At 36.7% G+C, this 70875-nt stretch overlaps 6 protein-coding genes across 17 annotated transcripts; 5 read left to right on the forward strand and 1 right to left on the reverse strand.

Moving 5' to 3' along the window:
* The first annotated feature begins 4320 nt into the window (after positions 1–4320).
* LOC116126347 (protein FIP1-like) lies at positions 4321–12085 on the forward strand. Its single transcript, XM_031412033.1, is given in 15 exon segments — positions 4321–4396; positions 4642–4729; positions 4807–4915; positions 6259–6308; positions 6757–6823; positions 7063–7135; positions 7685–7758; positions 8801–8821; positions 8824–8884; positions 9306–9390; positions 9604–9666; positions 10036–10095; positions 10880–10972; positions 11579–11641; positions 11728–12085. Coding segments are annotated over 15 exon segments (1065 nt in total). The 5' UTR covers positions 4321–4340; the 3' UTR covers positions 11830–12085.
* Positions 12086–12309: 224 nt separating this feature from the next.
* On the reverse strand, positions 12310–18856 carry LOC116126346 (tubulin--tyrosine ligase-like protein 12). The gene is made up of 15 exons (XM_031412032.1): positions 18435–18856; positions 17924–18187; positions 17622–17746; positions 17309–17525; positions 16936–17061; positions 16573–16829; positions 15394–15501; positions 14986–15127; positions 14703–14868; positions 14169–14326; positions 13624–13947; positions 13381–13455; positions 13060–13127; positions 12805–12964; positions 12310–12617 (listed from the first exon to the last, which is right to left on the reverse strand). Exons 1-15 carry the CDS (start codon positions 18711–18713, stop codon positions 12471–12473), a joined length of 2616 nt encoding a protein of 871 aa, XP_031267892.1. The 5' UTR covers positions 18714–18856; the 3' UTR covers positions 12310–12470.
* Positions 18857–23395: 4539 nt separating this feature from the next.
* On the forward strand, positions 23396–32776 carry LOC116126353. 8 transcript variants are annotated; one of them, XR_004127466.1, is made up of 8 exons: positions 23396–23997; positions 24717–25333; positions 25773–25949; positions 27061–27167; positions 27377–28058; positions 31101–31262; positions 31337–31926; positions 32019–32776. XR_004127466.1 is itself a non-coding variant. In XM_031412047.1 (5 exons), exons 4-5 carry the CDS (start codon positions 27423–27425, stop codon positions 28302–28304), a joined length of 747 nt encoding a protein of 248 aa, XP_031267907.1. In that variant the 5' UTR covers positions 25198–25333; positions 25773–25949; positions 27061–27167; positions 27377–27422; the 3' UTR covers positions 28305–28557. The 8 variants fall into 8 exon arrangements, 7 of the variants coding, with proteins under 7 accessions (XP_031267906.1, XP_031267907.1, XP_031267902.1 ...); XM_031412047.1 differs by lacking the exons at positions 23396–23997; positions 31101–31262; positions 31337–31926; positions 32019–32776 and having other exon boundaries at positions 25198–25333; positions 27377–27590; positions 27726–28557; XM_031412042.1 differs by lacking the exons at positions 23396–23997; positions 31101–31262; positions 31337–31926; positions 32019–32776 and having other exon boundaries at positions 25198–25333; positions 27374–28555.
* Positions 32777–39959: 7183 nt separating this feature from the next.
* Positions 39960–43081, forward strand: LOC116126376. 4 transcript variants are annotated; one of them, XM_031412079.1, is made up of 6 exons: positions 39960–39974; positions 40137–40284; positions 41514–41666; positions 41856–42031; positions 42358–42472; positions 42684–43081. In XM_031412079.1, exons 2-5 carry the CDS (start codon positions 40153–40155, stop codon positions 42452–42454), a joined length of 558 nt encoding a protein of 185 aa, XP_031267939.1. In that variant the 5' UTR covers positions 39960–39974; positions 40137–40152; the 3' UTR covers positions 42455–42472; positions 42684–43081. The 4 variants fall into 4 exon arrangements, with proteins under 4 accessions (XP_031267939.1, XP_031267940.1, XP_031267942.1 ...); XM_031412080.1 differs by having other exon boundaries at positions 39967–40057; XM_031412082.1 differs by lacking the exon at positions 39960–39974 and adding an exon at positions 39975–39990.
* A 561-nt stretch (positions 43082–43642) lies between these two features.
* On the forward strand, positions 43643–44483 carry LOC116126403. The gene has a single exon (XM_031412107.1). The coding sequence runs from the start codon at positions 43702–43704 to the stop codon at positions 44326–44328; it is 627 nt and encodes a 208-aa protein (XP_031267967.1). The 5' UTR covers positions 43643–43701; the 3' UTR covers positions 44329–44483.
* Positions 44484–45595: 1112 nt separating this feature from the next.
* On the forward strand, positions 45596–48098 carry LOC116126398. 2 transcript variants are annotated; one of them, XM_031412104.1, is made up of 9 exons: positions 45596–45711; positions 45823–46033; positions 46120–46172; positions 46663–46699; positions 46794–46859; positions 47050–47154; positions 47262–47415; positions 47514–47590; positions 47672–48098. In XM_031412104.1, exons 1-9 carry the CDS (start codon positions 45614–45616, stop codon positions 47750–47752), a joined length of 882 nt encoding a protein of 293 aa, XP_031267964.1. In that variant the 5' UTR covers positions 45596–45613; the 3' UTR covers positions 47753–48098. The 2 variants fall into 2 exon arrangements, with proteins under 2 accessions (XP_031267964.1, XP_031267963.1); XM_031412103.1 differs by having other exon boundaries at positions 45823–46037; positions 46124–46172; positions 47262–47590.
* The last annotated feature ends 22777 nt before the right edge of the window (positions 48099–70875 follow it).

Here is a 70875-nt window from a genome sequence, read left to right on the forward strand (position 1 = left end):
TTATAGTGGATAAGGTATTTGTGGAATACAATTTTAAAACCAACCAAAACACCCCGATTTGGGTGTTTTATAAACCCCTAAAAAATACACTACACTGGTTTTGGGGGCTTTTTGAGCCAGTCAAAACCAGTGCATAAAAAATCTGGCAAGTAATGGTTTAAAAACACCTCAAAACTAGTCTAATTAAAAACCCCTCAAAACCAGTAGAAAAAAACTCCCAAACAAACTCTAAGGGTTTTTCCCTTTCCTTGTAGTTTTCTTTTTCTCAATATATTTACCGGGTTTATCCAAAAAAAAAAAAAAAATAGCAAATTAAAATTTTAATATTTTTTATTCCCCATTATTTTCATAAATCATTTAAAAATAACTTTATTTTAATTATTTTTAACCAACAAAAAAATATATATATAGTTTTACCTAAATACCATTATTTTGATGTTGTCTTAATTAAAATTATTTTTAAGGTTGATTATAAATGATCTACCCTTTGTTTATCTCATAATATAAATTTCAAAAGATTTGATTACAATAAAATTCATTAAATAATTATTGCAGACTACCTAGTTAGGGTTACTATCAATACACCTCCTGAAAAAAACTAATGCAGCCCCCACGAACTTCAGAAACTACATAGAGACCCCCTGCTGTTTCTTTTTCCCGTTAAATTGATAGTTTGGTTGTTATTGGCCATCGAATTTTATATATTTGTACATAGATTTACGATCAGTTCACCATTTTACCCCTCTAAAAAATCTATTTAAGTAAATTATATTCTTATTTTGTAAAATTATATAAGGAAATTACAAAACACCTCTAATTACAAAATAAAAATCCAAAAACACCCTCAATTACAAATCAAATTAGAAAACAAAAAATTTAATGTCAAACCGCAAAAGTAGATCGGCGACTTCACCCTTGTTCCCCGACAAGCAACATGTGTTTTTAGTAAGCCAAATTGCTAGCACTTTGTTGACAACTACCAAACAAAGCATGGCCATTCGCGAATGGCTTTAAAGTTATATGTCGACCTATTATGCCATACTACCAGACCACCATGTCAGTCAATACTGCGACACATTACCAGTATGGGTATTCAAAACTGGTTAATCGGTCCGAATGCCCTTTTTTTTAACTAATCGGTTCCGAACCAAGTTCTAGGGGAAAATTGGTTTTGAATCGAACCATTTTTCTGGTTAACCGGTTTCCCTCCAGAATAGTGTAAAAATGTACACCAAAACTTTAAAAAAAAAAAAAAAAATTCACTAAACCGATTAATCGGTTCCTATAAACTGGTTAACTGATTTTGAACCGGTTTTAAACCTTTTGTCCCTTTTGGACATTTTAATTTTTATTGCAAAACCGGTTTTAAAAAGCAATTTCAGTTAACCAATTCTCAGAATCTACTAAACCAATAACCAAACCAGAAATTCGGTTAAAAGAAATTCTTGAACCGAAACCAAACTGGTTTCATCAGAAAACCAATTTTTCGATTTGGTTCGGTTTACGGAGTTTTGTGAACAACCGTAATTACCAAAGGCCACTTGTCTCTAACCGTAAACCATTGAAACATCATTTGATTTTTGATTTTGCATTTGATTTAGGATTGAGTTTTTGGTTTTGTTCATTTGATAATCGGAGAGGAGTTGATAAGTTAGGACTTTTGCAATTTGGGGTTTTTTTATTAGTTTTGCTTTTAAATATGTTTTGTATCCTTTTTAAAACCATGAAAAGTTGTGTAGTTGAGTGGATTCCCATATGTAGGGATTTTGAGAACTAAGGTTCGAACCAGATTTACTCAATATTAGGTTTAATATAAAATGCCCATTTTGGCTTTCCCTTCATCCAATTTAACGGCCAAAAGAGACGGTAAGAGGTCTCCATTGTAGTTTCTGAAATTCATAGGGGCTGGCAGGGTTTTTTGTTTCAGGGGGTGTGGTGGACAATAACACATCTAGTTTTTTTTTTCCTTTTTACATGGCTAGTTTTAATAACGTATAAATTTTTTTATGTTTTAATTAAAATATAATTATTACTATAGTTGATAAATCAATATTTCAACATCTCTTATTTATTTAATTAAGTATAAATTATTTCATTCATATTAATCTCGTTTTTCACAACTTTATCACTTTAAAAGCACAATTATTATACATTTTCTTTTATCTAAAATTCAACTAAATGTGCAACCTTGCTTAGGATTGTATAATTGTAAGTTCAAGGATGATTTTGTGGATTTAGATATTTATTGAATAAAGATTTAAAAAATTTGTTAAGTTGATATGTGATGGGTTGGGGTAAAATAGACTTTTAATTTTAAAATTGGATGAAACCTAATACAGTAAAATCTCTCTATAGTGATACTCTATATAGGTATAAACTTTATATAGTCATAAAAAATTCTAGTCCCAATTTGGGATAATTATAAATAAGAATAAACTCTACATTGTAATAAGTTATAATTTTTCTAATTCTCGCCTTAAGAAAGTTGCCTCTACATTGCAATAATTATCTGTATATTACAAAAAAAAAATATTATGTAAAATTAAAGGTTTAAAATGAAATAAAATATATATTTAAAATTGTTTGGGATAATGATTTATGTTTTAGAGTTATTATCACATCTTTTACCTTACGAGTACGTAATAACTCGTTAGCATAGATACTTTTTTGTTGAAGCCAAAATATTTTTAGCTTCTCAAGCATGTTTAGAGCTTCATGACACAATACTTTTTGTATTTCCGTACTATTATCCTTAGGATTATTTCCTTTCTCTTCTTGTTAATTGCAATAATGATTTCTCCTTTGGTTAAAGAATATATAATTTGTTGCTCATTTGGATAATCGAAGAAGACATTAATATCCATTCGATTAGTGTAGTGAATTTGTCGAATCTAATTACTCAATTCTATAGTAACTCTTTTATTCTCCTCATCCACTTTATTTGTAACTTACAATTCATTGACATTAGTGGTCTTTATTTTGCAGCGCTTAAAACCATTGACAATTGTCTATGACTTCACATCAATTAACCATGCATCAACTATATTTACAATTCCATTAATGACACTTACTTTTGCTGGTTCTAAGAAATGATCTTTTATCCATTTCAAAAGTAGACAATTGAAATGCTGTATTGAAATTCTAATATTATTAAAATATGAATTGAAATCCTAATACTGTACTACTAAAACATGAATTATAAAATCAAAAATCAAAACTATAATTTTTGTAACTACACCTCCATTAAGTTATAACCTCTTTATAATAATAAAATTAGTTAGTCCCAATATTATGATAATAGAGAGGTTTTATTGTATCACTAACAGTAGGAACATTTTTTATACTTTTAAAATGAAATGCATGAATTAGATATTAATCGGTCTCATGAGGGGCCAAAAAATACATTAGATAACGAAATTCTGTTAACTAATGACGCTGAAGAGCATTATCGTTAAATTCTTCAAATGTGAAGGGAGGTCATGTCAAATTTTTCTTTCCTTCCAGGGTTTAAGAATCGTAACTAAAAGTCCCTTTTAAATATATACAATAGAATCTCTCTATAGTCATAATGTTAGAACTATCTAAATTTATTATTATGAGAAGATTATAACTTAATAGAGGTGTAGTTATAAGAATTATTGTTTTGATTTTTGATTTTATAATTCATGTTTCAGTAGTACAAATTAATTGAGTGAACAGATTTGACAACTTTACTACACTAATTAAATAGACATTAATTTCTTCCTCAATCATCCAAATGAGCAACAAGCTGTGTATGTTTTAACCGAAGAATAAATAATTATTAGAATTAGACAAGAAGGGGAAATAAATAATTTTGAGGATGATAGTACGAAAATACCAAAAAATTTATGTTAAGAAACTATAAACATATTTGAGAAGCTAGAAATATTTTCACTTCAACGAAAAGGTGTCCATGTTGGTGACTTATAAAAGTTGTGGTAAAAACTCTAAATTATAAATTACTGTTCTAAACAACTTTAGATAAATATTTTATTTCATCTTAAACATTTAATATAACATAACTTATGTTTTTTTGTGATATACATATAATTATTACTATAAAGAGGTAAATTTCTTAAGACGAGACCTAGAAAAATTAAAACTTATTACATTATAAAATTTATTTTTATTTTAATTGGATTTACGTAAATATAATATATTTTTGTGGGCAAGGTTCTACTGTATATTTTCATGTTAATTAACAGGTTAACGACGGGCTCTGCAATTAAACTGTCTCTCCTGTCTCCATCTCATTCCAAATCTTCAATCCAAAGCAATTCACAAAAAGAAATTGACGAAAAACGAAATAGGCTTAGAAGATGTCAACGGAGAGACACGCTTCCTCGACTCCGACTTCTCCTGAAGATAATGCTATGTAAGTTTCCGATCGTGCAGTTTGCTTCACACATTCTCTTAAAATTCATAATCTTCGCCTGCTTTTCCTCATTAATGCGTTGAATTATGTTTTGGTTGAGTTTCGTTGTTGATCACTGGCTGTTTCTATTTTAATTGTTTAATTATTCTGCTTAAGTAGTTGAATTGTTTCATTTCATGCTTTACTTCTGCACAATCTATACCAAAATGATTTTGGTGTTTGAATTTACTATTATTGTACTCTAGGTTTTTGGATATACTACATGAAGCTCCTTTGTTTGGTCACCGGAAATCTAGGAGTCTTTTTGGGAGTATTGTTTACGTTTTCGTATTGGTAAGTTGAACTTCATACTCATGTTATTTTTATTGTTGAAAAAAAGGGGTTAAGCTCTGATTGTTCTTTGACTTTAGGCAGGTTACGGTGTTTTGGCTGCAGGAGCTCCATGGATATTTCATCCTATAAAGAGTTTGATCCCGCCATTGCTTTGCAGTTGTGATGTTATTCTTTTGGTAGTCACAGGTTTTTCACTATAGCTTTTCTTAATTGAATGTAGACTTTTGTAAAATATGGATCCGCATTTCCAATGAATGCATTGTTCAAATTAGAATTGTTCGGATATAACATCTGCCTCTTATGAATTTATCGCATGATTTTTGAAACACTGTCCTATGTTATACTATGATTCAGAAGATGAAGTGCCTGCACTTGGTGTAGTCAAGTTATCATGAGGCATTAGAATTTCCATGTTTGGAGTCTGGCTATCTTGAATTAAAAGAATAATAATAATAAAAAATTGATTTAGAAGAAAAGGAATTAGAGGTGGAGTTGCAGTAGCTTGATTATGTTTTCTTCATTTGTGAACATTATTGTGAATTGTTTCTTTCTCTAATTCAAAAAAGGGAAGACAAAATCTTTGCGAAGTAATTTTCACATTTTAAATAGAGTGGTTCATCTATTAGATGAACCAAAGAGGATGACATTATGAAATTGAGCCAATATCTAAAATATTGTTGAGTTTGGCGAATTCGTAACGCTTATTATTATTTAATTGTTAGCAAAATTGTTTTGATCTTTCAAATTATATTATGTGATTATCTCTATGAAATCAATATTACAATGTACCATTTTATACACTTATATATGCTGGAGTCTACTTTTCAGGATTTTACATACCACTTTCACCTTGTCTGTGAATTTAAATTACAAAACCTTCATATATTCGTCACCTTAAGTCATTCTTTTGGTCTAAATTAGTTTGTTAGCCTGGGATGGACAATAAAATTTTTGAAGTCCGGACTTCTTGAATTATTCTTGTGGAATGATGGAGAATAGAGAGTTAAAGCGCATGCTGTGCATCTGTAACTCATCATTGTCATCATCTTTGGCCATCAAAAGTAATTTCCTGATTGTGTGTTCTTTTTGGAGGGAGAGAAGGAGAGTATTTGATCACATAATGCTTGGATTGATCCTTCATATCCCAAAAATGTAACCAAAAAGTAAAAGTGTGGAGTTAATTATTCACATGTAGAAAATAAATCATGAACTTTAAAATGTATTAAAATCCTATTATGGGATTTAGACTAATTGTCTGATCAATGTGATAACCTCGGTACATGTGAAGTGTGCTAGAGGCAGCATATCTTCCAATAATCTAGTTTGTACAATTGAACTTTTGAGAACTTAGAATATATATACTTCTATCATGATCATTATTCGTTTGTTGATTAACTGCCAGCTGGTCTGGGCTTAGTTTCACATCATGTGCTCACATCTATGTGCTATTGTATCTTAGATGGATATCATGCCATGCTGCTATTTTAGGAGATTTATTCTGGTTAACTTTTATTGTTTCTCTGTCTCAGGCATATTTCAACAGTATTTCGTTTATCAAGTGCAGAAAATACGCTTACAGGTAAAATTGATCGATTTACTTCTTTAAATTTTTATTTATCTGAGTGTTTCTCTCTCTCTCTCTCTCTCTCTCCCTCCGTTGCTGCACAAACACATTAGAAGAGACTGAATTTTTGTTTCTTCTAGTGCAGGAGATCTTTTAGAATTTCCCTGAGATTGGTTTCTCCTGGATACCTAGGCCTTATCTTATTAGAATAACTACCGTCTGCTGTTATTTAACATGAAATGCTCTTTGTGCTGAGGCTTAAATTCTATTGGTAAAAATAGTGTTCTTTAGACCACAAGAACATTATCTTATGTAAATCTGTGCCCAATCAAAAAATTCCCCTTTCGAGATGGAGTCATGAACTTGTCATAGAAATCTGGCTGGAAAGGTCCAGCGGTATTTCTGTGTTGATAGGTGACATTATGTAATTTGCAGCTCTTTAAATGAAAATCTGTTTTTGCAGGGTTATTATAGTTTCAGTCAGAAGTTGAAACATATTGTTCGCCTACCGTTTGCCATTACTGCATATGGTATGTATTTGTTAGTTTGTTTCTTTTTTTCTTGTTGACCTAAATGTATATTCTGCTTAAAAAGCTTTTGCTACTGTAAATGATATCTGAAAAAGAAAATAACAATATCACCTGTGTTTAGTATATATATAATTTTTTTTACAGCTCAATTGCAGGTCGATGTATTTCGAATGCAGTTCTTTATCTTTGAAATTATAAATGTTATTGCTGTTGTATTAAATATTTTTTATCCATGCTAGGAACTGCTGCAATGCTACTTGTCATGGTTTGGAAACCCCACATCAGTATTCTTTCTATCTCTACAGTACTGAGGTACTCATCTCACCTGACTAGAATCTTAAGCATCTTGAACTTTTTTTTATTTTTGTGTGTGTGTGTGTGTGTGTTTAACATTTCTTTCTGTCTTCTGTTTCTTCTTTATGTTTAGCAAACACTTGTGAATGAAATCTGAGCCATATAGTTGAAATATAGGTTACCATATGCTATTTCATATCATTATATAATTTTGTTTTTGCTCTAAATCGAAATCTTCTGAAAGTTCATCAGAAAGGGAAAGAGTAGGTGCAATTCAGGAAACATCCCTATGATTTTCTTTTTCTTTCTAGGATAGATGTATAATCTTCCATATCCTGGATTCTGTTTTCCATTGCTCAGTAGCGTTATTAAAAACTGGTTGTAACATTGAATACTGCTGATTGTAGTAACATCAGTTTCAGTATGCTGTATATATTCCTTGTGGGCTAAATCAAAATTAAAAGATACTGGGTTCTGCCTTTTCTGGGTGCTCATTGGAATACAGTTGTTTCTTTGTGAAACTAATGTATTGTTGACTATATCTCAGTGTACTCATTTTATCTGCAGGATTATTATGTTGATCGAAGCAATATGTGCTGCTTCTTTTATGAGTGTCTATATTGGTGAGTTTTTGTACGTGTAAATTTGAGTTTAATTGGTGAAATTCATGGTGATGAATGAACCAGAAACATAATTTTAATTAATTGTATGTGGTTATCTTCTTCATAATATTCTTTTAAGGCAAATAAGACAAGCATGGTTTTCCTCCGGCTTTTGCGCAATCACACTTTATCTCCTTTGGTAATCTTTTAATTTGGTCTAACTACTGAAGAAGTTTTAAGTTACTTATCTTAAGACTTCAATGTTTTTCTGCATTCTGATTATTTTTCAGATAGTTTTGGTGTAGGCTTGAAGATTTATTTATTTTTTTTTTTTTTTTGAGTGTTGGAATGGCTGTGGTTGAGTAGGATGTATGTCATCGGTTCTCCTCTTTCTAACCTCCATCTTGGTTGGTGGATTTCCACTTGTGAGACCCATGTTAATATCCAAGGTTGGAGGCCACTGCACATAATAATTTCTCTAGTCTCCATAAATGTGGTTGATTGCTCTGTTTGACTTTCTAACGTCTATTTTAGAAAAAAAAAAAAAAAAATGGGGTCTAATGGTTCTCTAACATTAGAGTTAATAGGTCTCTGTTCATCTCTAGTTTTTCCCAAAGACCCATGACAGGTTTGTGAATTTCCCCTGATTTCTTGATTTCATTTCCTGGGAATTTTGTCAATACTGGACCACTTTTATGGTTGATTATCTTTGAAGATCAAGTGAATTTTATAATTTCTGGAAGTTCTTGTGTTTGTGGACCACAGAGCTTTAAAAATAAAGGATCATGCACTTTGAAAGAGATGATTTCTTGTATGTTTTTGCACAAGGGATCCTTTTGTGCTGCCGAAATATAAACATCTTGCAATGTAACACCAATACAGCTGCTCTTTCTTTTTGTTTTTTAGGATTACCTTGCTCCATTATAGATGTTTAATTGTTGATGCATTGTCCATCTGAGCTTTATCCAGCATCTATATGCATAATTTTAGCTTAAAATTAACATGCTATTGGAGAATAATGTTCCACTATAATTTTTTCTGCAGCACTTAATGTGTATGTCTTGGTGCCTGCGGTTATGTCCATCATATAATTCATTGAATTCTCGCCTGATGTTTTGAATTCATTATATTCTCCTTCAACCATCAGTTCTTTGGAAGGTTTGAGGTACTCATAAAAACTTTTTAAAGCCAACATTCTATATTTCTAGCCGTATGGAGAAAACGATTTCATGTTAAAAATAATTATCATGCATCACCATTTTTTTTTCCCTCTTAATAGTGAGATTTTTTGCTGTATACTATTCTCAAATGCAATGTGTGGTTAACTTGAGGCACCAAAATATATTTAATGCAATGAGCAATGCTAGTTTTACAAAGACACATACAAAGGGCATACAGACAATCCCCACCCTTGATTTTCATGTTTTTCTCTCTCTCCTCTCTCTTTCTCTCTCTTTTTCTGTTTTTTCTTGTTTTTTTTGTTCTGGATGATGTCACTCGTAGCCCTCTCTGTATGGTGTCTTTGTAAGATAACATTTTTCTTATGCAATACATAATGCTACACTGACAATTTTTTGGTTCAACAGGTATCATGATGGTGGTCGACTATCTGATCAGCATATGGCTTTGTTGCAATATCAACGTGAGAACCTTCATTTTTTGAGTGAGGAGGTATATTATTCATATCATTGGTAATGGTTGTATCTCACACCATTTTATAATCCACAATTCCTTATGGTTCTTGACTCAAGCCAGTTGGCTTTGTCACTGTAACATGTGTGCAATAAGATGCACTAATTTGCATAATCAGTTCATTCCTTGATATTACTATGACAAATATCTATATTTATGTAGAAAAATCCAAATAACACATGTTTAATGCAGATCCTTCGGTTGCAAGAGTGCTTAAGCAAATATGAACGGACTGATGATGGAAGCACACCTCAGGTGATAATCATTGTAACTGGACTAATCTTCATTTATTTGTTGAAAAATGTTGAATAGGAAGCGATCCGCATCTACTGAGGTGATAAAAATGAAAATACCTAACTATAGCATGCCTCAAATTACCCTCAACAATTATAATCTTTTACGATTCAGCAGGTTCAACTTTAAGAAATTTTTAATTGTTCAAATTGTTTCAAATCTTTGTGGCAACAATTGCATTATCTGATTCTGAAGTTTGCAGGGAAGCTATCTCTTTTGCATTTCTTCATATTGGATCATGAACTTTAAAACGATAAAGATTTTGTTTGTAATATTAGAATATTTTGATATGAATGAGCACAGAAAGGTTACGAGTGGCTCTTTTTCCAGGTTGATCTTGCACATTTGTTAGCAGCTCGTGATCAGGAATTACGGACACTTTCTGCTGAGGTAATGGTTATTTAGTACTATATTGCAATGGATTGTACTTGTTGCAACATAAGAAAATAATAGAAATGTAATTATATTTATTTTAATTCCACACCAAAATGTAGAAGAGATACTTCTGAACAACATTGCTTTCATATGCTGATAGTTCTTGCGTGTCTTCCTGTCTGCCTTTCTGTTTTTTTTTTTTTTGTTTTTTTTTTTTTTATATGTAGGCTCCTCGTTCATAGCTCTTAGTAGGTTTATTATCTAGGGTTTATTGAGTGCCTACTCTTTATAGTAAAGTGTCACTCCATGGGCTAACGTGAGTATTTCAAGGTTGCTAAGTACAAGAAGAAATCTTGATAAGAACAAATTTACGAGGAAAAACACTCTTGCACAATAATCCCATGCTGTTGCACGAACATGTGAAAGACAGTGGGGCTGGAAGATGAAATAATAGTTTTTCTTTTGGTAAAACATGAATGAGATAAAAATGAACTGCTGAACTTTTTCATGCAATCTCATTATTAGTGAAGTGGAAAGTGGACTTTGACATATGGTCATGAAATAGGTGCGCAGGTGTCAATAATTTTGTAAAATTCTTCTGATGGTGCTCATATATGATATAATCTATCAGTTGAAGGCCCCGGAAGTTATCCCAACTCTTGTCCCTGGAACCTAGACAATTTTCTGCTTTCTGCATGCATTTGAAATTTGGCATTTGATGTCATCTAATTCACACTTCTGAACTCTGAAATTTTGATTATAAAATCTTCGGAAGTTGTTGACATTTTTTACATTGCAGGTGAATCAGCAGCAATCTGAATTAAGGCTTGCTCGATCTCTGATAGCTGAGAGGGAATTAGAGGTGCAGCGAGTTCGGAATACCAACAATCAGGTATTTCCTATGGTGTTTCTGTGACACATCTAATCTAAAATACTACACACTATTTTTCTTACAATCCTAGTTGTAGTAGGTGTTAATGTTGCTAATTGAAAATGGTTTACTACTTAGCCTAGAAAAGATAAGATACAATGAACAACAATGAACAATAGTTGATATAAGAAGCTTTCCCTTCAGACATGGAGACCATTTTTATCCATCAAATACTTAAGATTTCTTAAATTGTTTCCATAATAAACCTTGCACAGATCATTCCATTGAACATCCCATTGCGGCATAGCCAACAAATAAAGTAGTAGGATACCTTCAGCATAGACCTCTCTATTTGGTTTGCTTGAGCTAAGCCAATCTACTTTTACCCTTGGTAATAGATCTTCTTAACCTGATATGGTACGAAATTAGCTCCTCTCGAGCTCGAGCTCAAAATGGAGAAACTCATTTCTTTTTGGCTGAAAATTAGGATGGTAGTTTCTTTAAACTGTTGAAGGCCAAGGAACTAGATGATGTGTTTCATGATTTGAATTTATTTCGTGGAGAATCTTTGAAATGGGATTGTCTCAGTCATGCTTGTATTCACTTATTTTATGAAACCCTGAACAGTATGTGGAAGAGAATGAAAGGCTGAGAGCGATTTTAGGAGAATGGAGCACACGAGCAGCTAAGGTACTATTGTTTATGTTTATAATCTGTTAATGATCGTTCAAGTTCTGGTTTTTCTAAAGCAACAACATATTTGATTTGTGAAAAAGCTTGAGCGTGCATTGGAGGTGGAGCGGATGTCAAATCTCGAATTGCAGAAGAAGATTTCGACATTGAGAAATCAAAGTGTACCAGCAGAATCTAACGAGTAGGTCAGAACCTTATTTACTCCTTTTATAGAGAAATGTTTATGATGATTTCTTCAGAGCGTGACAATTTTCTTAAGAAAATGTAGTTATTAAAGAAAGCTTGCCATCCCGTTCCCACCAATGCAAAACTAGAAATGATGTACATATGGTTCACGAGGTAGCTTTTTCGTCGGTGGTATGGTATTTACTGTAAATTCTGTTCGGCCTGCATACTGATTCCTTCCAAATTTTTCTTGCTATCTATTTCAAACTTGTTCTAGTGAGTTTGTCGTGTCATGCCTGAATTGCTAATAAAATTTACCTCTTGAGTATAATTTTTTAATTAATTTTATGAAAATTGTTATAAATCTAAGCATAGCTAACTGATTTTTAAAAATCGAAATTATTAGTTCAAACTCAAAGTCTCAAACAACACAAAATTCAAAGCCATTCCCACTGGAAAACATGAAAAACAGAAAAAGCACTAGACAGTGATAGATACGATTACTCAACAAGAAAAACCGATGAACTTTTACAACCGCAACCCAACAATACAAAATCTTCCAGAAAAGAAACATTAATGACGAATAAGCCCAAAATATATGACAAATGATTCCCAATTGTACATCTCAATACTTATAAATGAGTGTACCCCTACAGCTAAATTATATTGGACTTACATGAGCAGTTTCATTAAGAAAAAGACAACCAAAGACATAATTGAAGAAGTCACCACCTTTAACCACTTCCCCTGTAACTACAGCTTCTGTATCATATTTGCATGCTCTCATACAGTCTGGACAATAAGTTACCTACATCAAACCACCCAACATACCGTATCAATACCCATAATGTTTATTACATTTACTGATTTTTATTCTTTATTTGCAAAATATTTAGTAAGGATACGAAAAATGCCTAAGTTCAAATTGTATCCTAATTTTTTTAATACTAAAAAAGCAGGCATCAAGCAAGGGAAATATTGCTCAAGTTACAAACCTCCAATAACTTTGGTTGAAAAGAGTTATCGAGCATTACATCCACACCATATATGGCTCTAGACTTTGAACACTGCATCTCTGGATGTGTAACAGCAGCTGCTTCGAACACAGATCTGATCATATTCTTTACTTTCTGATGAATATCTAACCATTTAACCGCAGCAAGCATGGATTATAGCATTAAGAGAACTCAAGAATTTCTACGAAGAATAGGCAAGCAGAATAACCAAACATTAACAAAGTCCTGATACCTTGGTGTTCCCATTCAAACTCCCTCATGAACTCGGGTGTGTTCATGTGACTAAATTTCCTACCGTAATTCTGAAAACCACAAAAAGTAATTTAACAGTGTAGGAATTATGAGCAAAAAATAATGTCCAATAAACATCAGACTCTCTTTTATCTTAATTGAGTTTAATACACCATGGAGAGTGGATTTCTGGTCATTAATATACATTTCTATGTTTCCTACAAAAAAATAAATAAAAATACCCCATGGAGAGTGCCCATTTATGCTTGATCACTCAGAAGATTAAATGCAGTAGTTGTGCTATAAGACGATGTTTAAACATACCATAACTGTAAAGTGCGTCTCATACTCAAAGAAACTGTGTCTGTCTAAAGTATAGGGATTATTTGCCAATCTAACCTGAAAATATAAGAGAAATAATAATAATAAAAAAAAGGGTAAAAAGTTGAATATAGGCATCTAGAAAGCAGAAAACAGTAAAAAATGCCTCTTCTATTATCAGCAAAAAGAAACTGCATTCACACCAAATTATCATTTCGGCAAAATACCAGAAAAAAATCTGCATACCCAGAAAACATCTGCAAGGAATATTTCTAGAGGGTCCATACTGCGAACCAGCACTATGTAACGAAGATCAAACTTCCTTCCTTGGAACAACGCTGGGTGCTCAATATATTTCTGGCAAATTTTTGGACCAGTTTCCATGAGACGAATAATAGCTGATAAATCATCAGTAACAGTCGTATCAATAGTCCGTGCCATGTTCCAAGGTTTTAAGATCCATAGATTGTTATGTCCATCTCTTTTCCGTACATGATAGTCACCAATAAGTTGAGATAGATGTGTTTCCAGATTGTAAGTAGGCTGCAACCATTCAGGAGACCCATGCGCCTGTTGGAATGGATAAGTTGAAGTTAATATCAACTCTTAAAAGTTATTGCAAGTGCTAATTTCCATTTTGGTATACTGGGCATTTTATCCCTAAGTAGGTATACATATGACTACTGGAAAAGAATTGCATAATTTTTTACTTGGCAGGAAACAACATATCTATCCATCCAAGAGATTCATAAGGCAAGCAATAACAATAAAAGAGAGTTTGCTAATTGAACCTGCTGAACAGTCTCTGCCAAATGATGTTTCATCACAAGACAAGACTCGAAAGGAAACTGGTTTATGTATTGCTGATCTGTTATTCCAGTAGCTCTTTTCATGTCCTCATCCACCTGCATACTTGTCCATATAATATCTGCATCCTTTGGCTCTGTCGCTGTTAGGTGGTAAAAGGGATTATCAGAACAGTGATGGCATAGGGTTTATATCAAATACAGAATCAAAAGAATCAAATCAGAAATCTTAAGAATCTTTTCCAGCCAACACCAACACCAACCAAAAGAAAATATTCTAAGTTAGATGCAATAAATCAATCAAGGAGATTTATATCCAAATAATTTTCATGAACCTAGCAAATAAATCTGTCTGGATACTGTAAGATCCTTGATGATATAATATGAATGCTCTCATTTATTAGGCAATAAATGCATAGGGTGCATTATATTCAGTCAAAGACAGTAAAAAGAAAATAAATAGATCACATCAGTCATAAAATATAGGAATTCCTTCCTATAATGGACGACAATACATACTGATTATGAATTCTGGACGTGTCAAATATTCTTCAACTTGAGGTATGTCAGTGTAAACACGTAATGCACATCCATCACCACAGCATAAACGTTCCGTTGTAGAAGACTTGGTAGGCAGATAGGTTAAATTTTTCATATGCAATTTCTTGCAGTGTTTCTCATACTCCTGCAGGATTCAACATGAGTTAATACCAATCAGCAGTGAGTCGCAGTTTAAGTGAAAAATAGCAGTGAGTCGCATTTAAGTGAAAAATAGCAGTGAGTCTAGTATAAGAGATAATACTTGAATAAAATAATTCTGTGGTGTATGGAACCAAGCCGTAAGCCTGGCAGAACGCTGTTTGTCCTCCCCAATACCAAATAGGAAATCACGAGTACACTCATCACCTTTGTAAACATTCTGGATGGGCCATAATATAGTATAGCTGAAAAAGAAAAAAGATTCATTCATTTTATGACTTCACAGGAAGTGTCCTTAAGTTGTCATTAGACCAAGAACATAAGGAATACATTTTATCTAATTAGAATTACAAACAAACAAGAGCACAAAAATTATTTAAAAGAACATAATGAATTCAATCATAATTATACCGCAGACATCAATTACAAAAAAATACAAGGTACAAGAAAAGACAAGAAGAACTGCTCTATGATGAAGCAAAAGTAAAGGAAGAAAGGTAAAACATAAAACCTGATAGCTGACACCAGTTTCCCTTCTGGCATAAAAAGAAAGGGGGCCACCCTGAAATTTGGTTTATCACTATGCCGCAAAGCTGAACCTAATTCATCCATAAAATACCTGCAGACAGCAAAGCACTGTCATATATACAGAAAGAAATGACCATCCACGTAATAGCTATGAGTTAGATTTTTCAAGGCAGTAATTTCATTTCTTGGGGAGGTCAATAACAGAAACTGAGTAAAGTAATATCAAATGACACTATTGAAATGAGAATGAAAACACTGACACACCCACTGCTGGGCATATAAACACTAAGCAGGGAAGAGAGAGAGTGAGAGAAACAAAACTAAAATCATGTTTATTTGCCATGTTTCTAGATCTACCATGTTACACTGACTACATTTCTTTGCACTAAATCAGAAAATTAAACATTGGGACATACCATTGATACCACTATCATAGGAATATAGGATCTGAGATTTAGATGAATCCAAGAACTAGGCATAAATACACCCAACACATATACCACTGAATACCATGACTTGAGTCGGTTCACCAACTGAAAGCAATTAGTTCAAATGAATGAATTTAGTCATTAAACCTTTTCTTATAACTTTTTTTTTTTTTAGTTTTCAATAAGTAAAACCTATGTATATTAATCCTGTTTAAAGAATGGATTCAAAATACTTTTTACATGAGCAGTATTTCGTAACTTACCAAAATTGTTTCACCTTCCTATGACTTCCCACACCTGGTCTACGAGTTAATATGTTTATTGACAAGACATTTAAGGATGGATATATATATTCATTTCAAGTAACAAAGTTCACACAGAACTCTCCACATCCTTGCAGATAGCATTTAGTCAATACAAAACATTCAGATATACTTGCCAGGCAACACTGCTTCTCCAACTTTATAAACAAAGGCAAAAATCAGATTTGCAAACATCCATTAAACAAAAATAATGAGAGCACAAATTAACCAAAGCTAATACATCTTTAGAATTCTTTGTCCAAAACTAAGTCAGTACTTATACACCCATGAGAATAAATTACAAAGGATGACCGTGCAGGACAACAACTTACAAAATCATGAGTAGAGAACTTATATAGCTCAGAGCCAATCAGCAAGTTAACTAGGATAAAAGAAGTAAAGCCAGAATTAAATCAACACAAAAATGCATACCATACAGATGTTTCATCTATCTTTTCCTCATCAGCAAGTCTATATGTCATTAAATATAACCACATTGCACTAAGAACACGATCAGTGAGAGGATGGTCCGTTGTCCATTCGGGAAGACGTGGTTGAAGCATTGAATCAATCACATGTTTTCCATCTTCTAAAATTTTAGAAGCACTGACTCCATTTAATACAGAAAGAGTTGGAAGAGATTTAAGAATTTCTATGGCACTTTCTCCAAGAGGACCACGTATATCAACCTGCAAAATGGTTAAGTCTAAATAACTGAAATATTCCTTGATTCAAGGTTTATAATAATCAGTGTCTATGCTGTAAAATTGAAATTATTAATTCTAAAATGAATACCTCCAAAGACTGCAAGCTGGGAAATCCCTTCAAGAGTTCCAATAATTCACAAACGGAATTCTGCTCCAATGAATTTCCTCGAATATGCAAATGCGAAAGAGATGGTATCTCAGCAGGTGAAAATGCCTGAATGAAGGCAGAACTATTGAGCATCAGAAATGAACTCCCTACAGGATTAATTGATTGTCTGTAACAAAACACATTAATTCTAACAAACTTTTACAACTAAGTGGATAGAATACCAGATTTATTGATCTTTACTAACTAACTAGTTTGGAATATGATAATATCTAGCATGCATTACAAATTACAATTAAGAAGCGAATGAAGAACAGATTAAAAAAGAGGAAGCAAACAGAGAAAATGTTAACACCTTATTGATCAGATTGTGAATACATCTATCTGAAAGGTCAAGTGAGGTCACACTTTGCAAGGGATGGTCACTTTGATGGAGACTGCTTGGATTATCCTTCACATAAACCTCTCCACAAAAGCCCAACGCCCACTCGCCAAACTTACTAGTGAAACGTGAGTTGAAAATTTCTAGTCCAGTGCATCGTTGTATGATCACTTCTTCCATTTGCTGATCACTGAAATTGAAATGGTTGAGTTATTTCTTAATGGATAGCCACCAACGGTAACTTTAAAAGATATTAATTAAATTATCATTGTATAAGCTATCATACCATTTTTCAAGAACAAGATTGTTATTCAGCCACAAAGCCCTTAGGTTTTTGAACTTGATAACTTCTTGCACAACAATTTCCACATTCTCAAGCTTGTTTCCGCAAAGGCTAAGAGCTTGTAAATCCTAATACAGTAAGGAGCATGGCATATAGTCAGCTTCAGGAGATAAGCAAAGCTAAGCCTGAATGTCTAAACTAGCAATAAACTATCGGCATCCTTCCTATATGATTAGTGTAAACACAAAGCCATATTTCATATATAATATAAAAGATATACTTATAAGAATGATTAAATTACAAACCGGAAATTTACTAGACAAATTGAGAGACAGCAACATGTCATCATCAATGTTAAGCTCCTCGAGTTCCAACCACTTTACATTGCCGTCATCTTTTTCTCTTGCACTGCGAATTTCACTCTGCAATACCTCCTCAACATTTGATACGACACCATTCTGATGCGAAACACCATTTACAAGGTCCATGTCTTCAGAATCTGAAGCAACACCAATATCAACACACATCAAAGAAGCCATCCTTTGAGCAAGCCCTGGAACCTCCTGCAGCTGCAACAGCTCGAAGATTACCAATTCTCAGTGCATTTAATCCAATAGAGACAAAACACTAGTTTAGAAAGAAAAATTAACTTTAAGTTACACATTTTAAGCACTTCATTAATTAATAAACATAAACAATAATCAAATTAAAATGATATAAAAAGAAGAAACGTCACATTTCAGGTCAAATTTCATACATTTCACTTAGGACCAAAACACGGCACGCTTATTTTTACAATAAGTTGGTACAAGAGACCTGTTTATAAGCATCAGAGAGACGAAAAGTCCAGGCGTGGTCGACCAGAAAAACGTTGGACTGTTTAGGCATGAAGTCGGAGGTGAGGAGGAGCCGCCGCTGGCGTCCGTCCCCGCAAGGCTCGATTTGAAAGAAAGCCCCGCCGTCGAAAGTCTCAGTGGTGAGTTTCTGGAAGAGCTGAAGGTGTAGTGACTGAGGGAGGCCGGAGGCTGCCAATAGCAGACCATGGACTTTGACGAAGTCCTCATAGTTTTTGATTCTGTTACTGCTACTTGACATTAGTTTGTTCGATTATTTTTTCTTTTGCTTTAGCTGTTTCAGAAAATGAGTGGATGAGTGAGTGATAGAGCGAACTCTTGTAGGTTTCGACGGTGGCGGGCGTGTTTCTGCTTGTGAGAGTTCGAGACTTCGTCGGCTTTATTTGTTATACCTGTAGATTTAAAATGATATTTAAATTTTTAATTTTTAATATTTGAGTCTTTTTCCATCGTATAATTTGTTTTTAAGCTGTTAATAAGGGATATTATGATTAAGATTTGTCGTGAATAAATATGTAACGGATTTTATTTCACAAATACATGAAATAATGTGATTAAAACTTTCCTCTAAAGAATTTTTTTTTTCTCTTTTTAAACTGATCTATGCGACTATGCGCGAAAATGTTTTAAGGATGATTGATATGAAAGAAAATATGTTTGAAATTTTAAGGATGACTGATATATATTTATGATCTATTTTGTTTAATTTATGAAACAAGCTGTATAAACATATTTAAATAATTATTTCAATATACGAAATCACTAAAACTGTTTTTAGTTAATAAATTTTATATAATCTTTGTCTTAAAAATTTAAATTACAACAAGATATCAACAAAGTTTTTAGCTTAATTTTGAAGTAACAGAGAACTTAAATGACTTTTAATCTTGACAAATATAATCTTATAGTAATCAATGTGTTAGATCTTTTTATCATGTCAAAAGTGAACTTAACCCTAATCTTATATCGAATAATATTTTTTATGTATAAACTTTTTATATAAATTCTATCATACAATTTGATATATTTTCATTTGATTAGATAACTTTAAAGTAAAAACAAATTAAATAAATAAAAGGAGATTACATACAAAATAAATATAAAAATTCTCACATAAACCAAATTGATTTGTTTTTTTAATTTTTTTTTATCTAATTTAGCCCATCTCAAAATTAATTTTTGGTTTCACCCCTATCACAAAAGTAGCACAGAACAATTTTTTCATACAACTTTCTTATGGAAAATAAAAGTGTTGAATAATTTAAAATTTTGACATAGATTGAAATATTTATTATTAACTATATGAATTAATTGCAGTCAATCTAACTTAAAGAGAAAGAAATTAAAGATAATTATTTTTTGTGCCACCTCAACAACTTCTAAATCATTCAATTACAATGAATTGATGGTTTAGTATTGTAAACTTTAAGTTAAAGTAGCTTAACTCCTAAATAAAATATAATGTAGAATTATGATCGTACAAATTTATATAAATGATTACAATATAAATTTTATTATTTCTGCAAGTAACGTAACTTTACTCATTTATTTTAGTATCATTTATCTTTATTTATAATTATAATCATTTATCTTTATTTAGGTTATTTGGTATAAGCAAGACATATTTCTATCCAAGGGAAGTATGTTTTAGACTTATGGCTAGAAACTAGAATGCTTAACTGTAAACATGCTGAAGTTGCTCAAAATCATAATCTGGGAGAGTATCCATATCAGGTACCTACTAATAAAGAAATATATCAAAAGTTAGATCGAAAGCTAATTTATTTGTCACATACAAGGCCAAATATTGTTTATGCTCTTAGAGTAGTAACTTAATTTATGCATTGCCCCGGTGAAGATCATATGAATGCAGTAGTTTGAATTCTTCGTTATTTGAAATCTGCTCCTGGAAAAGGGCTTATGTTCTCAAGGAATAGTCATCTGGATATTAATGGTTACATAGATGGAAATCGAGTTGGAAGTATTACTGAAAGGAGATCCATATCAGGATATTTTACCTTTGTAGGAGGAAACTTAGTCACTTGGTGGAGTAAGAAGCAAAAGGTGGTGCTATGTCGAGTAGAAGTTGAATTCAGAGGAATGACCAAAGGGCTTTATGAACTCTTTTGGTTAAAAGGGTTACTTACAAAGATTGGTTACACACTTATGTCAGTAATGAATTTATTTTGGGACAAGAAGGCAAAGATAGACATTCCTTATAATCCAATTTAACATTATCACACAAAACAGGTTGAAGTGGATAGACATCTCATCTAGGAGAACCTGGAAGCGAGGATAATTCAGTTTCTATTTGTTAAGTATGAAGACTAATTGGCAGATAAGGCTATGCCCAGTAAAATATTCTACAACTCACTTGACAAATTGGGCATTGGAGATATCCATGCACCAACTTGAGGGGGAGTGTTGGCGTGAGTTATCAATCAAGAATGAAAGAGAATCGAGTCCATATTATGGAAGGATTATGATCAAAGATATTGATCTCCATACCAACAAGATATTGGCAATATTATATTTTACTATATTTGATTTCCATTTTAATAGCTTGTATATTTTCTTATTTCTTAGCATTTCTTTCTTGAGTTGTATAAATAATATAACCTTTGTATAAAACAACTCATGGGAGAGCGACTTACACATACCCAAGGTTTATCGAAACGATAAGTTGGTACCCAAAAGGTTTTGAAACGACAACTAGGTACCTTCCGTCATGTTCTGTTAGTAATTTTGGTTTGATAATAGTGAAAAGACTAAAATGCCTTTGAAAGTTTAATATTTTAGTTTTCTATAAATTTAAAAATTTCTAAAAAACCCCCTAGGTTTGCTAATTTGACAAAATACCCTAATATATAAAAATTTTATAAAATAACAAAAACACCCCCGTCACCCGCAGTGCCAGATTCCGGCCACCACCGCCAGAATCTGGCCGAAAAATTGTGTTACGACACAGATCCGATGGGTCTGTGTCGTAACACAATTTTCTGGCAAGATTCTGGCCTCGACGACCAGATCTAGCCGTAGATCTGGCCTTTTCCGGCCAGATCAGCCACGGATCTTGACGGAAAATGCCAGATCTACGTGTTACGACACAAATCCGATGGGTCTGTGTCGTAACGCAATTTTTCGACGAGATTCCAGCGGTGGTAGCCGGAATCTGGCACTGCGGGTGGCGGGGGTATTTTTGTTATTTTATACAAATTTTATATATTTGGGTATTTAGTTAAATTAGCAAACCGAGGGGGTTTTTTAGAAATTTTTAAATTTATAAAAAACTAAAATATTAAACTTTCAAGGGCATTTTAGTCTTTTTACTATTATCAAACGAAAATCACTAACAGAACATGACGGAAGGTACCTATTTGTCGTTTCAAAACCTTTTGGGTACCAACTTGTTGTTTCGACAAATCTTGGGTATGCGTAAGTCGTTCGGCCGACAATTCATACAAGAAAATAAGAAATACATTTTAAAATACCTGTGTTTTGACATCATTTACTCTAATAAAAACGAGTACACGACTTTTTCCCACCCAAATAATGGTTTAATGACACTTTTCCACCAACAGACTTTTAAAATACTACTTTATAATCTAAATTTATATTTTGTTTCTGATTTTGACATCATTACAACCCCACACCACCATCATTCTCTTACCTGATCATTACTCACCAAAACCTTTCAAACTCTACTCCTACCAATCCTGCCAATCATGACAATTGAGCGATTAAGATTTGACAGCCGCCCCTCCCAAGTCAAATTCTAATCAATTCTAACCACTAAAATCTAATATTCCACAACCAAAAGACTTATTGGACTCCCCTCTTTAAAAGCTCTAACAACTTGAACCAAGTTTGCTCTTTGTTCGCCACCATAATATAAATTTGGATAGTAAAATAGTATTTTAAAAGTCAACTCAATAAAAACTTGAAAACTTACCGATAATATTTTCATACATTCATAAATGAAAGTATAAATTATAAACACATGTTGCCCCTAAAATAATCGAGAAGCTAAATTTTAGAGGATAATAACATAATCAAATCAAATTGTAATGGCTGGTAAACGTTACTTTTCTAAATCCAAAACCGCAATCAAGGCATTGACCCATGGCCGTGGCACACAAGAATTGGAGAAATTTGCACCTAAAAGACAACAAATATCAAAGACTTTTTACTTAAGGTAAACAAGTCAATAAAATTTCGAACTTATCTAATTTAATAAATTATCCAAGGTAATATTCACAACTTTATCCTGATCTCATAAATCAAACTTTATTAGCATGTAGCCATGTGCTCAAGTAGCTATATAGTCTACAAAGTTAATATTGCCCAGAAATGGTTAAGCACAGAGTAAACGACTTTTTCCCATCAAAGGTTTGTCTTAATGACATTTTCTCACCCAAAAAATTTTAAAATACCATTTTTTCACTCAAAATTAATATTTTGTTACTACCTAAAATTGATTTTAGCCAATTTTCTCCATCATTATCATTTGAATCTCCGATATTCTCTCTACAAAACTTTTCTTACTTTGATACCTAATTTCTTGCTGATTATCGACCATCACAAAGATAGGGTTTCCTGCTATTAACTAATTTTCGGATGATTTTGATGATGAATATTTAATCGGTTATCGTCATTCGATCCACCAATCTCCACTTTATAAAACCCTATTTATTCTAGCTCATTGCAATCATTTGATGGTAGGTCAAAAACCATGGTCATCAGAGCCGTACACGTGGCACACAAGAGTCAACCGTTAACCTGGTACAGTCTCGAGAAACATTGCATTCTATGTCTGACTTGTCCACAACGTAACATCGCCCCTTAATTTAATACGTAGAAAATAAGATAAATATCTAATAGTAGATAATCTTCTTTTACTTTTCCAACAAATTAAAGAAGTATTTTTCTTCGACGAAGATAAGGCTTAAGTTTCTTCATTTATTCTGTGTTTTCTTTATTATTTTAATAATATTTAGTTATTAAACTTATTTTATAATTGTATTTAAGTATTAATTAATCGATTAATGTAAAAATTAAAGGTGTTTTTACCTCTCTCTCAAATCAGCAATGGCGAAAATATCGCCAACCCATGTGCAAAAGCACCAGCTATTATAAGTATTTAGTACAGAAAGCAGTCCTTCACTGCCTTTTTGGTCTACTTGATCAAAAATAACTTTACTGCTCAATCTTTTTTGTTTATGGTTTTGGACGATGCCGATTGCTTTGGGGAGAAATAATACTAATCCAATCCAACGCTCCAAGTTCATGCAGTGTGTGTCAATCTACGAGTCACCGGAGGCCAAAGCTATTGCAGGTGATAGGCGGTTGCCGGTGGAGAGGAAGAGAAAGGAAGACGTGGAGTCTAGCAGTTCGTCTTCATCAGTCGGGAGGAACAGTGATGTCAGTGGGGGTTCATCGGACGGTGAAGATTCAAATGAAGTTCAGAGCTTGTTTAAAGGACCCTTGGATACTCTGGAATCTTTGGAGGAAGTTCTGCCTATCAAGTAAGTTTTTGGTCTAGTTTTATTCCTATAACGTGGGTCTGTGTTGAGTCCTCAATTTCGGTGTTTGTTTTTGTTACTTTCTATTTTAGTTTATTATCCTCTTTTGTTTGCTCGCTGATTTTCATTTTATGATTGGGACTTTACACTTAATTTAAACTTTAAAATTTCCAAGAAAAAGTATTATCATATATTAATAAGCTCAATATCGTAACTAATGACTTCATTTATGGGCTGCTTTGTCTTCATTAGTCGGCTGCACTGCTGGAATTGAAGTGAATGAAATTCTTGTTTCCCAATAAAGGCGAGGACCGGGGATGAAATAATGTGTTAGATAAGTGAATTAGGAATTGAATTAAGAATGTTACCAGGAAAAAATGTAGTGTTCAGATCGTGTTATAATTGAGGGTAAAAGTGGAAGGAAATTATATTCCTGATTTTGATATGGGTGTTTGATTGGTAATTAGAAAGGGCCATTGAGAGTTGTTTAAGCATCACTTATCTATTTGTTATGTAATAACATCTGTCCACTAGGGACAAAGGCTTTGTCCCCCAAGATGATGAATTTCATTGGTAAAAGATTAAGCCTTCAAGCTTGATAAATATTCTAAAGAGCATTATCTGAAAGAGACACAATGTTAATGTTTTTTCTGTTGTGCCTTCTTTGTTGTTTATCCAGGTTATTAAACGTCTTACATTTTTAATGTTCCAATTTAATCCAGGAAAGGCATATCCAAGTTTTATACAGGCAAATCAAAGTCTTTCACAAGCCTATCAGATGCCTCCTCTGCTTCGTCTATTAAAGACCTTGCAAAGCCAGAGAATCCTTACACCAGGAAACGCAAGAATTTATTAGCTCATAATAATTTCTTAAATAAGAATCGCAATCTCCATTTCAGAAGTAATGGAAGTGGGATGTCAAAGAAATCAGCTAACTTTGGTCGAAGCACGTTGGTTCTTGAGGTGTCAATTAACAGCTCTGAAAGCATTACCGATGAAAACTCCAACTCAATTTCATCATCACATTCTCATCATCTGCCTCCTCTGCATCCTCAAGTTAAAAGATTACCAGGCAATGGATCATCATCCTCACCTCCTCGGCGAAACTCTCCCTGGCGTTCTTTCTCTCTGTCTGATCTTCAAAGTGTTGCTGATTCAAGTCCTAACGTAACTGGTTTGGAAGTTTATGGTGGAGACATGGACGGCTAATAATACTGACATTTAGTTTCAGTTTGGTGTTCATGCTTTTCAACCTCATAGTTGGAAGAAAGTTTGTGGTGTTGAAGGCAGTTTCCTGCTTTGATATCATGATGTTGCCCATTGTACTTGTAGCTTTTAGGTATTCCATGAATGGGCATTTGGCGAACTTAATGTAGTTGTACTCTTTTGTTTTGTGTTGGCTTTGGCTTTTAGATTCACTCTATTATACTAGAATTTTAAATATATATTTTCTTCTTCCTAGCTTTGGCTGGCTTTTGTGTCATAGCCTCTAAACTATGAGCTTTTACTATAAATAATAGAAGTAACCAGTTGCATTGTATCATTGTCTTTCTTTTGTCTCATTCTATCCTCTACTCACTGAAATCATTAGTATTACCGGCATTTTCATTTATGGCAATTTAACCATAGCTGCTCAAATTTGCAGAGGCTCTTTCCTATGCAACCTCTTCCTTCCACCTTTCCTGTTGTGCTTGCTGTGTTGAGATTGATGGTTAATTCTATTGAACATGGCTATTGTGTCCCATTCTCTCAGTATTTCTGTACATGTTTGATAACAGATGCTGAAGCAGTATGGTTTGTAGCTGCAGAACTCTCCAGTTTAAGCCACTTTCATAGCATTCACCAATTGTATGATTGACTGCTCTCAACATGGAGGATTTGTGGCTTTGGCCACAGTTAATGAACTTCCTGAGAATCTAGCAATATGGAAGATGGGTTTGGGCGCTGGTCTGCAAGTAAGTTCCTCATAATTTGTAGTCATAATTGATCTTGAGAAACATTTTGAATGGTTAGTAGACAAAATTTTAAATTATCTGGAAACTAACAGGTGATGGATGTCACTGTATGATAGACAACATATTAATTAAATAATCAACTAAAAAGTTTCCCTGCTGTGATTGATCTCAAGTATAAATAAAGTGCCAAAATTTATATCTTTTCCTTTGTCAACAACAGATGTGCTAGGACAAGTGATGACATCTTTGTTTGATTGGAAGTAGTTGATTAATGAGAAGTCATGCAAATCTATTTTCACAGTTGATGTAATTCAATACTGGTTGTAGTTACGGGGACAGGTTTGAATTATGCCATTTAATTTTATATTAAAATAGAAAACTTGTCGTAGTCGATCATCATCGATTAGTTTTAACTTTTGATATAGTAATAAATCAGTGAGTTAACTAGTAACAGATAAGTAAGTCTGAGATTTGCAATTAATTTAATTTGCTCCTTAAGATCAAACCAATAAAATGGATAAATAAACTGTTCAATACTTGACTTCCTTCAAATTTTTCACAACTCCTGGATAGAAGAACACGAACTTAAGGTTTACTCACTGCAATATGATCTTTATCTCTCTGTGTGATTATTTCTGCGCATCAACTAGTAATATTCATTGAGTACTTCTGGTTCAATATCATGTCTAGACAAGCAGGAGTACCGACAGAAAGATGGAAAACACATACTTCCAGAATTGTCATAATTAGTTTAAAATTTGAATTATCAGCTGATTGGCCAATATTTGATAGGTATTTAAACTATTGGTTGAGTAACTATTAATATGCTCTGCCATGTTAGACATTTGTAAATTTAACTTATTGCCAAATGAGATACCTTGAAAAAGGGAAAATTTTGAATGACCCCAATTATGTTTTCTTTGAAGAACATTAATTATATATGGCAAAAGAACATTAATTATACATTGCCATATACAAATTTTTTCTTAAAATGGTATCGAAGCCAATAAAGTTCTGATAGTAAGAATTTAAGCATTGATAAAGACAATATTATGACTCTGGCTCATTCCTGGTTTGCACATTGTCTCACACTGCTTATAAACTGGCACAGATTCTGATTAGCATTACCATGGCAGCAGTTTGATTTTGCTGATGCTCGTTGGCCACAGAGAGGATTTCGTAGCAAAAGCAGCCCTACCAGAGAACAATCACCTGCAGGTTTCTTTTTGCTCCCTAATGTATTGCAGTGTATTTTACAACTTATATTATGTTGACAGATGTATCCGATAAGTTGAACTAGCTTTTTTGTCGAAATTTCATTGCCTGTTGTCATGATTGGCCAGGCCACACAACTGTTATCCTTCTCTTTTCTTTTGTCTAATCTGAAATTTTGTATGATGATTTTGACTACTATGATATCTTAGCAGGTCCCAATCGTTCTGGTGGTCTTCATACACAAACACTGTACAGCATATGATGCCATCTCTACTCCCTTTTGTATCACAAGAAGAATTCAAGATATTTCATGAAATTGACAGGGAATTATACACAATCCTTGCCATCAATTTATGGCGGGATCCTGTGGATTCTATGCAGATTATGGCCTTATGGCTCTGGTTGGAGAGAACAGGGTTTAACAATGTTGTAAAGAAGATATTATCCTTGCCTTACACATTGATAAATGAACTAGCAGATGAGGCAGTCATCTGCCTGAACTGCATTAACAATGATAATTCTCCTTGCTCATCTGAGAATAATGATATTCCTTTGATGCAGTGCTTGATGGAGAAAGAAATTTCTCTCAGATTTTTTTACGACAATCGGCTAAATGCAATTCAAGGGGTTGCGAAAATTGCAAGCGATGTTTGCATCAGAGCAGTAACCGACATCATGCAACAAGCTGTTGAAAGAAATGCCAGTCAAAGCTTAGCAGATAGCCAGAAGATGATGGCGCAATCTTTCCAGAAATCTTTGGTTCAACCTGGCTTTCAAGTGAGATTTTGTCCGAATGAAATGGTTCAGTCGTGGACCCAACAAAATGAGGTTCCAGCAGACGATAGGACTATGTTCGTTACATTCTCTAAAGGGTATCCAGTGCTTGAAAGGGAGGTAAGAGAATTCTTCATAAGAGCTTATGGGGATTGTATAGAGTCATTGCACATGCAGGAAGTTCAGTCAACTGAGCAATCCCTGTTTGCTCGCATTGTTTTTCACTCAGCATCAAGCATTAATGTGATTCTGAATGGTCTGGGTAAGGCAAAGTTCACCATCAATGGGAAGCATGTCTGGGCCCGGAAATTTATTCCAAAACGCCCGAAATCGTTGCTGACACCACCAAAGCCTCCAAGTTTGTAATGGTCATTGCAAGTTTTGGAAGATATTATTGTTACTAATGACTCAGTTTTCATGAATAGTCAGATTGATTAATTTGTGTTGGTTATTAGAATCGCGTTCTGCCTTGGTAATCATAGTAGTTTTGTTTGTTTATTAGGTCATGATAATTTCATTTGAAGTTTGGTAAAATCTCAATGGCATATGAGTGAATTTTGGTATGTGCTTGGGGCTCAGTAGTTTTTGTTCAATTTGTAATTCAATGGATTCATTTCAATAGGATGAATGAAGTTCATATACTTAGGTTCTTCGAAATGAACATAAATGAGACAGAACGGATGTGGAAATATACAGGAAAGGCTTCATATCAAAACCCAAATTAGGAGATTATGGGAACACAAATTGTCAAATTTTAATGCTTAAAGAGCATCAAGTTAAAGATGCCATGCGGAAAAATAAATTTAAATGAAACAAAAGTTTGCTATTGGGTTCCTAGTTAAATACCATTTTGACATCAATTATTCGTACGTGGAAAATGTTAAGTGGACTTAGAAGTCACACGTGGGAAATGTTGAGTGGATTCAGAAGTCACACGTGGTTATGGGGGTGTTTGATTGAGTAAGGGATGAAGAACAATGTTTAAAGTGGTTCGGATGCTTAAACAAACAAATCCTACATCCACTGATATTGTATTAATGAATGAAGTCAGGTCGTGTTCAGTGAGCTGATTTATAGCTTAAGAAATACAATAGGGAGAGAGAGAGAGAGAGAGAGTATTCTATTTCAGAGAAAAATTAGCCAATCCCACAAACGGGAAAGGAGCCATTTATTTATAGTGGGATGAATTAAAGTAATGATTACTAAATCTGTGAATGGGGCAAATGCCATGTAAATCTTTCTCTGCGTCCCATTACTCACCTGCCCAAGTGATTTCCTCGACTTGTGCAGGGATTGGATACATGGACCTTTTCTAGCCTTTCGCCAACCTGGCGCATACCCACTACACTGGCAGGAGCATACTGCTCACGTCATCACGCGACGTGGCCGCATCTGAGTGGATGTAGAACCTTCTTAAGCTCTAACCACCCATGCTGACAAGGCTCGACGTCAACCCTACTTTCTCAGGCATAACAGAAGTCCCATAGTTTTTAAGGTTTGAGGATCGAACCTTGAAAACTACACAATCATGCCTTGATTTGATGTGCTGAGTAACCGTTGGTTGATCTGACCTGGTTGTGAGGAGGTCGCGAAATATTTCCATATAGGCGAACTGAAATGGTCTTTTTCTGTAAGGCCTGCGACCTTTACTAGACCTTATTCAATGCCATAGCGATGATTCCAGTCTTGACCGAGGTTCACAACCTGATTATACTTAGCGTATTTTTTGTTGAAGGCAAAGAGTCACGTCGCTTCGCAACTGACACGTGATGAAGAGTGTTTTATCTAACGACCTCTTCAGATGTTATTCGTTGCACTTTGGCAACAGATACATTAATGAAACACCATTTGCTCTGACAGACGTGTCCTATGCGTAATAAGTGCCAGCCATGCACATTAAATGCAAGTCATGTTGAAACGACATTCCCTATCAGAACATCAAATGCGAATGTGAACGCATTTAATGTGGAGGAGAGAAGCGAGTCGTCGCTTGAGTATTTCAATAGAGAGAAACGACGATTTGATTTCTCGAAGCGTGATGGTTACTCTTTCCCGTTGATTGACGACACATGGTCACAATCAACGGTGAGAGATGATTTCCGTTCAAACGTCGTTTGACTTTGGGAAAATCAAGCGCCACTTCCTTCACTATAAAACCCCTGGCTCACCTCAAGCAATGTCACAATACTCACCCTTTCAAAGAGAACAAGAAGCTTTCGTAAGCCTCGATTTTCTGTCTTTCAGACTAGTGCACACTTGACGTTCAGAGCAGGAGGATCAATCTTCATACTCAAGAGGTAAGGATGATTCTCTTATCACTTTCCTTTTTCTATTTTTGGAGATGGCTATGTGATAATGGTGATCGTTTGCTGGTGGTTGATTGGAGAATAAGCTTTCTCCTAGGGTTTGAGTCTTTGGGGGTGGCCCCTAAGGATTCTTTAGGGTTTAAGGAAGATAGTGTTTACTTTTTCCTCCACGTCATCGTACGAAACAATGTACGACGACTGAGTAATTCCTGCATGTTGATTTTTCAGACCACAAAAGAAATGGACCTCTCAGCGACCAGGACAGATGAGGGAGCGAGCTCGCTGGTGTAGGATGCCCCAGCAGGTCCCTCTCAGGAGATTCTGTCAGTAGCCACCATAGAGGATATTCAGAAAGCGGTAGACTAATATGCTCTCAGCGTAGAGGTCTACCAACATAGGACATATAAAGCTCGGAATTCGCCAAAAGGAATGGCTGCAATCTCCGAAAACATTTTTAAGAGTGGAGCGCTGATCCCTTTCCACCCTTTTATTAGGTCGGTCCTCGATCATTTCAGGGTCGTACCATTATAGCTTACACCAAATGCATATATGATAGTCGTGGCTATATATATTGCATGCGGTGAGAACGGTTTAGGCGAGCTAACCGCGTTAGAGCTTGATTACTCGTATTATCTGAAGAAGAGTAAAGACAAGGACTCTTTCTACCTCTCGAAGTGATCTACGATCGAGGGAGGAATACACAGTTATCCCAATAATGTCGGGGCGTACGAGACGAAGTTTTTCTTTTTTCACTATGACGGCATTTGCCAGTTTAGGGAGCAGAGTAGGTTTTTCTTTCTTTGACTTGGCGAATTTCCTTCTTATCTTTGCTAATGAATTTTTTGTTTCTTCGCAGTAAACAAGACGACCAGGTTATTGTCTCTCGAGGATCTTGACAGAATCATTGCTTTCGGCCTTTTGCCCGAACAAAGTCGTGACACAAGGTTGCTCGTGACAACCGCAAACTTGCGAAAATACTATTTCTTCAATCCCGAAGCGAACTTAGAAACCTTACCGAGTAGGTGCCATAACCTTAGCCGGTTTCTTCATTCGCATGCAATGAACTGTTTTGCTGATGATGTTCGTATGCAGCGACCATGCCTCTTAAAGTGCCCAGGTTACAACGACCAAGGGAGTTCACCTTCCGCCGAGTTCGCGTCACCGGACCAGCCAGGGTGGCTTCCAACGGTCCCCTCGTCGAAGCGACTCCGGCGGGTGCACCAGTTCAACCTATAGGTGCCCTTCAACCTGCAAATGGTCGCCCCAAGTAGAAGACAATGGCCTAGAGGTCCAAGAAGAAGAAGCAACTTCGGGTTGAGGAGTCAGAATTCGAGTCGGAGGGTTTGGGCATTCATCCCAAGAGGTCGCAACCGTACCAGGCATTCCGCTCGGGAGGGTCTCCCGGGGGCGCGACTAGTATTACCATCACTTCGGAGGGTCTGTGAATGAGGCAAAGGGAGGCTGTGGATCCTTGAAGGAGACCGGGCAAGGAACCAATGGGCGAGATTTTACCTGCTGCAGGCACGGGCACGAGCGTGTTAAACTTTATGGGGCAACTTCCTGAACATTTACAGCGGGTGGTGTTTACCCTATTGGAGTACCAGCTCGCAGAAGCGTTCGAGCAGTTCGTGGCCTCCAACCCCATGGATCTGATGTCCACGTCCTTTCACCACCTGATCCAGGTAAAACAAACCGTCCTCGGCAAGGACTTTTTATGTTTCCTTGCTTTTTTCAATAGAAAGGAAATTAACTCTTTACTCTCTTCGTTACGCAGGCCCTATTTGCCATGCATTTGTCCCTGCAGAAGGTTCAGCTGGGGGCTGGTCGAGTTGAGAGAATCGAACGTACGGCTTAAACGGGACTTCGAAGCTACACAAGCAGAAAAGGACCTATCCACCGTTCAGGCGAATCAATACCTGTCTGAGAGGAATGCCACACTTCGCACGGCGGATTTCCAGAAGGCCGAGCTAGAGAAGCAAGGAGAGAAAGTTAAAGAGCTCAAAAGGACAGTGGTCAGGCTTACCAAGGAGGCTGGCAAGAAAGAGCTGGAGCTACGAATGACCTCCGAGAGCAGAGCAGGAAAAGGCGCAGTTGTGGGAGACCACCGAGAAGTAGAAGTGGGCGCTTGAGGCCGAACTCCAATTCGCCTAGGGTCGTGTCGAGTCATTGACCGAAGAGATACAGCAACAAGAATTGGAGATTGAGAGTAGGGCTGCCGACTGGATGATCCAGTCCATCTATGCCCTTCGGCCAAAGAATCCCACCATCGATTTGACCGACCTCCCAGAAGATTACCAGGATATCCTCACCTCCATGGCACAGGCCGAGGATGATGAAACAACTCGGGGACCTGATCTGAAAGAGGAGCATCTGGAGGAGTATGTCCTAGAGGAGCCTACGGCAAGCCAGGTGGTTGGTGACTAGCCTAGGGATGCTGAGGTCGCACCCCCCGGTCCTGGGGATGACGGCCAGTGATTGCCTCTGCTTTTGCACTGCTTTTCCTGTGCTCGCTTAATATGTACTTGTTTATTTTTATTTTAATAAATAAAGAGATCGTTTCCTTAATCATTTGTGAGTACTTATAATTTTTCGTACCCCACAAATGTTACACATGTGGACATGAGGTTTCTTTATAACTGTTTACAATAGTATTTATACGGATAACATTTTTGCGAACAGAACTATATACGTGCGGGAAAAGATATTACAAAAGAACTTGTGTTATTTACAAGTCTTGAGAAAAGTAAAGTCTTTACAAGAGAAAAAAAGTGAGTTTGGAATTACTGGTAATATGGGTGGAGATGTTCAACATTCCAAGCTCGCGGTACTTCGGAACATTTAGCTTTTTGAGGTGATAAGTCTCCGGTCTTATTACTTTGGTGATGCAGTATGGGCCTTCCCAATTCGGTTCCAATACTCCCGCACTCGATTCTCTTGTACCGAGAAGGACTTCCTTCAGAACGAGGTCGCCGACCTGGAAGTCTCTTCTTCTAACATTAGAGTCGAAGAACCTTTTCGCGCGCTGCTGATAGGCTACTATTCTTAGTTGAGCTTTCCTGCGATGTTCTTCAACTAAATCCAGACTTGCGCACATAAGCGCCTCATTGTCTGTTTCATTGAACATGTCTCTCCGAAGTGAACCCGTTCCTACCTCCACAAGGATCATTGCCTTGCAGCCATAGGCTAGCGAGAAGGGGGTTTCTGAGGTAGAGGTTCTTGGAGTTGTCCTGTATGCCCACAGGACTTCAGGGAGGTCGTCAGCCTAATTCCCCTTGGCAGCGCCAAGTTTGGTTTTCAGAGTATGCTTGATGGTCTTACTGACAGCTTCAACCTGACCATTTGCTTGCGGTCCCGCGACTGAGGCAATTTTTTTTATGGATACCCAGCTCATCGCATAACTGCTTGAATTCCTCGTTATCGAACTGCTTTCCATTGTCGGAGATAAGGGTATGAGGAATTCCGTAGTGGCACACAATGTTCTTGAAAATGAAGTCCTTGAGTTTTTTGGTGGTGATCGCGGCCAAAGGTTCGGCTTCGACCCACTTGGTGAAGTAGTCTACCGCGACCACCGCATACTTGACTCCTCCTTTACCAACTGGCATAGGTTCTATGAGATTGATTCCCCATATGGAGAATGGCCACTGGACATGGTTATCAGCTGGTGGGAAGGAGCTCACGGTATGTTCGCGAACCGTTGGCACTTGTCACACTTTTTAACAAAGTTGTAGGTGTCTTCTTGGAGCAGGGGCCAGTAATACCCTTGACGAACAACTTTGTTGGTGAGAGATCGTGCGGTCGTGTGGTTACCACAGATCCCTTCATGTATCTCCCTCATGATATAATCTGCTTCCTCATCGGTTACACATCGGAGGAGATGGGCCCTAAACCCTCGCTTGTACAATTGATCTCCTATGAGTGTGTAATGAGCAGCTCTGGTTCGTTGGGTTCTTGCCTCGATCTTGTCATTGGGCAAGGTCCCGTCTCAAAGATACTAGATGATTGGGGTCATCTAGGAAACTGGCTCGGTCATATTCACGACCTATTTAGGTGAGCTGATACTAGGGGCCTCTATGAACCGAACAAGAATATTCTTTGGCGCATCTGAGTCCAGCAACGAGGCTATCTTTGTCAAGGCATCCGCGACAAAATTACTATCTCTGGGAATTTGCGTGATCGTGAAGTGCTTAAATGGCTCGAGTGCAACCTTAGCTTTCTTCAGATAGCCGATCATGTTTTCTTCTTTGGCCTGATACTCCCCCAAAATCGGGAGTCGCTGTGGATACTGATCGCAGTTGATCCCTTTCTCTTGCCTATCGTAGTCCAGCGAGCAGAGCTTCATACGCAGCTTTGTTGTTGGTTGCTTTGAACCCAAACCGAAGAATGCCGTGAATACGAGTCCTTTCGAAACTAAGGAAAATGAGGCATGCTCCGGTCCTTTTCCTGTTCGACGATCCATCGACGTAGAGGCTCTAGGTCAATAGATTTTAGACTGTTTCCTCGGTGACTTCGCTGGCCTGTTGCTTGGATTCCTTAACCGGTTGATATGAGAACTCTGAGATGAAATCAGCAACAACATGCCCTTTGATGGTTGCTTTCGGTCTGTACTGCAGATCGAACTGACTTAGTTCCATGGCCCATATGAGTAACTTACCCGAAGCCTCTAGTTTCTGAAGGACTTGCTTAAGCGGGTAATTGGTCAATACATAGATTGTGTGGGCATGGAAGTAAGGTCGCAACTTTTTGGAAGCGATCAGCAGGGCATAAGCCAATCGCTCCATTTTCGGATACCGCATCTCGGCGTCCAGTAGATGCTTGCTCGTGTAATATACTGGCCATTGGACCCTGTTCTCCTCTCGGACTAAAGCTGCACTGACCGCATATTGAGAGACGGACAGATATAGAAAAAGAATTTCTTGCGGGAGAGGCTTGGACAGGAGAGGTGGCTTTCTGAGATGCTCTTTAATACTCTGGAATGCCTGTTCGCACTCGGGAGTCCATTCAAATTTCTTGTTGGCCCTGAGTATATTAAAGAATGGCAAGCAGCAATCTGTTGCCTTCGATATGAAGCGACTGAGTGCCGCTATTCGTCTATTTAGACTTTGAACCTGTTTTCGGTTGGTCGGGCTTTCCATATCGAGGAGAGCTTGGATTTTTTTGGAGTTGATCTTTATTCCCCTCTGATTAACCATGTACCCTAGGAATTTTCCTGAGGATACTCAGAATGAGTATTTGAGAGGATTGAGCTTCATTTTGTACTTTCGGAGTATGCCGAACATCTTAGTGAGATGTGCTATGTGATTTGAAGCGACATGTGATTTGACTAGCATGTCATCAACATAGACATCCATCGATTTCCTGATCTGCTCGGAAAATATTCAGTTAACTAGCCGCTGGTAAGTTGGTCCAGCATTTTTTAGGTTGAAGGGCATAACCCTGTAACAATACAACCCCCGATCTGTAACAAAAAAGGTATGCTCTTCATATGACGCGTACATGAGAATTTGATTGTATCCCGAGTAGGTGTCCATAAAACTAAGCAGCTCGTGCTCGGAGGTGGCATCAACGAGCTGATCAATCTTTGGCAAGGAAAAGCTGTCTTTCGGACATGCTTTGTTAAAGTCGGTGAAGTCAATACAGGTCTGACATTTACCGTTGGGTTTCTTTACCAAAACCGGGTTGGCAACCTAGCTTGGGTAAAGCGCCGCTCGGATGGATCCATTCAGAAGGAGATTATCTACATCAACTTTCAAGGCAGCATATCACTCTGGATCCATTGCTCATCTCTTCTAGCGGACTGGCCTGGCCTCACTATCGATGTTCAAGGCATGGCAAATGATATTTGGGCTGATCCCGATCATGTCGGCATGAGTCCATGCGAACACATCGATATTTTCTTTGAGGAAGCTAGTCAGGTCGCTAGCGAGCTGGGGGTTGAGATTGCTTCTAATTCTTAACACCCAGCTTGGCTCACTCTGATCAACTGATACTTCAGATATATTCTCAACCGACCCACTGGAAGAGCATTCCGAGATACGAGGATCCACGTTATCCTCAGCTGGACCAGGCTGTGGTTCGATTCAGCTGATCGTCATTACATGTTTAGGGATGCCCAATGGACTACCTTTTCCCTTACACGCCATCTACACTGCCCTTACATAGCAGTCGCGAGATGCGCGTTGAGATCCACTAACTTTCCCTATCCCCATCGGGGTATGGAACTTCATCTTCAAATGGTAGATAGAGGTGACTACTTTGAAGTTTCTTAGTAGATGTCGTCTCAGGATGCCATTAAAAGCGGACAGATAGTCCACTACTAGAAACTTAGTAATATTGGTCACCTCGTTGGAGTCACCCAATGTGATCGGGAGTGAGATCGTCCCTTTGGGGATCAGATGATCCCCGGTGAAACCATATAACGGAATGGAGGCAGGCTTCAGATCAGCCTCATCCAGATTCATTCTTTCGAAAGCTCGCAGGAACAAGATGTTCACGGCGCTTCTCCCTATTTGGGGCATGATGAGGAGAGCATCGTCATGGGGATGATGCAATCGAATTACGTCTTTCTCGGAGAATGTGATTTCCTCATCTCTGTGAACTTTATATGGTTGCAGTGTCGTATTCATTACACTGATAGGGCCATGATGAGTTGCGCGAGCATACCTTTCTTGGGTACCTCGCGAATTCCCTGCGAGGTGTGGTCCCCCAAAGATGATCCCTACACTGTAGATACCCTTGCGACCACGACGCTTCTTGCCTGGTTCCTCTTGGTTTTTCTCCTGTACGGGAGTAGAGTCATCAATGTACTCTTTGAAGTGCTCCAGCTTGATGAAGTCTTCAATTGCTTGCTTGAGGGCTCGAAACTCATCGGTGTGATGCCCATTATCCCGATGATAGCAATGATACAGCAGAGACCGATGCATTCAGAGGAGTGTACTAACTCTTGTCGCGATCGCGACAAGGAACTAGGGCATAAGATTTATTGGACTCATACCACTGCTTCTTTCCTTTTCGCTGATCGTCATTAGACCATCTGCGATCAGCCCTCCTATTCTCTCCCCGACCAAGCGCACTGCCTAAAGTACCGGGGTCGTGGAGGTTGAGGGCCGCCACAGAGTTTTTAATGCGGAGGTACTTCTCCGTAAGGCTGTAGAAACGGGTGAGGGAAACATCGTCCTCAAATTGCAGCTCTTTCCACAGATCTGTTTGTGGATGAACTCCCACGATGATGAGAGTCTGAATGGACTCTTCGAGAGTGTGAGCTACCTTATGGAGCTCCCTATGGAATCTGTCAATATAAGATTGGAGGGGCTTATCCGTCTTTTGCCTTATGTTGTTGAGATAGCTTAGAGGCATCGAGAACTGCTTGTTTGCCTAGAAGTGTCTCAGAAATGTCAAGCTCATCTGAGGCCACGAGCGGACTGATCTTGCTGGGAACGACCTAAACCATCGCTTGGCATGAGAAGTAAGAGTTACTGCCAAGCAACGGTATTTTGCCAAGTTAGAGACTTGGTAGAGTTCCATGAGGTCGTTGAACTCGTACAGATGATCCTGCGAATCGAAATTCCCATCGAATGCTCGCATGTCAGGCATTCTGAATCTTGACAGGAGAGGGGCGGCTAACACTGTCGGAGAAAAGGGAGACGCCTCTATAACCTGCCCTTGCTCATTTCGCTGAGCCTTTAACTGATTCAAGGCTCGTTGTAGTTCCTCAATTTGAGGCAGCAAAGCCATCTGGGGATCGCTTTCCACGATATGGGTTCGACCCTCACGGTTGCAGTTGAGGAAAGATCATAGGTCGAATTCCTCCTCGCCTCGGCCGGCGGTCCCGACCAATCTCGACACATGTTGGCTAAAGTCGTGTGATGACGCTTAATGGTTTGGGAAACCTTCCTGACCTCTGTGGTGGTGTGAACCGACCCGCGAACGGTAGGAACTTCCCACGCAACGACGATCGAAGTCGTCATTTTGGTGATAATGGGAATCTCCCCGCCTTGCACTTTTGTGGGAGTACTCGTGCGACGTGGCACGAGACGACTCAGGCCGCGACATATCACCGAGCCTCAATACCATGAGTATTCTACCTGGGGCACGATCGGTGTTTGTTGGTCCCTCGAAGCCTCTAGGTCCGCTGTGTGCCACTTGCTTTCCCTTTCTTTGATCCGCTGCAATGCGCGCGTTATGGGCTTTTGCCTTTTTCCGCGCTTTTATGCAACATGCAGGCCTTTTTTGCTGTTTTACCTCCTCATTTGATTCAGGTGGTACGACCCGATCCAACCAGTCCAGCCTTTGGCTGACCGTTTGGAGAGTATTGTTGAATCTCTCCAGGTAACTCATGACGACTGGATCAAGCTGCGAGCTTGAAGGGATATCCTCATGATATTTTGCGGGGCTGAAGGCACCTCAGGAGAAGTGTCCTCTTGCACCTGAAAGATCTCTTTGTCACCATAATTGGTTCGCCCAGATTCAAATCCGCAAGCCATTTGTTGTAGTGGGACTGATTCTTCAGAGATTCTCCTGATGAAGAACAAGTACTAAATCAGGCCCTCCTTCTAGCGCCAAACTGTTGATGCGTGATTTTTACACAAACTATTCGCATGTGGGAAATGCTGAGTGGACTCAAAAGTCAGACGTGGTTATGGGGGTGTTTGATTGAGTAAGGGATGAAGAACAATGTTTAAAGTGGTTTGGATGCTTAAACAAGCGAATCCTACGTCCACTGATATTGTATTAATGAATGAAGTCAAGTCGCGTTCAGCGAGCTGATTTATAGCTTAAGAAATACAATAGGGAGAGAGAGAGTGTGTATTCTATTTCAGAGAAAAAGTAGTCAATCCCACAAACGGGAGAGGAGCCCTCTATTTATAGTGGAATGAATTAAGGTAATGATTACTAAATCTGTGAGTGGGGCAGATGTCGTGTAAATCCTTCTCTGCGTCTCATTACTCACCTGCCCGACTGATTTCCTCGACCTGTGCAGGGATTGGATACATGGACCTTTTCTAGCTTTTCGCCAACCTGGTGCATACCCACTACACTAGCAAGAGCATGTTGCTCGCGTCATCATGCGACGTGGCCGCATCTGAGTGGATGTAGAACCTTCGTAAGCTTCAACCACCCATGCTGACAAGGCTCGGTGTCAGCCGTACTTTCTCAGGCATAAAAACCTTATTGGCCAACTAGATTTCACAAAATTTTCACATCTAATGTTTTCAATTAGAGAATTTCTTGGCTTGATTGATTAGCTGATTTGAATACAAATTGGCCTAATCCCTTGAGAGAATTTCAAATAAGATAATAATTATAAATTAAATTGTCAATACTTCAGATATTAATTAATTTTAACCGGTTATTTTTTATTTTTATAATTTAAATATAATTTACACTGCAATCCTTCTAAACAATATGCAAAAAACTAAAATAACATTTACTTATGTTACATTATTGTTTTAAGTGAAGAAACATTTACACTATCAATAACATTAACGAAAAAATTACCCCCCCAAAAAAAAAAAAAAAAAAATTATTAACGAAAACTGTCAACACACAAAAATATATCTTGTAAATAAAACAATTTTGCATTATTTATAATATTAATAAACGCATTAATAAATTTCGAAAAATATCAGTAGGAGTTGGGTACCAGAGTACCACCACCGAGTCGTCTTCTAAAATCTTCTCATCGGAACTCAGAGCTAAGCCAGCACGGGCACGGGCACCGGCACGGGCACCAGTAAAGACCTTTATACGTATATTGTATTAGACTAAATTAAACCTATTTACGGCACGTGGCTCACAAACGCACACAATTCTAGTGTTAAGTTTTGTTAAATAAAACATGACTTGGTTCTATTATTTGTATTTTTTGATTTACTAAGTTTATTGATTTTTGCAGTTTTGGTTGCTGAAGAATGGATACGGGTCCGAATGGAGAGGAACCCACTTCGTGGGACGAGCTTTACAGTTTAAATTTGATACCTTCGGAGCTGTTTCTCAAGTTCAGAAAAGAAGTCGAGGGGTTACGAGTTGGCGTCAATTTAGAGGTTCTTTTCTTTGGCTTTTACAGTTTTTTTTTTTTTTTTTTTTTTTTAAGTTTTATGCTATTTAAACTTTTTAATTAGCTAAATTTTTGTTTGCCATCTAAAGTATCGAGACAAACTTGTGGAGAATAATAGGTTACAGCGGTTACTACAGGTGGAGGAAGTTGTTTTAATCTTGATTTTTGTTGGTTGGTTTCTGTTTATGAGAGTTGAGAACTAAAAGGAGACACTGAAAATTCTCATTTCGGTTTTCCATATGAAATTTTTCTGATCCTTTTGCTCGAAATTTGAAAAATGGTGTATCAGTCAATAGAAGATTGGTCAGTTTTATTGTTTGTTGTTCTTATTCTGGTTTGAGATAATTTAATTCTTTAACAATCATAAGGTTGTCAATGGCAATAATGTGATGTATCATGTTGTATTGGTGAGATAGATTCACTTGTTATATGCAGTTGGGAATAATAACAGAGAGTATGACATCTCAATGTATGGCTTGTTTTGTGTGAGTGTTGATCTTCAGTTGTGTACTATGATCCAACTACTTGATACAATGATCTATTAGATCATGTCCTCAGGCATTGCGATGCAATAAGGTACTGCTGGCTTTCATATAAGGATCCAACTTTTCCTTGTTTAACCATAATATCTGCTCTATGTGTTTGTTCTTGTGCAGTACCAATTTACATTTTGCTATCTCTTTATCACTTGATACAAAAATATAAGCGGAGCTTAGTAATGTGAGCATAGGCATGATAAATGGAAATGTCACTGTCTGTGCTGTGTATTGATTTTTACTGGACATACCTTGGATGTTATTTCTGTTGGATATATGTTGGCCAGTACTTTCATCAGAAAACAAATAAAGAGGGGAGCTTATAGTTGGTTCAAGTGAAGTTTCTGGTGTACCTTAATGTGATAAATAAACTAAATGCAGTTAAGTGATCAAGTACTAATATCAGAGTAGAATGTTTGATGTCCTGAATATCCCTCTTCATAGAAATGGGAATTATGTGGCTTAAATGCTGAAACAGTACTATCTCCTTAGATCTGGTGGATGAATTTGACTCCTTGACAAGCAGTCACAGCAGTTCCATAGATAAGACGCTTGAATTCATGAAGTGGCATCCATATTGTAGATGTTGCTTTAATTTACGATAGATATTTTACAATGTAATAATCATTGTTTGTTGCTGTTTCAATTGTGATATATTTTGCTCATAATTTTGGTTCAGTTCTATAATGCTCCAGTCAATGATTACCAAGCAAAGATCGTACTGAAGCCTCTGGCCCCCGATCGTAGGTGGAAGTTCATATATGAACCTGTACATCAAGATGTGCGAATTCTTTCAAAAAAGATCCCTGTCACAAAATTTCTGAATCTCCAGGTTGACATTCTGTCTTGATCTTTTTTCTAAAGCTCTCCTGTCCTAGGACGAGATAGAATTTTATATTTAATATCATGTTCTGCATGATTTATGCAAATTTTAACTAGTGGTACAGGTAACTTTACTGCTTGTTCAACCGAGGTCTATGCAAAATTTTGGAGCAATGATCAAACTCTTGTAAAATTACAGGTCGGTATAGGCCATAATTTTCAATTGCATGCAACTGGGTGGAAATGGAAAATCACTACATGTTTGGGTGGAGATGGAATATCTCGGATCCAGAATAAGACATCTCTTGGCTTATGCCCTGGTGTTGATTTGCGGTTCGGTTGGAAGGCAGATTATGTTCTTCCAGAGATTACTGGGCAAGTTCCTTAATCTTCAATACAGTTACCACTGAAGAATTCTTGAAGCTATGAACTTGTATTTAAATTTTTTAATTTAATTAGATATCAAAATCACTTATTACTTGGATGGTTTATGTGACTGCCAACTCTTGTTCTGCAATCTATAGTGACTTATTTATTTCTTTTTTTGTTTGTTTATTCAGTCATGTATCTAGTCTTTTTTTTTTTTTGAAAAGAAGAAGAAGAAGAAGAAGAAGAAAACGCTTTTCTGTATGCAAGATATCATTGCTTTACATACATTTTGTATAGCTGATGGTTGAAACTTGAAACCTCGAAATTAACAGGGCACTAGGTACTGGTGAACCATTATTCAACATGAACTCGGGAAAATTGCAAGCATCGCTAGACAGAGTTGAGGCTATTCTTACCCATACGTCATGATACTTCTCAAAAAATCAGGTAGACATATCTTTGAAGTTTGAACTTAGTATTGGTTGTCGAGGTCCTTAAGTACAAATTTTTAGGATATGAGTGATACTTGAAGCTCCCAGATTTCTGTAACTTTAGATTTTCTGTTAATAATTTCTTGCATTCCAGATCAGATGTTTTTTTATTTATCTAAGCCATTGAAGTATATATTAGTCATTGACATGATAATTCTTTCTTTCAGAAACTACCACTATTTGCCTGAAATTGGGAAGGTGCAACTGCATGTCAGAATTCGTAGGTCGTTTGGACTTTGGAATGGAGTACAGTGATTAGTGATGGCCTGATGATGTTCAAGATGGGACTAAATAGTCATTATCGCCGTGCACATATGTGGATAAGAGCTCGTCTTCGTTCTCTTCAAATTGAAAGTGGATTGGGTTCATGTATGTAGTTGGCTTTAATAAAGTTCAGTGATGATTGCTATAGCTGGTCCATGTTTCCATTTATCTTCTCATTGGTTTCTGTTTGCTCTTAAGTTGATGTAAAAGCTAAGTTTTACTGATATTTGCATCACACTTTGGCCTTCAAAATCATTCTGTAGATCTTGAGGAGGTTCTGCTTCCAGTATGATAACATCCATTAAATAAGCTGGCAATACCTAGTTATCAAAAGAGATTAATTGATGTAATTTAAACGTCCAAATCAAAGCAACCAGATGGAACCAAAAAACCAAGAACATGTGTTACCGCCAACTCCACAGAACTGTTTGTTGAAAGGAGGGAGGCGGCCGGTAGATAATTGGACGAGTCTATGCATGTTTATAGCAAATCTTTGATTAGTTATGCTGGTAAATCACAATGCGAATAGTCGCTCCTTGTGATTCATAGCTATGACCTGACGTTTGCAATGGTTTAATGAACCGTAATATGTAAGTTAATCACAATATTACCAACGGATTGGCAATTGGCATTTGGCAATACAAAAATGGGCCTCACTGGTCAGCAATCATGGCTACTGTTAAGTGGCTGCTTCAAAATTTAAACGGCAGCTCAGCTTTTAAGTTTACTTTAAAACTAGGTGGAGGGAATATATGAATGGTTCATCAATCAGTGTAAAAAAAGTGGACCCTCTCAAACCTAGCCGTTGGAGTCTCCAACGGCAAAATGAAAATCATCCTGGCTATATAATTTCAAATTGCCATTCATTCTCCAATCCAAAACCCATCTGAAACAACTCGAGCTTCTTCCAACAATCTAGAAATGACTTCCTCAAAGCTTAGAAGCTCATGTTCCTTCCCAAACCTTCTCCTCTCTTGTTTGAACTTTACTCTCTTCATCCTCTCTGCAGCTTCTCTAGCTCCAATTATTCTAATCAAAATGCCGCCTACTTCTTTTGGTATGGCACTCCTCACGGTCTCTTGCATCTCACTGCTCTCATCTTTTGTGGGTTTCTACTCTCAGCTTACTCACTTCTGTTTTATAACCCATGTTTCGCTTCTCCTCGCCTCGGTGATCGGGCAATTACTGAGCATATTGGCCTTATTCACTAGAGAAAGATCAAGCATTTCGATGCTCAAGTCACCAAGGGATCCCAAAGAGGCAAAGGTTTTGGTGAGATTAGAATCTGGGATTTTGATGGCAATGTTTCTGATTCAGCTGTTGGTGTTGGTGTTGAGCTGTGTTATTTATAGCTGTTGGGTGAGAGAGTACGAAGAAATAGAAGCGGAGAGAGAGGCGATGGCGAGGAAGAGGAGTAGGAGGATTGCTCAAGTACAAGAGGAATCCATGGCCAATGCAACCAAGATTGCAGAAACTAAAGCCAAAGAGTTGGATGAGAAAATGAAGAGCAAGTATGGGCAGTGGGTGAAAACTGATTTTGAAGGCTAAATAATATAAACCAAAACCACCATTTGGTCATATTATTATCTCTTAGATAATGTAAAAATATAAGCGCTTCTTGTTGCTTTTCTTCTTAATTAGGTCATTACGGAGGTGGCCAGTTGATTTGTATTATAGCCTTGAGTTGCGAATTGAGTTTTTTTTCAGCTTTCTTTGTGCATTGTAGTTGTTAAATAATAATTTCTAAGCTTGATTTAATATCATTAATTTTCTAAATTATTTACTTCCAATGTCATGATTTGTCTATCTAAAGAAAAAGAAAAAGATTTACTGAAATGGGAGTTAAAAAAATGAACAAAAAATTCTTTTTTTTCTTTTTTTTTTTTTTTTTTTTTTTGTGACCAAAAGTGTTTGAATCAATTTGCGTGTATCTCTTAATTTTTAGAAACACTAATAGAGTAAATCGCCTCACTGAAACCTCTATTAGTGGCTTAGGGATTCGAACTTAAAAACTTATATTAAACATTTTGTTCTTTTATCATCCGTGGTGATTTAATAGTGAGACTTTTGTAATCACTTTTAGACGAAATCTCAATTGTAATTGTTTTGACTCACACTCTATAGACAGTATGTTTCCTTTAATGTTGGTGAATTAGGAATTTCTCTTTTTGTTACTGGGCTTGAAATCTCATTTCTCTTTTTGTTCAGAAATCACTCACTTACCTCTTCTTGAGGCTATTTTGGTCTCATATATTGCTTTCACATTCTTGTTGTCTATATTATATAATGCATTGTTTTCCATCGATTTGATTGTTACTGGACTGATATTCTTTTCAAACAAGTCCCAAGTCCCCACGTTACCACATTTTTCTCTAACAACCATATCCCCAACTGTGTTCATCTTTGCCTTCTACCACATGCAGTAACCAGTGGGTCCGACCGAGATATGCAACGTCTAACAGATGACGCGGTAAACAAATTCAATCTTGGGTGGATAATGGATTATATTTACATAGTCCAACATCAATATCCCTAAAAGAAGGCTTAGAAGGGTGTGTAATAATCATTTGACTTATCCTCTTTTCCTTTTTATCGCCGACCCGTGACAGCCATTCAGTTTATTATTTTATTCACGCAATGTTTATGTTTCACGGAACAACAACCCAAAAATAAAAATAAAAATTTCCTGTCTTGAAATCTCATCATTTGATTGATTTTTTTCATGACAGGAATTTTTCTCTCAAGCCTCTTCAGATACGTTTTCTTTTTAATAAATTTTCTAGAATAAGGTTTTTTCTCTCTCCTTCACCTAAATTTGCACACTCCGACTCAAATGCAACAGTTTTGGTTCACAGGCCTCAATTCCTTAAAATACCCACGATGGATTTCGAAATCATCGCAAATTTACAGAATTTTTACCGTTTGGAATATGTAAGGTTCTTTCTTCTTCTCTTTTTTTTTTTTTTTTTTTTTTCTCTTAAAATTAGGTTTTCTTGATCACAATCCTTATTATTATTATGATTTTTTTGTTTTTTTTTACCGGACAATGGATTCTAAATCTTCTGGTTCGACTGAAAAGCAAGATCTTTCAATACAGCTGCAGAGACCGTTGGTTCCTCAATTGGAAACGTTAAGACCGTCTGATCTGAAGTTTGACCGGCTTCAGCCATCCGATCAAGAGTTGGTGGATCAAGACAGATTTCAATTTGGGAAATTCGTGGCGCGAGAAGCTGTTCTCGATGAAGAATATTGGGTAGGTCAGTGATTACTTAATAATGCTTGAGGCGTTTCTTTGTTTCGAGTTGGCAAGTAATTTGTGGTGTTTTGATTATGTGGTAGACAGCAGCATGGCTACGAGCTGAAAGTCACTGGGAAGACCAAACAAACGAACGGTGCGTATCACGTTCTATGCACCATGGCTTTTAGATATATATTTTCGGTCATTTTGTTATAATTAGTTTATGATGAGTTCCAATTAGGCTTATTAATCATGTCAGGGCACATAATTGTCTTTATTTTGGTATTGTAGTGATTACCAGGCAGTTATTACTATAATCTGTATGCATGTAATGCACCTATTTTAAGAATTTCTTGAAATTTTATAGAGAGCAGTTTTGTGCGAATTTGATGTAATGAGATCATACTAACTACTAAGGACAGAGAGGTTGTACAAGGAATAGTTTCAAACTTTTTTTTTTTTTTTTTTTTTTTTTAAAAATTAACAAGGTTTTATAGATGATACCATGATGAGATTTTGCCAGTGGCGACTGCAAGTCCTACTATTCTATATGCTTGCAGCCTTGATGAGTTAAATAGATATGTTCATTTATATGGGTGGAAGAGTTTCGTATGACTAACTTTAACTATCCCTGGTTAACACAGATATGTTGATAACTACAAAAGGAAATTTGCAGAGCAGGTAGGATTGAGTGTCAGTTTGCTTTCATTGTTCAGTGAAATGCACTGATTATTTATAATGAGTTAAGTGGTTAGTAGCTCTTCTTATTGTGTAGGAGTTCAATGCCATAAAACGGCGATGCAGAGGGCAGCATTGGCAGAAATACTTGTGCATTGTCACGGTATGATGTTTGTTTGGATTTTAGGCTTTATTTTTCTTTTACTTTTAAACATGTTCAAGCTCTAAGGTTGATTTAATCAGATCCTCTTAATTTCTCCTTGTTATGACTTAGAAAAAAGGAAAGTTGAATCACCATTGGTTAGGAGTTGTTAATATAATGGAGCTTCATAAAATTCTTTGAAATTTGACAGGTTAAGAAGGAGGAGAGGAATGTAAAACGCACCATTCTGAAAAGTGTAGTTGGAACACTTGATTTGAGCATCCGGTATCTGTTGCATGGAGAGACCTATCCTGGGGTATGTGCCTTTTGTTACATGCAAAGTGCTAATCCTACCTCTCACCATTACTAACCCTGTAAATTTCCAATCTGCTAATGAAGTTAAGTTAAATTCTTCTCACACAGGAACGGGTAATGGCTCCTCTGTTTGGCTGCATTAACAAAACAGACCCAAATAGATATGGTTATATTGCAAATTTATGTGTAGCCAAATCAGCACGTCGCCAGGGTATTGCGAGAAACATGTTGCATTTTACCATCGAATCAGCCAAATCTAATGGTAAAATGAAACAAATATCTTCGCTTTATAAACATATGAACTCTGCAGAAAATAAAAGACAGCTAAGGCGTCCTCCTGACCTGTCTTTTGGGTTGCAGATGTGGATCGGTTATATGTGCATGTGCATAGAAATAACAAACCTGCTCTGGAACTGTATGAAAAGATGGGTTTCGAGGTAATACTTTTGTGGCAACTCAACTTTTACTAATGGTTTCATTTCATGGTCTTCCCTGATATTGGTAAATGGCTGATACAGCTGTCACATTCATATGAGATGGTTGGAATGGGAAGCTCTCAATTCTTAGAGCAGACTGACTTGCTGTGCATAAAGATATAAAAAGTTCATTCAACACACATTGTTGAATTGTTTTTATTTTCTTTCGTACTCCATGAAGAAATGAAACAAGTGTACGTGAAGAATGTAGATTAATGTTATGCTTACATGAAAACCAAATTGGGGGAGTGGAAACCCATAGATAGCAATCATTTAGATGTGATCATGTATGAAAATTCAATTGTATCAATGTAGTTACTCCATTTGTAAATGTGGTTTAATTTTCTGGCCTTCACTAATAATATTTGTCAAGGCTGGTCCAGCTTTTACTTCTCTTTTGGGATTGTTGTAATACCAAATTTTCGAGAATAGACTTGATTTCTATAAAGATTGAATAGTTCAACAGAAACCATCACTGTCGTCCTTTTTTTCTTTTTTCTAATTTTTTTTCTTACTTTTTTCTGGTATGAGAAAATGAGATATTTGTACATGAAGATTGTCGAATACTGAATATTACTAATCTGTATAATAATGTAGAAAAAGTTTGTGTAAGTATAGTATTATTCATTGGATAGTAATCTATACGGAATATTCGTGGAAAGTGATTAGTAAAAGCTTGTGAAAATTATTCCTAAAAGCTGCTTCAAATGAAAGTTGGAAATTGAGTCCTCAAATAAAGAGATTGCACGCTGAAAAAGTAATAATAAGTGTTCAATGAATCTAAGATTCAAGAGAATTAAAATCAATAGCCATTAAATGATGAAAAGAAAAACCAGACTGGCAATTCTTAGCAACTTGGGAAGCAGAAGCTGGGGGTGATAGGAGCAATTGGAGTGAGAAAAATCATATGAGAGTGATATAATAATTCGCATCAGAAGCATCACTGAATCCAGTCAATCATGAACAGACTAACATCCTGATCATGGATTTAAAGTAAATGATTTGTGAAGGCATAATACATTTCTAATATTAGATGAATATGAATCTATTTGTTTTATATTAAGAAGCTACTTGAAAATAAAGTGAAACTAAAAGTTAAAATCGGCAAAGTTGCAGATTTGTTATAGTGAAAATTTGCAGCAGCAAAAGTGGCCACAATTCTCACATTGAGAATGAACCGTGTGTGCTTTTTGCTTTGTGATTTTGTTTCTGATTGATTTAGTATTGTTATCGTAGGCAATGTTCTGAAAACCAGACCGAACTGCTCGGTCGAACCGGTTCGACCGGTAACCGGCAGCATTTCCGGTCCCGAATACTTCAAAAACCGTTAATTGCATTTAAACCGGATTGGACCGCGGTTGGGCCGTCGGAATAGTGTCGAATCACTGTCCAATAGCAGCTGAATCCCGTCGGATTCTGGCATCGATCGAGGGAGAAAACACCGCCATTAGACTTGACGGCATCTCCACTACAAAACCCTAAAATTTTCAATGGACGTCGTCCAGCCATCATCGCTCGCCGTCCACTTGAACTTCACGTGACCGTCGGACTTCTTTTGTTGATTCCGATGATTTCCGGCGCCGATGGAACTCCCTAGCACCACCATCAGATTTGTCGGCACGTATTCTTCAAAAGCCCCATGATTGCAAACCTCGATTGGCCATCGATCGTTGCTGCCGCCACCATCACCAGTCTCTTCGCGTGAAGGGGTGTTTTGGATAGATTTCAAACCTTAAGGGAGTTTTGTAGGGGTGTTTTTGATGAATTTCAAACATTTAGGGACTAATTTTTTTTTACAGAAAACGGTCCAACCGACCGATCCAATCAGTCAAACTGTTCAAACTAGAAACTAGACCTTTAAACGGGTCGTAGTCTAGTCCAATTTTCAGAACATTGATCGTAGGGATAGGAACCCAAGCCAATACAAAATACATCACAAGTACTGTTGGGTTTGGAACCAGGTCAACACAAGATGGGCGTCTAATGTTTAGTGAAGCGGTCCAAGTACAAGAAAGAAAAGAGAGACGTGGCTTCTTTGTGGCTCTTCCACTCTATCCTCCTCAAGAATGAGACAAGAAAGAAAAGAGAGAGGTGGCTTCTCTGTGGCTCTTCCACTCAATCCTTCTCAAGAAAAAGATAAGTTGGATTCATATGTGTATACGGTAAAATCTACGGTTAATTTGGAAGGGACGAATCTTGTGTGAAACAAGCCATTGATAATCAGGGACAAACGTGAAGGCTCATGTAACACCGATGTGGTGTCTGCCGTAAACACTCTGACGCTCAAGTCAGCTCGGTTGAGGAGCAAGAATTTAGGAACTAAAGTTATGAGTGATTTTTTAATTCATAATAAGAAGCTTGATCTTTGTTTATATTGACCTCTGTTTATATAGGAGTCCGAGAGAGTTTGAGTCCTAGTGAGTTCTACTTGGTGGAGGAGTTTGAAGTAGTAAGGAAGTCTTGTTACTTGCCGTTATTGGATTAGGATTATCAATTCGAGTAAGATCTTGGATCTTAACTGAAGTGGAAAGTAAATGGGATTCTGATTCTTATTTTGAAACGAATGTGGGTTGATGGGCTGGAGCTCGATTTTAGCTTAACTTGTAGAAAAGTCCACCTCACAGGGTGATCAATATACAAGGTGAATTTAAGCATAGTCCAACTGAAATTAGGTTAAGGCACTGGGTTGTAATATATTTACTTCGTTATTGGACCTCTTAAGTCCAATTCGTTTTTTGACCCATTCAATATGTAAGAACTTTGGCCTTTGAAGAACTCTCAAGTATGTTAAACGCCGTAAAATTATTGTAATAACAAGAGCATTTTGCATCAATGCCCTAGCTTATACGTTTTAATTATTTGATATTCTCAAATGCAGCAACCTATTTAAAACAAAGGAATAAAGATAACGCAAATTAGATTTTTAGCGAGATAAATAATGCAATTTTTGTCATTAATAAACTTCTAACTCTAAGTACATGGATATGGGATTTGCCAATCAGTCTTTTTGAAATGATGACTCAACCTGTACTAACATATTACATTGCATATTCAAAATTCGTTACTCAAACTCTAGTATTATAAATTATTGGATGATAAATTGTCTATTTGGTTTACAGAGACTAGTAAAACATACGTTTGCTCTGCTTACGAAATACTCCGTACCTATATGTGGAACGGATAATGTCCACTAAGAGACACAGGCAAACAGGCTAAAGCAGCCCCTGGAATGAGTATCCAATCCTTCTTGTTGCAAGGCAACCATCATGGATGTTAAGGAGAGGAACAATATAAAAAGACCCCATATTAACCTCTTAGGCAAGGCGTAAAGAAAATCAGCTTCAGCATAGCGTGCAGTGAGGATGGACAAGAATATTAAGATGGTAGCAACCGATGAAAACAGAGAAAGTGCATCTGAAATGCCAAATACTATCAAGGCTCTATCTTTGGAAAAAATTGGGTGGACACTTTCATTGCTGGTGTCACCGGGTATGGTGATTGCCGCTGCAAATACAACTGTGGCAATAAGTGTTGCTGGTACTGTGCACGAGGATGCCGTATCTTTCAACCATTTCTCACCTTCTTTAACCAGTTGCTTATGTCCTCAGTAAACACCATTGCAGGTGTTTTCCCTTTTGAGAACTTTTATCCTCTTTGTAGGCAGGTTGAACAATATTCTCCACTTCCTGAATAAGTACAATTCAATTTTTTCATAACTAGATATGATATATTTTCTATCCTGAAATTCTTGAGCTCAAGCAGCGGTAAATAGTAAATATTAATGTTTAAAATAGAAAGTATTGTTACCTTAATCCCTTGTAACTCACGCTGCATTTGCAGAGCTGCACCAGAGATGAGATTGTGTCAATGTTGAGGTGCCAATTTTCCAGCCAAGTGCAAGATATTACTCCCAGAAGTGTCTTCGGAAATTAACAACAAATATTTGTAGTCACCGGTTTGAAAGATGAGGTTGAATACCTTCTCTTCACGAGACATAACTACCAATTGAAATACATTATGATTCTCCGAATCTGAAAACCATAGTGCATGAGGAAATGACAACATAATCTCTTCAACAATTTCGTGAATGCCTAACTCTGCTGCTAAAAGTAGCCGTTGTCTAAGTATTGAGGAAGCTCTTGCATGATCTATTCTTCCCATTATCCAACATTGGTGTTTGACTAGTTAAAGCGTTTGAAGATGCAGTAATTTCATCTCACGATTTCCTTTGTCTTTGGAACTGCATTCAATTAGTTAATCAAACTCAATGATGACTCACTGCTTATGGATTAAGTAATAGCAAGTCTTAGTAGCAGGTCAGAGTTTCATTACAAAGTTTAAGGGTTCTCCATAGTGCTGCTTGAAACATTAGGCCAGCTGGATGAAATTGATTTTATTCAAAAGAGATTAAAATTAAAAATTCATAACAAATGCCAATAAAAGCTTATAAAAACTATCTAAATCTCAATTAAAATGTAATCAATTAGTTTTGACAAGATGTAAGATAATAACTGATACCTCTATACAAATAAGATTTGTTTATGGTGACTTTGTGGTCTGGGAAGTTCAATTTTACAGGCATACCTACAACAGAAGTACATTCTTAAAATGTCACAAAAGAAAGAAAAGAAAAGTGGTACATCAACTGTCTCCCAAACCATAACAAAGCTCTTTGAAAGGGAAGAATGTTTAATGATGAGTAGCTAATAAGCGCAGCAAATTAATAAATACAACTGGGACAGATGACACAAGAGAAAGAAATGAGTGTGAGTGGATGTGTACTAACAATGAGACATGAGGCTTTACCAAGAATTCAATTGCATTTCACTTAGAAATGAAGAGGGTTTTCCGGCCATTGCACTCAAAAGAGAGTCACCACCATATAACTTTACTGCACCTAGACCTTGATGAAGTTGAAGCAATTCCAGTGCCAAGTCTGAGGATCAAGATATATAAGAGTTCTTAAATACTGATCTTTTATGCGATCTTTATCTTCTCTTTTAATTTATTTGTTTCTCTTTCAATATCATCTATCTATTTTCTTTGTGTTACTTCAACGGAAGGAGTTTACTCACCATAAAAGCCGACAATTAAAAGCAAGATCATGAAGAAAACACCAGGTCTGTCTGCAGAATATTCAGATTCCTGCAAGTAGTTTCTCACTGAATTGCAGTAAGTATTTAGTCATCTACTTTTGAGCAAGTCGAGCCTCGAGCAAAGGTATCCATCCACAGTGGTTTGCAGTCTGATTAAAATTTGGTTGTTGCATCAGTATCATCTACGTTACCAACAATTGCAGCAATGGAAAGAACCGTGTTACCTGTTCAAAGTAATGATATTTTGCTTGAAACAAATATTTTTTTATTATTAGACTGGAGCTGGAAACTGGCGGCAAAAGGGCAGAATTTGAAGTGTTGAAACTGGCCTGGGAGCAGTACACCGTAGCTGGTCTGTACGTAGAGGTGGAAAAGCAACCCGTCCGGCCCGACCCAACCCATGACGGGTTACTGTTAATGATGGGTCGATCCTGACCCGTCCAGTAGCCAATGTTAGGGAATTGGCTGGCCCAACCCGGACCGCCCACCCTAACCCGCCGGGTTAGGTCGATTTTTTATTTTATTTTGTTTTGTTTTATTTTGTTCAAGTTTAAATGTTTAATTAACTTTTCAAATGAATAATTAACAATTTATAAATGAATAAATGTAATTGTTTTTAGTTAATTGTTAATTTCTTTTCAAATGTCAATAATTAAATTAAATTAAATTTTTTTTTTTGTTAACATTCCAAATATTAATTCAATTTTAATACATTAAAATTGTAATATAAGAATAATTAAATTTATTCATTTATTAAAAAAATAAAATAAGAAATTACAATAATTATTGCCTCGTTAAAAACCTCACCAAGAAAAACCCAATAGGACAAAAACTTGGTAAGAAAAAAAGAGTGCAATAATTGACAATTAATTTACAAGTTACAATTTACAAAACAACTAATTTTGGGGTTCACTAGGACCTCCCTCATCCGTATCATCTATATTACAAAATTGAAATGATTCTATTAAAGTATCGTCGACAACCTTGTATTGACCTTGATGGCACGACCATTCCCAATCTCGAAGACATGTGAGGACTTCAATCATTTGTGGTAAAAGTTTAGTCCTCCTTTCATTTAAAATTCTTGCACTTGCACTAAATGTTTGTTCGGATGAGACGGTTGAGACAGGAACAGCGAAAACATCCAAGGGAAGTCTTGATAATACGAATAAATACATTTTCTGGCTCTCCAATAGTCTAAGAGATCAATGTTGGCTCTCTGTTGTGGATCTACTGGTAACATTTCAAGGGTTGCCAAATATTGTTGAAGTTCATTACTCTGTGACTGCATAGAAGACAGTACATTAGTTGTTGTTGTTGGTGGAGCTTGTAAAGAGGAGGTTGTGCTTCAGATTCGGGTCCTCTTCAGCCTATTCAGTGCACCCCAAGAGTAGAAGTCTTCATTTGTTTCTTCTGATGCAGCTTCCCTGGATGTTTCGCCTCTTTGCGGGTTCCCATACCTGTTTTCATACTGGAAATATACTTCGAAAAGTGTATTTTTTACCTCACCTATTTGATTGGCATATACTTCGGATTGTAAATTTTCACATAAATTTCAAAACCATTTTGTAAACCTGCTAATTTAATTCTAGGATCAAATATAGCACCTAAACAATAAAGAAAAGGAATGGGTTCCCAATATTTCAAAAAAAAAAAATTCCATTGCCTTTATTGGTGCATTTAAAATTACATTGTCTTTGTTTTTTATAAATAACTCGGAAATTTTTATAATTGTATGTATTACCAATGGACTAGTAGGATAATACACACCAGAAAATTGTAAAGTGGATTGGTAAAAAGTTTTAAGAAAAGAATGAAATACTTTAGCTATTTGCCAATCATTTTCTACCAAATAATGAGGACCTCTATTATTTGCTACAAAATAACTAATTATATTAGCATAAGGTAAACATGAATCAAGCATTAAATAAGTACTATTCCATCTAACAGGCATGTCTAATGCAAAAGTTCTAGGAGACATATTTGATTTTATACAAGCGTCTTGAAATTCAGCATTTCTTTTATTACTACTAGTAATCCAAGCTAAACAATCTCTAATTCTATTAATATTTTCTTTAATTGTTTTCATACCACTTTTCACAATTAAATTAATAACATGGCATGCACAACGTTGGTGAAAAAACTTCAAATTGTTATATAAAGGATAATTACTTTGAAAATAATCTATAGCTTTACTATTAGAACTTGCATTATCTAAAGTTAAACTTATCACTTTACTAACAACATCATAATCTTCTAAAACTTCAACAATTTTATTATAAATTTGTTCACCACTATGATCAACATCCATTAATCTAAATCCTAATAAAGATTTATTTAATTTACATTCATTATCAAAATAATGACTAGTCACACAAATATAATCTTGTTTAGCTCTACCACTCCAAATATCGGCAGTTAGAGCCACACTAACATGACAAGTATGTATTTTATTTTTTAATTCTAATTTCATTTTTTTAAACAATTTTATTAAATCATTTCTAGTTGCAGTTTTAGAATAACTTTTAAATCCTGGAAAAAATGAATTTTGAACAAATCTTTCAAAATATTTATCTTCAGCCATATTAATAGGTTGATCAGTTGCAGCAATATATAAAGCTAAATGTTCCCTATATACATCAGAATTATAATGCCAATTAGTACCCATATTAGTTATTTGAATTTGATTGCTTTCTCTATTTCCATGTTGATTAATATGTTTATTAGCATGCCTTTTTAAAGTACTAGTACCATTACCTGAATCAGCTTTATAAATATTTCCACAGTATTTGCATCTCGCTTTCTTGACTTGAAAGCCATTTTCTGTCTCGTAAAACTTGTCGAAATGCGCCCAAACGTCTGATGTGTGTCTGTCTTCGCTTTCGACGATAGTTGATGATCCTGCCTCAGCTTGAGATGAAGTTGGATGAGCACGACGATTACAAGGACGACTTCTAGAACCACCGGGAGCTGTTGGAATCGGGGGCATATTTTGAGGTGTATCGGATTTTGAGAATGGGAAAGCGGGACTATTTGAATCTCCTCCTGCATTTATGTTAGTAAAATCAGCGGGACTAGGACTAGGATAGTAGTTTCCTTCATCATTGTAATTCTTGGGAGAGAAATATATATCCATTGTAGTTGAAAAAAAAAATTGATGTAGAAGAAATAAAAATTAAAGAAAGAGAATTGGAATATGGAAATTGGAATTTGAAAAATTGGAAATATGGATTAAAAATTGCAAAAACTAATAAAAATTAAAATACGAGCAAATTGATAACAAAGAGATTAAGAGAATAAATGAATTATTGAGAGATTAGAGATTGGAGAATATGAGAGAATGAGAGAATTTGAGTTGTGAGAAAAATGTGAGAAAAATGTGAGGGTTTAGGGTCAATTTATAGAAAAAAAGGGGAAAGAAAAATGACGAAAAAGACCCCTACAATGGCTATATTTCAAGGGTAAAGGGGTAATTTGAAAAATAAAATAAAATAAAATTTTTTATTTTTTTTATTTTTTTCTACCAACCTGTCGGGTTGGCGGGTCTCTTTCAAAAGAGACAAAACAGTAACCCGTCGGGTTGCGGGTTGCCATATTGCAACCCGACCTGCCCGGGGGTTGCTGTCGGGTTCAACCCGCTTTGTTACGGGCCGGGTTAGGGTTGACCTGCCTAACCCGGCCCATTTGTTCCACCTTTAGTCTGTAGGCATGCTGAAGTGATTAATTCAACATAAATTAGGCTACCTACTTTATATCAACTTAATGTGATGTAATTAGAGTTGCTAAAGATGTATGGTTAAGATGTTTTTTTTTTGGATTAAAATATGTTTTATGTTAGGTACAACAGTAGGTCTGCAATGTATAAACTTTGTTGCATTTGTTGAATGCATATGAAATATACAAGTCTTTCTTCTCTCTTATCTTTTCCTTCTTTTTCTCTCCCGTATAACTATCACTTACATGCTCCAATAACCAACAACTGGTATCAGAGCACCATTTGATCTCAAGGGGCCTGCAAAAAAACCTTCATTTTGGCACTCACTCAGTCAGTTCTCACCACACCAAAAACCAGACTTCATGGCAGCAGGTTCAACCTCACTCCTACCTCCAACCTTCAATGGAGAACAGTACCATATATGGGCTGTTAAGTTGAACGCTTATTTAAGAGGTCAGAGTCTATGGCAGTACATGGAAGAAAAGAAGCAGCTGTCACAGTTGGGGCCAAATCCAACCTTGAATCAACTAAGAATCCATGAAGAGGAGACTGCTAAAGCTCCAAGAGCTCTGTCCCGTATACATGCAGCTGTTACGGATCAAGTCTTCACAAGGATAATGGCTTGTGAGACAGCGAAGGAAGTTTGGGAGAAGCTTAAGGAAGAGTTTGGAGGAAGTAGCCAAACTCGAAATATGCAAGTCTTGAACCTAAGAAGAGAGTTTGAGACTTTGAAAATGCAACAAGCTGAAGTGGTTAAGGAGAATGTAGATAGATTAATGAATGTGGTTAACAAGATAAGGTTGCTAGGGGAGGAGATAACCGATAAAAGAATTGTAGATAAGGTATTGGTGAGCCTACCCAAGAGGTTTGTATCAAAAATCTCCTCTTTGGAGGATTCCAAAGACTTGTCTCAAATCACCTTGACTGAGCTTGTTCATGCACTTCAAGCTCAAGACCAAAGAAGAAAGTTGAGGTAGGAGGACAGTGGTGAAGCTGCATTGGTTGTCCTACAAAAGGGCAAGCCAACTCAGGGAGGAAACAAGAGACTTGTTGGAGATAAGAGAGGAAATGAGAGAGCAAGCAGTCAGTGGAATAAACCAGGAGGTTTCAGGAGTTTTGCATAATGTTCTCACTACAAAAAGAAAAGCCATGCAGAGAGCAAGTGCTGGTTCAGACCAAATTTTCAATGTAGGGCATGTAAACAATTCGGCCACATTGAAAAGGTCTACAAAAATGAACCACGCCAACCAACACAGCAAGCACAGACTGTTGAGGATTTGCAGCAAACTACAGAATCAGAGCAGTTGTTTGTGGCCTCCTGCTATGTTGTTCAGTTCAATGCTAGAACTTGGCTGATTGATAGTGGATGTACAAATCATATGACACCTGATTTGGAGAGCTTTATGAAGCTAGACCAAACATACCAGTCAAGTGTAAAAGTGGGAAATGGTGACTTTGTGAAGGTCAAAGACAGAGGAGATGTGGCTGTGCAAACCCTGATAGGTACAAAAATCATTTCTAATGTGTTGTTTGTTCCTAAAATCAATCAAAATCTGCTTTGTGTAGGACAAATGCTTGAAAGAAATTACATCCTACACTTTGAAAACCAATCCTACACAATATTAGATAATGAGGGAAATGTGATGATGCATGTAAAAATGATGGGGAAGAGCTTCCCAGTTGAACTCAAAAAATCAGAATTTCAAGCTATGGCAGTGAATTCAGATGACACAGACCTATGGCATAAGAGGTATGGTCATTATCACTATGCTGGCCTTAGGCAAATGAAACTTAAAAATATGGTGCATACCTTACCCAAAATAGAAAAGAATGAGAGTTTGTGTAGAGCATGCCAAATAGGGAAGCTTAGTAGACCTGTTTTTCCAACAAACCAGGCTTGGAGAGCTACTGAAAAGCTCCAATTGGTACACACTAATATGTGTGGACCAATGCAGACCCCATCCCTGACTGGATCCAAATACTTTACCTTGTTTATTGATGATTATTCAAGAATGACTTGGGTTTATTTTTTAAAACAAAAAGGAGAAGTTGTTGTTGTATTTAGGAGGTTTAAAACTCAAGTTGAAAACCAAGCTGGTGTAACGATAAAGGTTGTGAGAAGTGACAATGTGGGTGAATATGCTTCATGGGAGTTTGAATCTATATGCAGGGATGCAGGAATATGACACCAGTATAGCTGTCCTTACACTCCTCAACAAAATAAAGTGGGTGAAAGGAAGAATATGATAGTGATGGAGATGTCAAGATGCATGATAACTGAAAAAAGTCTGCCAAAGGAGTTATGGGTAAAATCTGTGAACTCTAGTGTGTACTTGTTGAATAGGCTTCCAACCAAGGCTTTAAAAGATCAAACTCCATTTGAAGCATGGTATGGAGTCAAGCCTCAAGTGGACCATCTTAGAATCTTTTGGAGTATATGTTATGTCCACATACCAGCCATCAAAAGATCAAAGCTTGATGATAAAGCAAAGGTTGGAATTCTGGTTGGTTACAACCTCCAATCCAAGGCATACATAATTTATATTCCGGAGTCTAAGAATGTTGTGATTTCAAGGGATGTAAAGGTTAATGAGAGGTCAGTTTGGAACTAGAAGGAGAAGAAAATTCAGAATGATACAAGGCCACAGCAAAGAGAACAAGTTGCTGACCAAGTTGATGGGGCAAATTCTAATACAGAAGAAGAAACTTTAGTCAAAGGAACCAGACCTCTTGCTGAGATTTATGGGAGAATTAATGTTGCAATGCTTGAACCAGCATCTTATTCAAAAATAGCCAAGTCAAAGGAATAGAGGATTGCAATGCAGGAGGAGTTGTCCATGATAGAAAGGAATGGAACATGGAAGCTTGTGAACAGACTTGCTAAGAGAAAAGTGATATAGGTAAAATGGATCTTCAAGAGAAAATTAAACCATGATGGTTCAATTTTGAAGCACAAAGCTAGGCTTGTTGTGAAAGGCTTTGCACAACATGTTGTAAACTTTCAAGACACATTTGCACCTGTTGCTAGACATGATACAATCAAGTTAGTCCTTGCTTTGGCAGCTTAATTCAAGTGGAAAGTTTATCAAATAGATGTCAAGTCAGCCTTTCTAAATGGTTGGCTTGATGAAGAGATCTTTATTGAACAACCTGAGGGACACGAAGTCAAAGGGAAAGAAGATAAGGTCTATCTGCTGAGGAAGGCTTTATATGGTCTAAAACAAGCTCCAAGAGCTTGGTACAGCAGAATCAATGACTACCTGGTCAGCGTATGTTATGCAAGGAGTCTAAATGAGCATACTTTGTATGTGAAGAAAGTCAATGAAGATGTGATCATGGTTTCCTTGTATGTAGATGATTTGCTGGTGACAAGAAACAATGCTATTCAAGTTGAAGAAATTAAGAAGGCAATGCACAAAGAGTTTGAGATGACTGACTTGGAAGAGATGACCTATTTTCTTATAATGGAAATATATCAATCTCAAGATGGCATTTTTATATGTCAAAAGAAACATGCTAATAAGCTGCTGAAGAAGTTTGGGATGGATGAATGTAAGTCTGTTGGCACACCTTTGATGCAAAATCAAAGGTTGTGTAAAGAGGATGAAGCAGCCCCGGTGGATGAAACTAATTATAGAAGGTTGATTGGGAGTTTACTGTATTTAACAGTATCAAGACCTGATCTAATGTTTGCCATTAGTCTCCTATCAAGATTTATGAGCAAGCCAAGTGAGGAGCATCTTAAAGCAGCCAAGAGAGTGCTAAGGTTCATCAGAGGAACAGCAGATCATGGAATCTGGTTCAGGAAATCTGAAAACTTTAGATTGGTAGGCTATGCAGACAGTGATTGGGGAGGCTCTTGTGATGACATGCGAAGCACATCAGGGTATGTTTTCCTACTTAATTGTGGAGCCTTTTGCTGGTCTCCGAAGAAGCAAGAAATAATGGCTCAATCCACTGTAGAAGCTGAATACATATTAGCTGCTGTTGCAGTAAATCAAGCCATATGGTTGAGGAATATGTTAAATGATATAAAGGTAAAGCAGTGTGAGCCTACTGAATTTTTTTGTGATAATCAATCGACTGTTGCTATGGCAAAGAATCCAGTCATGCATGGTCGAACTAAGCACATAAAAATCAAGTTTCATGCTGTGAGGGAGGCTAAGCAATGCAGGGAAATCAAATTGACTCACTGCAGGGGAGAAGTTCAATTGGCTGACATCTTTACAAAGGCTTTATGTAAGTCCAAGTTTGAAGATCTTAAACTTAAACTTGGTGTCTCAAGCAAAAATATCAAGGAGGAGTGTTCAAAGTAATGATATTTTGCTTGAAACAAATACTTTTTTATTATTAGCTTGGAGTTGGAAACGGGTGGCAAAAAGGCATAATTTGAAGTGTTGAAGCTGGCCTGGGAGCAGTACACTGTAGCTGGTCTGTAGGCATGTTGAAGTGATTGTTTTTGGTGAATTTAGCATACATTAGGCTGCCTACTTTATATCAACTTAATGTGATGTAATTAGAGTAGCTAAAGATGTATGGTTAAGATGTTTTTTTGGATTAAAATATGTTTTATGTTAGGTACAATAGTAGGTCTACAATGTATAAACTTTGTTGTATTTGTTGAATGCATATGAAATATACAAGTCCTTCTTCTCTCTTATCTGATCCTTCCTTTTCTCTCTCGTATAACTATCACTTACATGCTCCAATAACCAACATTACCATCATTTTTTCGCAGTGCCAACTGATGCATTAACATCTCAGTCAATAGATAATCTACGATATGATTGGCCATTCCTATACCAACTGCTACATGAAGAGTTGTGTCGAAGTTCTCTCTGTAATCTTGGCTTCTAATGCATTTGGGTCCAAGCATATTTTTTTAACACTTTCCAAGTTGCCTTGGAGTATAGCTTTGTACAATGGCAATTGGCAACTGGCAATTACCACGTGAAACGATTTATATTCTCTTCATCTGCTACAAACACAAAAAATATAATCATCAATTCATCATATTTGTTTTTGTTTGTTCATTTCTTAGCTCGCTACAATTTAGTTTAGTTTAGTTTAGTTTTCTTCTACTTACTAATCTCATTAGACCGCGATGACGAAAAGGCCATCTTCGATAAAGCAAATTTTAATCTTTTTAATAGTTCCAGGCAATGCCATATATGAGAAATTAAGTCTTTCCTCTCCCCACGAAATTTCCTAGCAGTAGCAGACCCCATCAACATGACAAAAACTAGAAAAAATGCATGTCTTCAAAATCCTGGAAAAAGATCTGAGTAACAAATACAGAATCTTTGAAATTTATATATGTTTTCTTTGACATGAGGTGAGACTCGTGTCGGTGCCATAAATATATTTGTGCATATTATGATGGAGAATTTTAGTTGAACATGAAATTAGAGTTTATATGGAAATATTAAATATATACGAACAAGAAAAGAAACAAGTTTGTATTGTATTATTTAGTGTATGTACAAATATATAGTATACAAGAAATTAAGCTATTAGCAACAATAAAGCCAACTAATCAAGCAACAATCAAGGAACCATTATACAATAAATTACGAAATGGGATTGTTGCATAATTTTAGCAACCTGAATGACTTTAGCTGTATGTCATAAGATTTTTCATTTGTATGAGAGATGCTCTGAAAGTCACATATGTAAGTGGAGGGGCATTTTATTAAAAGGTCAAATCAAGTTCAAATTTAATTAAAAGGTCATGTACTTTGAAAGTGTTAAGTAAATAGCCTTATTATTTATTAAGGTTAATTAAACATAATTAGTGGTTAATTAAGATTAATGAAGTATTGTGTAATCTTTTAAAAATTATAATATGTCCCCAAAGAGCCAAAATTCTTGCAAATAAACCCAAACACCTTCTTCTTCTTCCTCCCGCCATTAACGCATCCCTCTCCTGGTTGTTTTTTCTTCTAAGCTTTGTCTACATCTTCATCTTCTTCTACATCTTCTTCTTCCTCCGCCATTAACATCTTCTTTGCGATAGATCCTCCTCCTTCTGACATTTCGTCCAAGTATGTGTATCTCCCATTTCCATTTTATATTTCGATTTACAAAGATTTAATGATGGATTGGGTTTGGGTTATGATTTTGATTTAGTTGTTTAGGTTGCTGGGTTGTGTTTGATGTAATGCAAGTTGAAAAGAGTGAAATTTGTTGAATATTTTCTTGCATTGTGGGTAGTTAGGGGTGGTAGCACCGATTGCATGTGAAGATGACTGAAAATGTGTTCTGGATCTGATGGATCGCTTAAGCAATCTAGTATGTCTGGTATAATGCAACAATTCGTAGATCGCTTAAGCGATCAGGTATATGACAGAAGATTGCTTAAGCGATCTGCTATAAGTCTGGTGTATGGCAGCAGATCGCTTAAGCGATCAGGTATATGACAGAAGATTGCTTAAGCGATCTGCTATAAGTCTGGTGTATGGCAAAAGATCGCTTAAGCGATCAAGCTTATTTATGCTACATCGCTTAAGCGATCTTATAAACGATATACCAAATTGCTTAAGCGATACACCAGATCGCTTAAGTGATCTTATAAACGATATACCAAATTGCTTAAGCGATACACCAGATCGCTCAAGCGATACACCAGATCGCTCAAGCGATACACTAGATCGCTCAAGCAACTCTGTAGATGCTTTTTAAAATCTTTCAACCCTTAATACATCAGTTACTAATTTTTTTTTTTTTTTTACATTCTAGGTACTTGGCTATTATTAGACATGAGACAAGTTATTTTGGGTGTTGAATATTTTGGTGAGTGGGTGGAGGAAGAAAGTTGCTGGAAGTTGATTGCGAAGAGCAAAGAAGTTATACCAATTGTTGTGAGCACAGAGGTTTGTTTTAATAAGTTGATTGATGAAATAATTAGAAAAGGTGATTTGAGTTGCTCACATAGTGATATAGTTCTGAAGTATGTTTTAAGCAGAGTTCCTGAACATTATAAGGTACCTCCTACTATATTAAAGTCGGATGAAGGTGTGAAGTTATATATGATTGATGTGGGCGATAATGGTTCGAGGCCGATTTTAAGGGTTTTATTTTGTAGATAAACCGTTGGAAGTTAGTTCAAAGGAAGGGGATAACGAGGAAGTTGGCATAGAGAATGCTGGTTTTAACTTGAACTATAAGGGCATTGATTTCTTAGTTGAAAAATCAAGAATAGGCGGTGGTTTGGGTGTTGAGGAGGACACTGTAAAAGAGGTTGGTCATGTGCGACAAAATGAAAATGTTGAGGAAGAGGACCCCGTACATGTTCCCATAGATGTAGAGATTCCTTTAAATATAAATTATGCATAAGGTTTAGTTTGTGAGAAAGAGAACACTCTGGTCCTTTATGTAAGTTCAGAGAGGGCAATTGCAGGTAGTAGTGAAGCAGCTCATATTTTTATGAATGGATCGAAGTTGCGCATAGGGTATTTATTTGATAACAAAGAGGAAGTGGTGAGGAAGCTAAAACTTGTTGCCGTGAGAGGTAATTTTGAGTTCACCATCAAAAAGTCTAATTCATCGGTTGTGACGGTTGCATGTCGTGACCGAAAATGCAAGTGGCAGGTTTATTGTAGAAGGTTGGCTGAGTCTAGAAAATTTATTGTTAGCACATATACCCGAGAGCACACATGTGGTTTGGGACATATTTTAGGTGAGCATCGACAAGCCTCCGCTGATGTTATTGGACAATTTGTCAAAAGTCAGTTCGTTGAAAGGAAATGTCCATCTCCTAAAGACATTCAAAGACTTGTGCGCATAGAGTTGGGATGTGCTATTAGTTACTGGAAATCCTGGAAAGGGAGACAACATATATAAGATTTTGTGAAGGGCACGCTGGAGACGCAACATTAGAAGCATACCATTATATACTTGAGTTGACAAACCAAGGTAACAAGACGGCTTTGAAATGGGACAAGAATATGAGGTTTAAATATTTTTTTGTTGCTTACGGTTCTGCTATAATGGGTTTCGTAAACATGAGAAAGGTGTTGGTCGTTGATGGTTGTTTTTTGACGAGAAAGTATGGAGGTACATTGTTGGTGGCCACTGCACAGGATAGCAAGACTCACACATATCTCGTTGCATGGTATGTGGTTAACTCTAAGAACGACAAGTCGTGGACTTGGTTTTTTTCAGCAATTACGTACGATAGTACCTAACAGTGACGAATTGTACATAATATCCGATAGGCATAACTCTATAAAGAAGGGGATTGCCACTATTTACCCTCAAGCATATCACGGATTCTGTATGAGGCACCTTGGTGAGAACATAAAACAAAAGTTTAAGTTTGCTGGCCTCCTTCAGACATACTACATACAGCAAAAGCTTATCGAGTTGATGAGTTCGAGGAGCACTTCTGGCAAATCCGAATCAAGGATGATAGAATTGCTAAGTATCTTGAGCATGATGTTGGTTTCGAGTGATGGGTAAAGCTTACTTTCCTTGAAAAAAGTTTGATGTCATGACCACGAACATAGTCGAGCCCATAAATTCGAAGTTGTTAATAGAAAGAGAGTTTCCAATAGTTGCCCTCTTTGATGCAATCCAGATGACATTATCACGATGGTTCCATGAGTATCGTACAAAGTCAAATAATTTTACCATAACCCCTGTTCCGTCAGCTGAAAAATTATTGCGAGAACGTATGAAACTATCAAATGCATTATTTGCCTATCCTCTTAATGCTCAAGAGTTCACCATGCACGACTATGGTCCGGATGCCCTAGTTAACCTTCTTAGTAAAACTTACAGCTGTAAAGTGCTTGACATTCAACGTTTACCTTGTCTTCATGCACTAGTAGCACTGAAACACCAACGGAAGCCGGATTTTGGTTCAAGAATTTACATGGAACTTTGCTCCCCTCTCTATATGGAAAATCACTACATGCTGGCTTATTTGAAAATGGTATATCCAGTTCCTCCAAAAGAGCACTGGGTGGTGCCGCTAGAGTTGGTTCACATTATCATCCATCTGCTATTTAAGAAGACAAAAAAGGGGAGAAAAAGAGTTAAATGTATTCCATCACCTCTGAGGTTCCCCGGAGGATGAATAAGTGCTCAATTTGCAAGCAAGCTAGCCATAAGAGAAGCAGTTGCCAAAATCAATCACATGCAAATCCATAAAATTAGGTTCGAATTGATTAGTAGCAAGAAAGCAAGCAATCTGCAGATAAGATCGGATCGCTTAAGCGACATAAGATCGCTATCTGCAAATCTAAACAATAGATCATTTAAGTGATCTGATGCTCAGATCAAATCTGGTGACCACCAGATTGCTTCAGCGATGTAAGGTCGCTTAAGCGATATTTTCTTATATACAGATCTGGTGAAGTTATTATGTTTGTCTTTTGTGGTGTATTAAACTGATTTTATGTCCCTATATTTCCACCTATGTCATCAAGAAGAAGGATGAAATCGAGAGAGTTTCCAAGGCCAACCGTTGAAGAGTTGTTGTTTTCAATTTTTTATGTTTGGCCCCTAAACTGGCTCTGGCTTCGCACCTGCAAAAAAGAGAGAGGTGCGGAGCAAGGAGGAGTTTTTTCAAAGAAAGCAACAAGAGATAACCAGGTGACTATTCTAAAGTAAGAAAGTTGAGCGTCAGGGATGCTGAGTGCAACGATGGAGCTTAGTGTAAAGCATCTTGGATGACGGATTCGATTGACTGTTGGCAGATCGAGATGGAAAGCCAGTAGCAACGAAGTGCTTTCACCTCTTTTAGTAGATCCGTTTAGTCGAAGATCCTGATTTCTGTCTTTCGTTTCTCCCTGTCTTCGCTTGTGAAGAAGATTGGCTAGTTCTTTTTCTTCGGACATTAAGTTCATCCTTTTTGATCCTTTATCAGGTGAACTTCAATGCCCCTAGTCAGTAGGCAACTTGAATGGAAACCCTAGAGCTCTGGAGTGGTGACTGGGACATCTACTGCTTGGATCCTGCCTTGTTAGTCATACGTAGAGCTAAAGGGAATTTTCTTAAGACATTCCCACACACCAACTAGGGTGGGTGTTCAATAAGTCCTACCCCTAATAGAAAGGAGAAATTGCTTGCGCGCTTCATCAAGTGAGAGAGGATCTTAGGCCGAACAGATCACCGGCTCCGAAGGCCCATTTAGGTGCCTATATTAGGGGCTTCTTTGGCTCTGCGACCTCTCAATCAAATCTGGAAATGAATACGCTGCAAACAAGACAAGATAGTAAGATTTTATACGAAATACAAAATAAGTGTCTTAGACTCCACTGAGCCTTACTTGACTCTCCGGAGGCACCTTCCTTTAAGCAGGATAGACTCGCTCGCTAGCAACCCTCGTAACGAGATGAAGGGATCAATGTACCCAAAACCGGCGTTGGATTTGAAGATGGGAAGAATTTTCACTTAGAAAATAAATCATCATTCATAACATATTAAATCAAATTAATTATTTTTCATTTTTATCAATTTTAAAAAGGGTTTAAGTTAGTAAAATTTCGCATATTATCTCTGAACAACACTAATAGTTGCCCAAAGAAGCAAGACAAGTAAAATAAATATTATCAACATCATTGTCGTATCAAGACAATCAATCAATCAATCAATTTACTGAATTAGTCACGAGTGTGGCACGTTAGTAGAAACGTACCTCATTTCACAAATATGGATGGTTATGATTGAATATAAAGCTCGGCCACAATACGGAATATAATTTCTCACTCAAACGTGCACAATATCAAAAAATTGACGAGATAAGAAGGTAAATGGCCTTGGTCGCTTAAGTGATCATGAATCGCTTAAGCGGCCAAGGCCAAAAGTGAATAATCGCTTAAGTGACCAAGGGTAAAAGTGAAGAATCACTTAAACAAGACCTTAAATCGCTTAAGCGATCGTGCATCTGCGCAGATCTTGATTCTGCCCCAGACTTGATCGCTTAAGCGATCCCAAATCGCTTAAGCAAGACCATAAATCGCTTAAGCGATCGTGCATCTGGGCAGATTTTGATTTTGCCTCGAACTTGATTACTTAAGCGATCCAAAATTGCTTAAGCGACCAAGGGTAAAAACGAACAATCGCTTAAGAGAGAAATTAAATCGCTTAAGCGATCGTGCATCTGGGCAGGTATTGATTCTGCCTTGTACATGATTGCTTAAGCGATTGATCGCTTAAGCGACCAAGGGTAAAAGTGAAATGTCGCTTAAGTGATCATGATCTTCGCTTGTACGTGATCGTTTAAGCGACTAAGTCTGAACATATTGGATCGCTTAAGAGAGACCTAGGATCGCTTAAGCGATCCACTATAGTCAAATGACCTTTATTCTGCCTTTGACAAGATCGCGTAAGCGATTTATTATCGCTTAAGCAACCAAGGCTAAATAGACAGGATCTCTTAAGTGAAACCATATATCGCTTAAGTGATTAAGGGTAAATAGACAGGATCGCTTAAGCGATTAATGGTAATTTACTTTGGTACTTTCAAAACATTCTATACTTTAATATTTCTTTTCCATGTTTATGTACCATGTTTAATACAGACGTAAAATAACTAATTTAATTAAAATATAATTTTGAAAAAAAAATCGATTAAGTGATATAAATAATCAAATCAATTGACACAAGATAGATCATGGTCCACTGAACTAATCCATACAGTCAAAATTGAAGCTTATTTCAATCTATCATTCTCAAAGACATAATCCATATTTATGAAATCGGGTACGTTTCTACTAACCTGTCACGCTAGTGCACTATGACATTCATCCATATATCATACGGTTATAACTTATATGTGTTGATAGAATTAGGTTGCAAATAATACTTCTTATGACCTTAATAAGTGTTACTAAACGATGTCGCTTAACATTAACGTATAAATATGATGGTCCGAAGTTCACATTAACGCCACTTACTATGGGACAACCTATTCCAAAAAAAAAAAAAAAAAAAAAAAGGAATCGCTTAAGCAACTAGTGGTTGATAAGCTTATCGCTTAAGCAACAGGTGTTATCGCTTAAGCGATCTGTGAAAGGCAATAAAAATAATCTGAATACACTGAATCGCTTAAGAGATTTCATTTCTTGCTTAAGCGATCTTGTGTATTTAGCCTTAGTCGCTTAAGCGATCTGGTACCATCGCTTAAGCAATCACGTACAAGCAAGAATCAAGATCACTTAAGCAACGCTTCACTTTTACCCTTAGTCTTTTAAGCGATCATGTACAAGATAGAATCAATTTCTGCCCAAATGCACGATCGCTTAAGCGATTTAATTTCTCACTTAAGCGATTGTTCGCTTTTACCCTTTGTCGCTTAAGCGATTTTGAATCGCTTAAACGATCAAGTCTGAGGCAGAATCAAGATCTGCTCAAATGCACGATCACTTAAGCGATTTACGGTCTTGCTTAAGTGACTCTTTGCTTTTACCCTTTATCGCTTAAGCAATTTGGGATCACTTAAGCAATCAAGTTCAGGGCAAAAGCAAGATCTGCCTAGATGCATGATCGTTTAAGCAATTTAAGGCCTCACTTAAGCGATTTAAGGTCTCACTTAAGCGATCTTAAGTGATCTAGTCCGAGGCATAATCAAGATCTGCCCAGATGCACAATCACTTAAGCGATTTAAGGTCTCGCTTAAGCAATTTAAGGTCTCACTTAAGCAATCTAGTCCGAGGCAGAATCAAGATCTGCCTAGATGCACGATCACTTAAGCGATTTATGGTCTCACTTGATCAATTCTTCGCTTTTACCCTTGGTCACTTAAGCGATCTTAAACTATCTAGTCCGAGGCAGAATCAAGATTTGCCCAGATGCACGATCGCTTAAGCGATTTATGGTCTCGCTTAAGCGATTCTTCGCTGTTACCCTTGGTCGCTATCACTTAAGCGATCAAGTCCAAGGCAAAATCAAGATCTGCCCAGATGCACAATCGCTTAAATAATTTATGGTCTCACTTAAGCGATTCTTCACTTTTATCCTTAGTCGCTTAAGCGATCAACTCTGAGGTAGAATCAAGGTTTACCCAGATGCACGATTGTTTAAGCGATTTATTCTCACTTAAGCGATCCTTTCTAGAAAACCCTTTGTCGATTAAGCGACATATGTAGTCGCTTATATATCACTTAAGCGATCATGGGCAACACATATTTTTTCCAGCTTTTCTCCTGAACTTTGACAAACTAAAATCACCAACACATATTAATTCCATATTTTCTCCTGAATTTGACAACCTAATTGCATCAACACATCAATGCCATGTAACAAGAATACTAAATAAACTCAAACTCAAAAGAGAGAGAGAAATACTGAATTGCTTTTGTATTAATCTGAAATGTGTCAATTACATTCAATTACAACATTATATACAACAAATAAATCTCCTATACACCCAAAACAAAAGCAGGGCTGACAGCCTCCACCCCCCTCTTCATCATTCTCTTCAGCCACTTCCCCATCCTCTACAATTATCCAGCATTCAAGACAATCCAATTATTCAAGATAACCCAATAAGACAACATCACACAAACTACAAAATTCTAAGTCCAACTTCCATACATTTTGATGGCAGCATCAATAATTACTTGGATTGGGCTTTGGTCAGTCAAAAGGGATCCATATGCCTATGGAAGCACTCAACAGCCAAGTGCTCCCTACAGTTGCTCACTGTTTCGTCATTCAAGCTGTCCATCGGCATGTTGGTCATGTCGAACTTAATAAATTTCAATGCATATGCCCCGCAATCAACACTACAATAGAAAGAAGACATTAGCATTAGAATCAGCTTATAAAACAATTGTATTATGTAAGTTTTATACAAAATTTACCTTGAGTCATTTGTCGGGACAGGAAAGCGCTTGAGTGGCCACTTTCTCGTCAATACTTCATCACTGAAGTGCTAAAACATCTCGTTGTCACGCAACAACCATGGGAACAATACGCATAGTGGCTCCAACTTCGTCTCCAACTGCCTCTCTCGACAAATACTTGGGTTGCAGTCAAGGATCTACAACAAGCCCTCTTCTAGAAGCGAAACGACGGTTATCCAGTGCATATCCTTAATGTTGATGATGCAGTATACTCTTTTAACCTTTGCCCAACTGTGGTCATGTTTGGGTCTTTCCCCCCGTACATACTGCATCATCTTGTCATCAAACTGAAAATCATTAGGACATCATCGAAGTCATATGTGACCAATCTTTTTCGCTTGCCTCTTCTTGTTGCACGTCTACTAATGACCTTTTTCATTAAAGTGTCATATGTCGTTACTAGCGTTTGGCCAAAGGCTACATCGGTGATGGCACAATCGAGATACAATATATAACTATTACTGCTCTGTCGTAGCCTCATGAGTGTCAATACTTCATCGATGTGCTGCATCAAATAAAAACAACATGATAAATATACAATACCTCATGGAAAACATAAGGAAAAATAAGGGACATAACTCA

Source organism: Pistacia vera, unplaced genomic scaffold (assembly GCF_008641045.1).
Source record: "Pistacia vera cultivar Batoury unplaced genomic scaffold, PisVer_v2 Contig179, whole genome shotgun sequence".
Classification (NCBI taxonomy): domain Eukaryota; kingdom Viridiplantae; phylum Streptophyta; class Magnoliopsida; order Sapindales; family Anacardiaceae; genus Pistacia; species Pistacia vera.

Excerpts from the sequence above, each read along its gene's own strand:
- LOC116126346 (XM_031412032.1), bottom strand. The coding sequence starts at position 18,713 with ATGTCAAGTAGCAGTAACAGAATCAAAAACTATGAGGACTTCGTCAAA. Across the intron at positions 16,830-16,935 it reads CCAGCTTGCAGTCTTTGGAG|GTTGATATACGTGGTCCTCT; the intron begins GTATTCATTTTA and ends ACCATTTTGCAG. Across the intron at positions 13,456-13,623 it reads TCCTTGCAGATGTTTTCTGG|GTTAGATTGGCAAATAATCC; the intron begins GTATGCAGATTT and ends TTATATTTTCAG.
- LOC116126353 (XM_031412042.1), top strand. The coding sequence starts at position 27,423 with ATGATGCCATCTCTACTCCCTTTTGTATCACAAGAAGAATTCAAGATA.
- LOC116126376 (XM_031412079.1), top strand. The coding sequence starts at position 40,153 with ATGGATACGGGTCCGAATGGAGAGGAACCCACTTCGTGGGACGAGCTT. Across the intron at positions 41,667-41,855 it reads CAAAATTTCTGAATCTCCAG|GTCGGTATAGGCCATAATTT; the intron begins GTTGACATTCTG and ends GTAAAATTACAG. Across the intron at positions 42,032-42,357 it reads GTTCTTCCAGAGATTACTGG|GGCACTAGGTACTGGTGAAC; the intron begins GCAAGTTCCTTA and ends CGAAATTAACAG.
- LOC116126403 (XM_031412107.1), top strand. The coding sequence starts at position 43,702 with ATGACTTCCTCAAAGCTTAGAAGCTCATGTTCCTTCCCAAACCTTCTC.
- LOC116126398 (XM_031412103.1), top strand. The coding sequence starts at position 45,614 with ATGCAACAGTTTTGGTTCACAGGCCTCAATTCCTTAAAATACCCACGA. Across the intron at positions 45,712-45,822 it reads ATTTTTACCGTTTGGAATAT|GACAATGGATTCTAAATCTT; the intron begins GTAAGGTTCTTT and ends TTTTTTTTACCG. Across the intron at positions 46,700-46,793 it reads AAAGGAAATTTGCAGAGCAG|GAGTTCAATGCCATAAAACG; the intron begins GTAGGATTGAGT and ends CTTATTGTGTAG.